The sequence below is a fragment of the Mustela lutreola genome, chromosome 11, assembly GCF_030435805.1.
Source record: "Mustela lutreola isolate mMusLut2 chromosome 11, mMusLut2.pri, whole genome shotgun sequence".
NCBI classification, from domain to species: domain Eukaryota; kingdom Metazoa; phylum Chordata; class Mammalia; order Carnivora; family Mustelidae; genus Mustela; species Mustela lutreola.
Genome location: NC_081300.1, coordinates 69384985 through 69445932, shown reverse-complemented (window position 1 = coordinate 69445932; position 60948 = coordinate 69384985). Strand labels below are relative to the sequence as shown.

General features: G+C 51.2%; 4 protein-coding genes across 8 annotated transcripts in view; 2 read left to right on the top strand and 2 right to left on the bottom strand.

The window, feature by feature from the left end:
- The first annotated feature begins 1635 nt into the window (after window positions 1-1635).
- SEC14L2 (SEC14 like lipid binding 2) lies at window positions 1636-21833 on the top strand. Its single transcript, XM_059140552.1, has 12 exons — window positions 1636-1805; window positions 3985-4060; window positions 8549-8592; window positions 8995-9054; window positions 9317-9505; window positions 10541-10636; window positions 10769-10829; window positions 11186-11269; window positions 14398-14504; window positions 14607-14746; window positions 14895-15064; window positions 20225-21833. Exons 1-12 carry the CDS (start codon window positions 1752-1754, stop codon window positions 20353-20355), a joined length of 1212 nt encoding a protein of 403 aa, XP_058996535.1. The 5' UTR covers window positions 1636-1751; the 3' UTR covers window positions 20356-21833.
- Window positions 21834-23383: 1550 nt separating this feature from the next.
- On the top strand, window positions 23384-26957 carry MTFP1 (mitochondrial fission process 1). Its single transcript, XM_059140559.1, has 4 exons — window positions 23384-23743; window positions 24646-24773; window positions 25153-25385; window positions 26349-26957. Exons 1-4 carry the CDS (start codon window positions 23677-23679, stop codon window positions 26419-26421), a joined length of 501 nt encoding a protein of 166 aa, XP_058996542.1. The 5' UTR covers window positions 23384-23676; the 3' UTR covers window positions 26422-26957.
- Window positions 26958-40192: 13235 nt separating this feature from the next.
- On the bottom strand, window positions 40193-50730 carry LOC131811763 (SEC14-like protein 3). Its single transcript, XM_059140553.1, has 12 exons — window positions 50571-50730; window positions 49507-49582; window positions 49187-49230; window positions 48967-49026; window positions 47733-47921; window positions 46272-46367; window positions 45566-45626; window positions 44432-44515; window positions 42606-42712; window positions 42035-42174; window positions 41771-41940; window positions 40193-40940 (listed from the first exon to the last, which is right to left on the bottom strand). The coding sequence occupies exons 1-12, from the start codon at window positions 50622-50624 to the stop codon at window positions 40819-40821; spliced, it is 1203 nt and encodes a 400-aa protein (XP_058996536.1). The 5' UTR covers window positions 50625-50730; the 3' UTR covers window positions 40193-40818.
- Window positions 50731-60070: 9340 nt separating this feature from the next.
- Window positions 60071-60948, bottom strand: part of LOC131811764 (SEC14-like protein 4) — a 14324-nt gene continuing 13446 nt past the window's right edge. For all 5 annotated transcript variants that reach the window (XM_059140554.1, XM_059140557.1, XM_059140555.1 and 2 more), the window contains one exon: window positions 60071-60897. In XM_059140554.1, coding sequence (XP_058996537.1) covers window positions 60785-60897 — 113 coding nt within the window. In that variant the 3' untranslated portion in view covers window positions 60071-60784. The remainder of the gene's footprint in view (window positions 60898-60948) is intronic.

Below are 60948 nucleotides of genomic sequence, written 5' to 3'. Positions count from 1 at the left end.
TGCCCAAGGACCTCACACTCTAGCAGGGATGATGCTGCTAAGCAGGGCCACACAGGGTCTCTCTGTGGGTCCTCCCTGCCTATTCTTCCTCTGCTTCCCGTCAACCATCCACACTTGGCTTATGCCATTGTGCCAGCAGGGAATGAGTGGATTTCCTTTCCCTTTCCTTCCTACCCCATATTTTAGGGCCCAGCTCCAATGCCACTCACTCCACATAGCCTTCTAGGGTTCTTAGAACACAAAGCAAATTCACCTCTTTTAACCTCCCAAGTACTTACTCTCTTTGACACATTTATCTCTCTTATATTCTGGATGATGGTGCCATATTTTACCTCTGGGAGGTAGTGTCTGATTCATTTCAGGGTTCCCAGAACAGTGCCTAGGGCCTGGCACACAATAAGAGGAAAGAATGGCCCAGGGCATGTGAACAGCTACTATCATGGAGGTAACAATAGAGTATGTGGTTGAACTCAGAAAGGAGGAAATGGCTTCACTGGATAAGGAAGGGGCTGTGAGGCATGGCAGGACAGTCAGAGGGCATGGAGGCATCCATCACACAAGTCAGACTTGCAGTTACAGGAACCCACAGCTCTAGCCTCCGGGCAGGAGCAGGGGAAGCAGGTAAGCGGACCGCAGGGTGGCTTTCACTGAGTTTTCCTGCGACTTCCTGCATGTTCACCCTACCCAGAGGCCAAAGCCTGGCCAGGCAGGGGGCAAAGGGAGGCTGTGCAGGGCGGAGTAGGGCGGGATCACAGACCTGAACCCTTGGCTAGGCACCACCTGTGCTGACCGACTTAGGTACAGTAGCTCACTTGATCCTCTCAAGCTGACTTGAAATCAAATCACCTCCTGTGGAGTGATCGAAGAAGCTCAGGTTCACAGGAGTGAAGCCGCTTGCTGGAGTCTGACAGACGGAAGTGGAAGATGTAGGGTTCAGACTCAGGCCTTCTGACTCCAAGAGAGAAAGCCCTCCTACCTGCGAGGAGGGGTGGGTGTGAGCATCTCAGGAGCAGCTCTTCGAGAGCTGGGAAGGTTGGAAGCAGAGGTCAGGGCCCTGGGTGGGGAGAGGGGGTCTGTGCTTGCTTGTCCCTTAGGCCTGACTGCCTCACAGGTGGAGGGGAATGCCTGTCAACACGGAGAGGCTCCAAAGCTGGGTTGGCAGCAGTGGACCAAAACTTGAGGCAAACAGGAAAAGAGCAAGGATCCCGGGGAGAAATGGCCAATACCACAGTCCATCACAGGGCGCAGATCGATGCTAGGCTTCAGGACTTGTGTCCCCCCCCCCCCCCCCCACCCAGTGGCACAGGGCAAGCTCCCTCCCATCTGGGAGAGTGAGGTTCTGGACTATGGGACCCCAACTCGGGAGAGCTCATTAGATAGCATCTCAACGGGGAAACTGAGGCCCAGGGAGCACAGGTGTCTCGTCCAAGGTCAGAAAGCGAGCTAAAGAGAGATTTGAGACTAGAACCCAGATTTCCTGACTTTCTAATGTCCACTGGCCTCAGCCCGGGTGGGCACTCCTGCTCGCCTTCTGCCAGGGTCTCCGCCTTCAGGAGGACAGAGACGGACGCGCCAGAGGCTTCCGCGCGCGGCGCATCCCTCCCCACTCCACCCCTCGGGATCCTTTAAGAGGCGGGGCTTGGCCGCCCGCCCCGCGGCCCCGGCAAAAGGCTGGGACTTTACTCCGGCGGCGGAGAACGAGCCCGTGCTCCATCAGCTGCCGCAACCGCCGCGCCCGAGCCCGAGCCACGATGAGCGGCAGAGTCGGCGATCTGAGTCCCAAGCAGAAGGAGGCACTGGCCAAGGTGAGACGTCCCCCGCCCACCCCACCCCCCGGGCCCCCCTTCGGGCCAGGGCCTCGCCCTCCGGCTGCAACGAGCCGGGAAGGGGCCGGGGCGGGGGGCGGGCGACCGTGCGGGACAGGCGGACGGAGGAGGGAGCTGCGGCCCGCGGCACCTGACGCCTCGCATCCCTCGTCCCAGCGGCCCGCCGCAACCCCCTGCGGGGGCGGGGGGAAGTTTGGCTACCCCAGCCTCATCCCCGAGCGAGCCCTTGGTGCCACCTGGGAAGAAGCGGTTGCTTGGAAGCCCTCGGAGGCAGCCGAGGGCACAAAGGCAATATTCATTCTGGAAACTGGCAGCCGGGCCCTGGGGGCCGGGGCAGGGGTAGGGCTTCGGGTTTCCTCCCATTTCCGGGAGGTTTTCCTCTTGTAGGGGCACTAGGCACCACAAACAGGCCCCTGACAGCTCCTTAGGACACTTGGAGAGCCCCTGCTGGGGCACCAGGTCTCTCTGCGACCTTGGGAAAAGCCGTCCTCCTCTGTGTGCTGCTCGGTAAAAGGAAATGAGAGGTTGGACCCCACGATGTCGAAGGGAGCACCCTCATGTGTGAAGCCTGGGATCCTATGGGTGACTCATTGGGTTGAGGTTAGTTTGAGTTCAGACCAGGCCTCCCTGACCAACAATTCAGGCCCCTCCCTGGCTGGCAACTTGGGCAGAGGCTCTTCAGAAGGCTGGGAGGTAAGCCTGGCTTTGCCTGGGCACTTGGGCAGAGGAGGGGGCAAGAGTTTGAAGGCTGGAGCCTCTGTCCACCAACTGCATCTACTCTTTGTTGCCCTGTAGGAGAGGGGAGGTTGGCTGTACTGGGACCCAGAATTGATGGGGTCTGGTCTCCAGGTTAGGGGGCTCCACAGCCAAGGAGTTCTCCATTTCTGGGGGGACAGATGTCTCTCTTGCCACACAGTGGGGCTGAGGCACCAACCCCACGAAGGCTTTGCCCCAGGCTGGGCCTTCCCCCATCCTGGTGAGGCTGGATAGGGAGGCTTCAGATTTTACTGCTGACCTGCAGGGGACGTCAGGCAGAGGAGGGGATTAGGTGGTGATTAAACTGGAAACCAGGGGCTGGGTTAGGGTCCTTGGTGAGGGGCTGCTTCAGGCCTGGGCCCTGGAGGAGCAGTTTCCCTGGGAGTCCAGGAGCTGTTAGGGGATGGGGTGGGAAGATCTGTGTCCCTGGCTGACCTCAGCAAGGGACAGAGGTGGCAGGTCCTCATTGGTCCCCTCCTGGGCTGCCCTGTAGGTCGGTGACTACAAAAAGGTGAGGGGTGGGGAGCAGGAGGCATGGGGAGAGCATGGGGTGTGTGTGTGTGCTCACCTACAGGGCAGTGAGCAGTCGGAGGTGGATATAGTCATCCGTTGGGGTCACTGTCCGTTTCTCTTGTTTGGTACTCCCTGCCCTTTCCCCCTTCGTGGCTTCCTGTTGAAACTGTTCCCTCCCACCTGGTTTGTCCTCCTCCCTCCTTCTGCTACCTTTGAAGTCCTTCAGGCACAACACAAACTTTTTTCGAATAGGATGAGACCACCGTCTTCCTGGGCCCGGCACCATCAGACTCTTCCTTCCCTCGCTTCCCCAGCCCATTGCTCACCAGTCCATGACCATGGGGCAGAAGACTACAGTGGAAAGCATGCACCCTCTTGCCTTGGACAGACGTGGGGCAGGGGGCAGGGTGGCATCCCAGCCCTGCTGATCACTAGCTGTTCAACCTTGGGCATGTTACTTAGCCTCTCTGAGCTCTAATTTCTTCATCTGTAAAATGGGGACAGTAGTACCTCTAGGGACTCTGAGTGAGGCATGAATAAGATAAGTGCCAAGTTCAGTGCTGGGTACACAAGGAATGCTTGGTGAACAGACATCTTTGATTGTGGCACATCCCCAAGTGTCTACTATCACAGTTAGCAGGGATAGCCTATGGCTGCCTGCCACACCGGAGTGTGGAAGGGCGTACAGACAGGCAGGGGTAATGTGTTACTCCCTTCCCGCCACCTCCTTGCTATCCACCAGGGCAACTGAGTACACCCATGTGCTCAGCCAGTGTCTGCAGAGTTGACCCGTGTTGAGGCGGGGTCCAGCTGAGTCCCTATAGAGAACCCTGGGCAGGGGGTGGTCAGGGAGGGGACCTGCCACTCACCCTCCTACCTCTCCCTACAGTTTCGGGAGAATGTCCAGGATGTGCTGCCCACCCTGCCGAATCCAGATGACTATTTTCTCCTGCGCTGGCTCCGAGGTGAGGGAAGAGGGGCTGTGGGAGGCTGGGGCAGGGTCTCATTCTGGGCAGCAGAATGGTACCCCCGGAAACCCTGCCCCTCGCAATCTGAGAATCTGGAGAATTCAACCATTAGAACCAAGAGAGCCTCGTGTAGTTATATAACCTTGACCCTCCTATTGGGTGGAATAACAACAGTGGGACTCAGAGAGCTGAAGTAACTTGCTCCAGGTCACACAGCACCTGAGCCACAGGCAGAGAGAAGGTGGTACGTGGTGGGCTGACTCCCAGCCCAATGCACTTTCCTTTCCTTCCATAAATCCTCTCTCCTGGTGGGCTTGGGGAAGTAGGTTGAGGAAAAGCCTAGGAAGACCCAGGTGTGTGGGAAGTCAAAGGGAGAACCAAGTTTTGAACCAGAGTGCAGATCCATAGGAGAGGCTGGCCTCCTCTGGGGCCTTTTGGGGATGGCAGGCCAGCTGTTTTAGCAGCTTGCTGGAGGAGCAGAGTGCATTGGGTGGGGATTGTGGGGGGCACTCAGCCTGACCTCTGTTGACAAGATTCTGCTCGAGCCACCACCCAGCTCCAGAGCCCCACGTTCAAGTTCCAGCTCTGTCCTGGCCTGGCTGTGGCAGGTGGGCCAGGAGTGCACATCTAATTTAGGAACTACATCTAGTTCCAGTAGAACAAGACCAGATGGGGTGCCCTGCCTATCGCAAGATGTAACATGACAGAACCCTGCCTGTGCTAATGAAGGGTACAGCTTTCTCCTCACATCAGAGTCCAACTTAAACCCCTGTCCCGACTCCTGAAATTTCCCCTTTCTTTTTTTTCTTCTCCTCTCCTGTGGTTCGAGTCATGCACCACCCTCTCCAGTTCCTGTGACACAGTTTTTTTTCTTTATAGAAACTTTAATACCAGACATTGAAATAATAGAGAAAATTCTACCGCGTAAGGTTGGTAGAGAGTCGGTTGTGTTGTAGGACGATAGCCCCAAATATTAAAGTACACATCATGCCTGAGTATGTATAGACACAGGCACACATATGCATCCCCTAGGGGTCCTGGGACAGGTGAAGGGATGTATTTTTCTTTTCTGCCCAGAAATGGAGCTGGTACACTCTGGGGAACTGCTAGTAGGCACCCCAGGGCAGGAAAGCCAGGAAAGCCATGGGGGGTTCCGTGTGCCTCTGGAAGTGCCACTTGCCCGATCCCCCCACAAATGTTGTGAGACGCCTCCCCCCCCTCCCCCCAACCCCCTCCCCCACTCCAGCCCACTCAGATTGGGTTGGAGGGGCAGTAGGGGGGCGCAGTGGAGCCAGTCGAGGGCTGGAGGATATTTTGGTCCAGCATTTGCTGAAGGACTGTAGCTAGAAGCGGGTGGGTAGGCAGCGTGGGAAGGTTGTGCTGCCTTAAAGGGCCAGCTGCAAGATGATCAAAGACACCACCGGGCTGCTGGTAGGTAGAGACGTGTGGTTTCAGAGAGCTGAACAATAACACAGCCCTTTTATCTTGGGGAGGCTGCCTGGGCTCCTGGCAGTTGGTTTCCCTGACATTCCCAACTCTGCAGTCCTGGGATAACCCCTCTCTTTGCAAGAATATCAAAGAGTATTGTCATCCTCTTTTTGCCAGTTGAAGCATTGGAGGCTCAGAGAGGGGAAGGCACATCCTGGAAGGCACACATCTAATGAGGAGCAGAATCTGGGTGGAAACCTAGGGCCTCAGAGTCCCGGGCCAGCACTCTCTCCTTTAAGCCATGGCTGCCCCCTGCCCCGCCGCCCCGCCCAAAGCCAAGTTTGGCCTCTTCAGACAGAGGAAGTGTCTCTTCACTACTTTACTTGCGCCTCACATTTCCTGGGCAGGAGCTCGGGCCTTGTCAGACTCTACTGTGAATTTCAATTAGGGCTTTTGTTGCCCTTTTTTTAATGGAAACCTTTTCCCTCTCTACCTTTGCTTCTAAAGGAAACATTTTCAAAGTGCATGCCAACAGAATGCCTTTCTCTAACCTAGGTGTGAGCTCAGGCTTTCACTCTTGGCCCCTTTCCCCTCACATGGGTTCCATTTTCTGCTCCCCGCATCCACCCCCTGGCCCCCGCCCTGAGAGCAGGCACAGAAGTCTTTACTGCTTTCCCCTGACTGGGGCTGAGCTCTGGGCTTCCCAGCAAGGTCCGAAGGCCAGATGAAAACCCACAGGCAATAGCAACTGTGTGCATATTGGGGAGATAGGGCGTTGTCAGGGAGGTAGGGGGCAAAGCAGGTTGGAGTCTCCTTCACCAGGACTCAGAAGTTATCAAATCAGGACCCAGGACAGCTGCTCCTAGGTCATCTCTGACATTGACCTAAGCCCCCAACCAGGGCACAGGAGCCCTGGAGAGGCCTGACTCAGCAGGCATAGGGAGGCATTGGGCCAGATACTGCCACGGCCAAGTGGCAACTCGGGGAGGGTTTTCAAAGAAGACCCTGGGGGCACCTGGGTGGCTCAGTGGGTTAGGCCGCTGCCTTCGGCTCAGGTCATGATCTCAGGGTCCTGGGATCGAGTCCCGCATCGGGCTCTCTGCTCAGCAGGGAGCCTGCTTCCCTTCCTCTCTCTCTGCCTGCCTCTCTGCCTACTTGTGATCTCTCTCTGTCAAATAAATAAAATCTTAAAAAAAAAAAAAAAAAAAAAAAAGAGAGAAGACCCTGGCTGTTGGAGCTTGGCAGATACGGGTGAACTGGAGAGCTGTCTGGAGAGAGGGGGGCTCACGCTTTACTGCCACTCCTGTTCCTATGGACCTCGCCCACTTTCACAGACCAACTGGGCTCCCCCATCATGACAGTAGGTTACTTTTTTTTCCATGTGTTTCTAGATCATATAGATGATTCAGTTGGTGATGTGGAGTATCTTGTCCAAGGTCAGACTGGGAGAATGGGGACGGGCTGAGAGTCAAACCCAGATTATATGCCTCTACAAGGTGCCCCTCGCTGCCACAACAGTGCGTGCAAGATTGCCAACAAAAGAAACTTCCTAGGAGTAAAGGCCGTTCAGTTCTATAAATGGGTGTCCAGCAGTGATGATGATGGGCATGGCATTGGTCAATCCACAGATGCACCCTTTGGGTGCAGGACAGTGGAGTTGATTTCATGATAGCAGAGTCAGGGAATATGCTTGGCCACTCCCAGAGATCAGTGATTAAGGGACCAGTGATAGTCCAGAGGGCAGCCTATCTGGCCCAGGTCCCAGGGCTGTCAGCAGATCTCGATGGCAGTCTGATCCACAGAGGACATAGGGATGGGAGGGACAGTTCATAGGGCAGTTGGCAAAACTGGTCAGAGTCTGGATCTCAGAAACTCTTTAAAGGATGAACTGGAGTGAGCTGTCACAAGATGAGATCTGATAGGGATGGATCCAGAAAACCACCTCACAACATATGGGTTGGAGGCTTAGCAACAGCACAGCTGAAAAGGATTTGGGAGTTTCAGTTGACTGTAAGCTCCATCTGAGTTAAGAGTGTGACTGTTGCCAAGAAAGTTCTCAGGCTTTCTTGGAGAAGGGTAGGCAACACCTCGCGCCGCACACACAGTTCCATGGAGCGCGCTTTTGAAGTAGGGCGCTCGCAGACTGGGAAACATCCAAAGGGAAGTCCTGTGAATGGACTTGAAACCAGGCTGCGAGGAACAGTCAGAGGAAGGATCCATGGAGGGGCAACATGACAGCCAAGGGCATGCAGGGAGCAGCACAAAATTCACCCATATTGGAAAACTTGTCACATGGCTGAGGAAGGGACCCTACTCTCAGAGCGTTTCAGCTGTGGGTCTCTGCTCAGTGTAACAAGGAGTGCGAGTGCAAGTGGCCACTCAGATTATCTGAAAGCAGTTGGCTTTCGGGGGGCAGTGAGTTCTTCGTGTTCAAGCTTGAGCAGGATGACTTGGGGTGAGAGCATGAAATGAAGAGTTGGCCCAGGTGAATTCTTTAATTTTGAAGTTTTCCAGGAGCCCTGAGAGGAGGGCCCTCTGTGTCCCATTAGGGTATATGTGGATCCTTTGAAAATATGGCAAGGTTGACCAGAGGCTCATCAACCATTCTATCATCCTGGGATGTTCTGCCAGGTCCACCCCAGATGACAGGGCAGCTATGTTCATCTTTGAACTAGGGGTCAAGTTCTCAGAAAACGAAGGAGATTAACTTTGTATAAAGGGAGAAAGCTGAATGATAACGGTATCCAGGGTTCACTTTCCCTGATAGGAGATAAGATCTTTCACCTCTTGTATCCACGAGGGTAAAATTCATTGGACCCCAGTATTACAAGGCTGCACCCACCTGCCCTGATCCTTGACCTGCTCTTTGGGGGCTGTGGTATTGTAGAAACCCCTTAGTGGAGTTCCTCCTCTTAAGCTTCTACATGTGGGGTCATCTGGATGTCAGCTGGGATGAAGTTGGAGAGGAGCCAGCCCAGGAATAGGGAATAGGGAAATCTCCCTGTCCTTGGATGCCCAGCCCCCTGGTCTAACCCTGACCACATTTCCCTGTTACAGCAAGAAACTTCGACCTGCAGAAGTCTGAGGCCATGCTCCGGAAGGTGAGCTCCATTTAGATATAGCCCACTGTTGTCTCGGTTCCCACCCATCAGAATCACACTGGGGTTGGACTATCTTTGCCCACCCTGCCCACCTGATCACAGCTTCTGGCTCATGTGGCCAATCTGAATATTAGCTGGCCACTGTTACAGCCTTATCCCTTTGGGACAAAGTGCATTCCCTTCCCTGAAACAGAGCTTGCATACTTCTGGTCCAGCTAAGAATTACAATCTGTTCTGCCTGGATCTCCGAAACAGGCAGTGCCTTCTTTTCCAGTCCCACCACTTGCCTTCTCACGATGTACCTGGGACACAGTGTCACCTATTGCTAGATGCCTATAAGGGGTTCTACTACCCCTGCCTTTTTTTTTTTTTTTTTTTAAAGCCCTATCTCTATGTTTGCAGCACGTGGAGTTCCGAAAGCAAAAGGACATTGACAACATCACGAGCTGGCAGCCTCCCGAGGTGAGGATGAATGATCTTGCCCCAAACCTGTGTTAGTTAGGTCTGTTGCACCCACAGTCTGTATCCCAAGGCCGTCGGATTGAGGCCCTCAAGAGGAAAGGTTTGACAATGCCCAGTGAGCCCAAATGGTTCTCAGAGTGGGTATCCATTGGCACCCAGGGGGAAAGGCTGTGGAGGGAGAGCCTGATGAACCTATGGGAAGGCCCCAGGATGCAGGCCCATGGGCCTGCTGAGTGGGGGCCTGGTCTGTGTCTTTGCCCAGGTGGTCCAGCAGTATCTGTCAGGGGGCATGTGTGGCTATGACCTGGATGGCTGTCCCATCTGGTATGATATCATTGGACCTCTGGATGCCAAGGGGCTGCTCCTCTCAGCCACCAAACAGGACTTGCTCAAGACCAAGATGAGGGACTGCGAGCGGCTCCTGCAGGAGTGTGCATGCCAGACCAAAAAGGTGAGTGGTCTTAGCATGGTGAAGAGTGAGTTCACCACCGTGGAGTTGATCCAACAGAAGCAGGCGTGTCACATGGGGATTTAAGCACAGGTTCTGGGCTGAGACATGGACGTTTGGATTTCACGGACGAGTGAAATCTCCAAGTTTTAGGGATGGACCCACGTTGCCAGATTTGTACTTTTTTTTTTTTTTTCCAAGTAAGGACTTAAAAAGAAAATGTACTGGCTGCTACTGTCCTGGTTAACCCCCAAATCATAGGAATCATAGTCTCAGAATGAAGGGCTGTCCTTTAAATCAGAGAAATGTAGTTTCCTAAATAACATACTATACTGTCATCGCATTTCTCATTCATCCAGGCACTGGTAAGATCTCTGTCATGGCCCAGCCTCTCCTCGGATAAGTATCTGGGCACCTCTGGTGCAGATGAGCTGAGAGTCTGTGCTTCTCTAATTCTGTATTCGAAAAAGAGAGGACAGGTGACTCCCTCTCCAAGAAAAAGGCTAAAGAGAGAGCTGGATCTTCTCTCCTGCCTTTCTCTTGAGCCTGCGTAAGGATCCAGCGAAATGATGTCATAGGTTTGGGAACATTTCAACACTGTTGTTCACGAACATGCACTGAGAGCCTAGCGTGTCCAGAGACCCTATAGGCTGCGGATGCGGAGAAGTGTTTGATGGACACCCTTCAGGGCTTAGGTTGGACGAGGTCCCATGGACTGAGCCCTACCAGGTGCTATGCACAGAGGAAGAGGGAGGCCATCAGGTCAAACTGCAGAACAGAAGAGACCTCAAATATAACCTAGATCCACCCAGTTGTTTACTGGATGAGAATAGGACAGCTAGGCAGGAAGAGTGACTAACCTTGGCCATAATTCTGGCCTTGGGGCTGCTTATCTCAATTTGGAAAACCCTAGATATGGCCCTGCCCAGATCTGGTCGCCCTACGGGCACATCAGCAAATCAGCTTCCTGCCCTGAACTGGGGTAGGCTTCTGCAGGGTAGCAACCTGCTGTGACTTTCTCCTCTCTATCCCCTGCAGATGGGGAAGAAGGTGGAGACCATCACCCTGATTTATGACTGCGAGGGGCTTGGCCTCAAGCATCTCTGGAAGCCTGCAGTAGAGGCCTATGGGGAGGTGAGGGGCAGAGCTGGGGGTTGTGGTTGGGAGGAGGAGAGAAAGCAGAGGGGAGTAGGCCCCTCTGCTAGGAGGTCCCGTCTGGCCTGGGAGAGGCAGGGTGTGCTGGACTCAGTGATTTTGTTTCCTCAGTTTCTCTGCATGTTTGAGGAAAATTACCCTGAAACACTGAAGCGCCTTTTCGTTGTTAAAGGTAAGTTGGGAACTACCTGTGATGAAGTCAAATGGGAAAGGAGGGCCCCAAATGTTCCTGAGACAGATTCGGGAGAGTGGAATGGGGTGAGCCAGAGGAGGAGATCTGAGGGCCCCTGACATAGGCAGATGGATTTATGATTCACAAAGCTTTTTGGATTTATTGCCTCCTTGGAACCACTCAGAGTGGTGACACAGGAAGACTAGACCTGCTGTCCAGACAGGGAAGCCAGAAGTCAAAGAGGTGCCCGTGCCAAACCTCCCACCCTGGGCTGACCGACACAGGGCTGTGGAGGACACTGTCAGGGACAGAGTGGGCTTTGCTCTGGGTCTCACAACACCTGCTCTCTCGTCCAGCCCCCAAGCTGTTTCCTGTGGCCTACAACCTCATCAAACCCTTCCTGAGTGAGGACACCCGCAAGAAGATCATGGTCCTGGGGGGTGAGTAGCTCAGACTCTTCCAGTGCCACCAGTTGGCCCGTGACCCAAACTGGGGATAGCTTTAGAGGTGGCTAGGGTGAAGGCTTCCTCTGCTGATGGTAGCAGTAGGATCCAAGAGCAAGTGGGGGCCACGGAGGTCATAGGAGCAGAGAGGTTGCTTCCAATTAGGGGCTTCCTTTGATGCACGCTTACCCTGGGTCAGACCTGGACTAGGTGACAAAGGGGTATCAGAGTCCCCTGAGGAGCTCCTGGCCCTCTTGGGGAAGGGGAGTTGCACCCTGGGTGCGTGGGTGGGAACAAGGACTAGGGGCACTCAGCCCTCCCAACCAGACACCCAGGTGGGACCAGATGCTGACCTCAGCTGAGTGTTGTGGCATGAGTAAGAGGCAGTCCCATGAAGCCAGGCAGGAAGCCACCAGGCAGAAAGAATAGCACTGAGTGAAGGCCTTGCGCACCACGGCTCAGGCAGTCTTGGAGAGCACGTGGCAAGAGGGGAGGTGCAGTTGGATAGGCTGCCTGGAGCCAGGCACAGAGAATCCAGGGCACTGTGCTGAGAAGCTGGGACACAGCTCCACAGGCTGTTGGGAACCAGAGAAGAGTTCTGAAATGGGGACATTGTGGGGAAGGACCAGGATCGGACTCTTTTTTTTTTTTTTTTAAGACTTTATTTATTTGCCAGAGAGAGGGAGAGAAAGAGAGCGAGCACAAGCAGGCAGAGTGGCAGGCAGAGGCAGAGAGAGAGAGAAGCAGGCACCCCGCTGAGCAAGAAGCCCGATGCTGGACTCGATCCCAGCACCCTGGGATCATGACCTGGGCCGAAGGCAGCAGCTTAACCAACTGAGCCACCCAGGGGTCCCTAGGATCAGACTTTAAATGGAGACCTATATGACTGGCATGCCTGTGAAGGACAGGTACTAGGTTTGTACGCTGTTGCAAACCCAAGCTGGGCGGTGGCGGTAGGGCTAGAGAGGAAAGGAGGGATTTGGGACTCACTTAGGAAGTAAAACAACAGAACCACAAGATCGACTGGGCATAGGGAGGGAGGAAGAGGAATCCAGAATGACTTTCTGGTGGCTGGTGTGAGTGACTTGAGTGTTGCAATGACTCTGGTGTGTTTAGTTCAGCCGGCGGACATAACCTTGATGTTGAGTCTGGGGAGTCTGTGAGATGCACAGAGACTGGGGATACATGAGTCTGAAGCTGAGGTGAGGACTCTGGTTTGAAAATTTGGGAGTTAGCAGTTATAGGCAGCAGCTAAGAACTTGAGAGTAAAGACTGCCCACGGAAGAGTGAACCCTGGGGACTGAATTCAAGGGCAGGCACGGCAAGAGGAGCCCACCAGGGAGAAGGAGTGATTGACGAGCTTGGCAGTGTCACACTCGACACAGGTTGGATATGCAGGGGAGCTGAGAGGACATCAAGGCACAAGGAGAAGCCAGCAAGGAAGATGCACAGGAATCAAGCCAGCCAGGAACAGAGAGGAGCTGAGTTTTGCCAGAGCATTAGGAGGAATTGGTAGGAAGGAAAGGCCAGAGAGGTAGACTGGCATTGGCTTGTGTCAGGCCAGGTGCTGCCTATGGAATTGACCTTGGGGGTAGGTAATAGGGATTCTAAAGGTTTCTGGATGTTCACCGCTAGGTGACAAATGGAAAGTGGAGATCTTTCCGATGCAAATTAGGCGTGAAGCATTCTGGAAAGTTCAGAACTTCTGGGTTCTGGTCCTGACTCTGGCAGCAACAAGTTCTGCTTCCTGTTGCCTCAGTTACTCTCTCTGTAATATGGGAAGGGCCCCTCCTCTGGCCTTATTCCAACTCTCCAGCTGAGCTGGGGGAAGACATACAAAATCTGAGCAAAAGGCTCCAATGATTTTTGGCTTTGCTGCCGCTACCGCCCACCATGAGCAGGAGATGGCTAGGTTTCCTGGCAGCAGACTGTTCTCCCGCCCACACCTAAAACCCTTTCAACCAAGCCTGCCTCAGGCTCAGAAGATACCAGTTCTTCAAGAGAAGATGGAAAACATTCACGCTGGGCTGGTCAGGGTTGCTTAGGAAGCACAGATTACATGTCCCACCAAGACCACAGAAGCTGTTTTCCAACAGTTTCCAACAGTTCTAACAGTGTGGTCTCAGGACCCTAGAAATCAAAGGGCTGGGTGACCCTGGGCAGCCTCTATGAGGCTTTTAGCCAGTCCCCACAGCCGAGGACCCTGGGTCTGTACCCCATGACTGCCTATTTATGGTCTATAGAGTTGGCACAGAAAGGTTTCCAGTATCAAAATATTGTGCTTAGCTGATACTGGTTTAGGAATTTGGAGTGGTGAAATGGTTCTCAGCATTGGTGGCACTAGAGTCAAACTCTCCTAGTCAGGAAAGGGCTTGGTTATTTAAAAAAAAAAAAAAAAAAAAAAAGGAAAGAAAAAAAGAGCCGAGTCACTGGCAGCTAGACAGCCTGAAAAACAGCAGAAGTAAGTAAAGTCGTGGCTGGGGTAAAGCCAAGGGAGCCCCATTTAAGGGGCCACTCGACAGTGGTATAGTCGGTAAGTCACGACTGAGCACGATTACGTGTAGGTGAAAGCAGGGGATGAGACATGTGGTTAGACCCCTCAGTCTAAGCAGGAAAAATCAGATTGATTCAGGCCTTCCTGCTGTTCCCTCTTGGTGGGATGCCCTTCCCTCTATTCTGTTACTTCTGATTGCACACCAGATATTTGTACCCCGTGCCTGCGAGTGAGCGTACACTCTCATACAGGTAGGGAGTTAATAGTTTACGACATCCTCTCAAGTAGTTAGTTCCCTTCACTCCCCCCACCCCCGCAGCCTCGTGGGGCAGGTAGAATCAGGCTCAGCACAGAGTGACGTTACTTAAGGTTGCTCAATGGGTCAGAGGCAATGGAGACGGACTCCAGGGGTTCTGATTCTTAGTCCAGGGAAAGGGCAGTCCTCTGGGTGATGCTGCCTCCTGAACCCCCCAGCAAAGCTGTGGGCACATCGCCGGCTCCTAATGTTAGTGTTTTCTGTGCTGGGGAAGACAGGTTTTTCCTGCCCATTTTGTGTTGACCGCTAGGGCTGTGAAGCAATCCTGCCTAGTGGTGATCCTTTTTTCCCCTCCTTCCTTCCCCCTGCTGCCAGCAAACTGGAAGGAGGTTTTACTGAAATATATCAGCCCTGACCAGCTGCCTGTGGAGTATGGGGGCACCATGACTGATCCTGATGGAAACCCCAAGTGCAAGTCCAAGGTATGGGCTGTGTAGTCCCCTGAAGAACCCAGAAGGACTAGGGATCACCAGGGAAGCCTGGCTCAAATGCACATTCCAGTTCACTCTGTGCCCTGCTTCTAGATCAACTATGGGGGCGACATCCCTAAGAAGTACTATGTGCGAGATCAGGTGAAACAGCAGTATGAACACAGTGTGCAGATTTCTCGTGGCTCCTCCCACCAAGTGGAGTATGAGATCCTCTTCCCTGGCTGTGTCCTCAGGTAGTGCTCTGGACCCCGACAGGCAACCTGTGCCTTTCAGCCCTAGGGTGCTAGTGGTTGGGCTGGAGTGGGAGAAGCCTTGGGGGCAGGACCCACAGAGTGCACACAGAGACAAAATCAGGTCTGAATGGGTGGATGTCCCCGGCAGGTGGCAGTTCACATCGGAAGGTTCGGACATCGGTTTTGGGATTTTCCTGAAGACCAAGATGGGGGAGCGGCAGCGGGCAGGTGAAATGACAGAGGTGCTTTCCAATCAGAGGTACAATGCCCATCTGGTGCCTGAGGATGGGACCCTCACCTGCAGCGATCCTGGCATCTGTAAGTCTCCCTCCCTTGGCTTAAAGCCCCTTCCCTAGCTGTCTGCCTCTGGGGTCCCTCTCGCTCCATGGATTTAGGCTGTCAGACTCTGAGAACTAGATGTGGGGCTCCATGAGCTCAACACTCTCCTTACACAGATGAGGGAGTGAACCTAGGGCAGATCTCTGACCTAATACTTCCAGGTCGAGGTGAGTCATGGTCCTAGGTGATCACGAGGGTCCAGAATACTTGCTCTCTGTTCCAAGTTTAACTGGATCTGTGACCGTGACCAAACGTTTCTGGAGAATGCTCCTTCCAAAGATGTCAGAGAGGCAGAACTGCCTGGGTGGGGGGCAGGGATCCGAGGTGAGCAGAATGCTGAAAAGCCCAGTCCCGACCCCTCTGAGCTTATCTCCAACTTGATCAAAAACTGGGTACAGGACACAAACAGAAGTTTAGCCAGGAGGAATAAGAAGAATGGCAAATGGCCCCCCCCCTTTATTTTGCAAACAGGCATTTGGAAGTGTTTTACATCCCTCCACTTTGTAGTATCAATTAAAATTCCTTTTCAGCAATTCTACTTCCAGAAATGGATCCTACAGAAATGTTTACACAAAGGCACAAAAATAGAGGTAAAAGGATGCTCTTAGCAGCCTTGGGCAACTGGCAATAAACCAAATGACCTTAAAAAGGTCTTGTTAAATGAATTATGGTACATGGGTACATGAAATACATTATACCCATTCAGGAGAATAAATTGAAATGTAAAGGGTCTAATACATGTCAAAAAAAAAAAGAATGAAACATAGCATATGGTATACACTCACTTTGGTTTTTTTTTCTTCTTAAGTATATACATTGAAAAGAATTCTGAGGAATGTATGCTAACTGTAATGGTGATTATCTCTGGGATGGTAGGATGCTTCTAGAGGGCTTTATTTTTTCACTAGTTCTGCAACTAGCTTATTTTACAATGACCATGTACTACATTTGTAAGCAGAAAAAGCACATACATGCACACAAAAAGCCCTTCAAATCTCCGTTTCCTTTCTATCAGAGCCAATGTGCTGGGCGTGGAAAATCAGTGAGAGCAAGGGCTTCATCATCGAGCTGACTTGGATTTGCCTACTGATTAGTTCTTAGGCAGGTGACTTAGTCTCCCCGTGCTTCAGTTTCCTGATTGCTACAATGGGAATCAAATTCTCCACCTCATGGGGATACATGATGATTAAATGGGCAGCACTTATGCCTGGTGTGCAGCAAGCACTCAACACACTGTAGACATCATTATCCTTAGGGCAAGACCTGTGCGGGGATAAGGGCCATCCTGGAGATGGTCCTGGAGATGGGAGAGAAGTCCTGTGCCCTGTTCCTAGGGGCACAGATATCTCTCATACCATCATCCCAACCTCCGATGCTGTGTACTTCCCCACCTGCCAGGCAACCTTCCGTCTCAACCACCCCTTCCTCACAGATGCTCTGTGGTATGGCTCCCTGGGGAGGAATATTCTTGTTAGTGAGCCTGCAGCCAGGTCCTTGGAGGAGAAGGCGTATTATTGTATGCTTCAACAAGAACAAGGCCTGGCACACTAGCCCAGCTACTATTATCCACGGCACATATTTTATAAAGAAGTTTGAATTTTTTAGAGGATTCGCCCATTTTTTCTAAAGAAAAAATGTATTTCTATGTATTTGACAGAGCATGCACAAGCAGGGGGAGCAGCAGGGAGAGGGAGGAGCAGTCTACCCAAGGAGCAAGGAGCCCAATGCTTGATTCCAGGACACTGGGATCATGACCCAAGCCAAAGGCAGATGCCCAACCAAAACATCCAGGTGCCCCAAAGCTTGATTTTTTTTTTTTTTAATTTTACTTATTTGAGAGAAAGAGGGAGTAAGAACATGAGTTGGGGTTGGTGTGGGGGAGAGGCAGAGGGAGAAGGGACAAGAAGACTCCCTGCCAAGTATAGGGAGCCTGATGTGGGACTCAATCCCAGAACTCCAGGATCATGACCTGAGCTGAAGGCAGATGCTTAATTGACTGAGCCACCCAGGTCCCCCTAAGCTTGATTTTTTTTTTTTCCCCTTAATGGACAGGGAAGCTGAGGTATAGAGAAGGGATGTTATCTCTCCCACAAAGCAGTTAATGTACACACCAGAAGACGGAAGACATGAGGGAATCCTAAAGTCCTGGTCCAGATCTCTAGGCAATAGTCTACCCTAGAGATGATCAGGTCTGTCCCTGATGTGACAGACGAGAGAGTAGTCCTGGACCAGGAAAGTAATTTACCTGAGATCGTGCAGCCAGGATTTTCCAGCATTGCCCATGACTGTCTGTAGTATCTGAAGGAGGCAGCCTGAGAAAGGACCAGGATACCTTACACCATAATCAGGCTTAGGTTTGCAAACCCCAAATTTATTTCAGCTCTTCTTGGTTACATTCCCAGCTGGAACATTTATCTGCATGCAGGGCCTTGACTGGGTGCTGCTTCTTGCCCATTCCAAGGAGGATTAAAGGCAGGTCGCAGCACCCACGTCCCTTTCCCAGGTGGAAAGACAATGAGGTGGGATCAGCTGTTGCCTGGAGCCACGGCTCAGGTTAGACCTGAGCCCAGAGAGAACCCAGTGTTAGGTTACAAGCTCACCTGTGGGAGGGCAGTGCCCTTGAAGAACCAGGCGACTCCCTGCAAAGTAGAACATAATCACCCAGTGGAGAAATTAAAACTCTGAGCCAGCCTCCAATGGCAAGAGCACATTAATCCTCCCCAGGCTGGTCTGGTCCTTGCCCAAGTGTGCTTAAAGTAGGGAGAAGGAGAAACAAAGTCTGAATTGATTTCACTTATTTTCTCTAGAGTAATGTTTCCTGGGGGCCGGAGTGTAGAATACTCTATTAGGAAAGAAGATTCAGCAGAAAAGATCTGGACTTTGTCCATCAGGAGTGCATGAGGTGGAACAGGCAGCCTCAAACACGGGGTGAAGGCTCCATCGTACTTCCAGGCAGTGCTGGGGGCAAGAGAGCCCAGCTAGGCTCCAGGAGGCCTGGTTTCTGAGCCGGGCTGTGCCACCAACTCTCCAAATAATTAGTTTTTGCTTTCTTTCTCCTTAAAATGAGAAGAGTGGGCTACAGAAGGAGGTCTTCTTTATCTATGTACTTATTTAAGTAGGTTCCGTGCCCAGTGTGGAGCTTGAACTCACAACCCTGAGATTAAGAGTCAAAATCTCCAGGCGCCTGGGTGGCTCAGTTGTTAGGTGTCTGCCTTCGGCTCAGGTCATGATCCCAGGGTCCTGGGATTGAGCCCTGCGTCAGGCTCCTTGCTTGTCGGGGAGGCTGCTTCTCCCTCTCCCATTCCCCCTACTTCTGTCCCCTTTCTCACTGTCTCTCACTCTGTCAAATAAATGGAATCTTAAAAATAAAAAAAGAAGAAAGAGTCGTACATTCTAGCAACTGAGCCAGCCAGGCACTTCTAGAGCGAGGGAGGTCTTAATCTGGGGTTTATAGACTCCCTTAAAGATCAAACACCTGTTTTTTATAACATACAGCATTTAATATCCCTCTTACTATTCTGAAATGAAATTCATGGATAACATAACCCACCTAAACACATAATTTAAAAAGCATTATCATCTTCCATCAGGAGAAATAAAAGGAAGCTGCTTTAGAATATGTATTTGTTTCCATATATAATGAGAGTGGATGATCACAGCTATTTGCCGCCATTCTTCAGAATGGTGCCTTTCCCATTGGGAAACCCTGCCCCCAAGAGTCCATGGTGGGCTCCAGGGGATCTACAGTTGGGTGCGTTCATCAGATTCTCAAGGGGGTCAGTTCCCCAACAAAAGTTGAGGAGCCCTAGCCTAGAGGATCTCTGTGGGGGGGGGGGGCTCTATAGGTCTGTCAGCATATGATTAGTGTCAAAATGAACCACGCAATTCATGAACTCTACTTTCCCTTAGGCCTCGACCTCTGAACAGCCCCTTCCTTGTTTCTGAGAGCAGAATATGCAAAGCAGAGCCATCTCGACCCTGGTGCTTGATCCAAGGAGCTCAGACCTCTCCTCCAGCATGACCGATTCTGGTCGCTGGGACTCTGTCATCCAGGGCACTGAGGAAGTGTCCCTCTTTTCAGAGGGACTACTGGCTCTGAAAGACCTCTGGTACAGAGAAAATTGATGAGTAATACTTTACACCATGAAGAAAGTGTGGGTGTTATGTCTACCCAATGTCTAAACTATGCATTTAACTAGGGTAAGAAAGGAGTGAGGTTAAATCTCAGGATTAAATACACTTTTGGAAAAAAAATAAATAAATAAAAATAAATACACTTTTGGGAGGCGGGGGGGGGGGGGCTTGCTTTAATTTTTTTTCCTCCCCTGGGAAAAGTAAGAGAAGACCAGGATAGGGAAAGGGCAGAGCCAGTGTTTCTGTTCTCACACTCTGTTCTCTTGAAGGGCTGTTTGACTGAAAGGGAACAACTCAAAAAGGGCTAGATTAAAAGCAGTCTGTTTCTTGGCCAAGGCTTCAAAGCCTTCTCTGCCAACTCCATACCCGTTTTGAGGTTTCCAAATCTTTTAGGATTATAAACAGGGGTGCAGGGCACATCTTGGTCCGTTTATCTTTCTGTGGGATCAATTCCTGGCTCAAAAACTCCGGGTATTTTACCTTCACCAGAACCTGAACGGGGCTCACCTTTCCGGGGCCCAAGACAGGCAGTGATGCCGGTCAGAAGGAAATTCCAGCTCCATCACTTCCTCACCGTGTGACACAGTGCCTTCCTTTTTATACGCTATAAAACAGGACTAATGCTGAGTTATTTGGAGCAATAACATAATAGTATATATAGATTACCAACCCAGGGCTGAGACACCTCCATAGCCATTGTTGCCATTATTACTATGACAATTGATGCTGTTCAAGTTCTAACTCTTCCGAAAAGCCTTTAACAAGGCCCTCTCCTTCCAAGCTGTGACAGACGTGGCTCTCTCACTCATCTGGCACTCAGCATGTTCTGTTTTTTATTTTTCTTTCTGTGAATATCTTGTCCACCCAGCTTAAATTTCAGAAGGTGAGGGACCACTGCTTATGTCACCTTTTATCCTCATTACGTACCACACTGCCTTGTTCAGTCAACAAAATCGCTGTCCTTTGTAGAACTGCCTGAATGTCTGGTTTTCTGCCTCCCCTCAGATGTCCTGCGGTTTGACAACACCTACAGCTTCATTCATGCCAAGAAGGTCAGCTTCACTGTGGAGGTCCTGCTTCCGGACAAGGCCTCAGAAGAGAAGATGAAACAGTTGGGGGCAGTCACCCCGAAGTAATGCTTCTTCCCACAGCAGGCGTGGCTCCCTCTGTGTCTCCGTCAGTTTCTGTCCCTTGTAGCAGTCATTTTCCCAGTACCCAGATGCCCAAAAAAGCTGGGCTACAAGAAAGATCTTGGGCTGGATTTGGGGAACTTTCATTTCAGAATTAGGAAGAGGGGGAGCAGCAGGACAGGGTCTCCTTCCTCTCAAATTACTCAGGGGTCCCCAGGGGCTGGGCACCATGATAGGATCTACCATCCTATAAGCTGTGCCAACATCACCTGTCCAGTGACAGTTGAGACAGGAAGGGGTGGGGGGCAGGGGGAGATGTGGGTGGCAGCAGGGCAGAAATTAGAAAACGGGGGGAAGGTTCTGTTAACACTTCAGGGAAGCCAGCTGTAGGGGAGGAACTTGCTCCCAAATTGAAAATGTTAAGTCTAGATCATTATGAGGAGTAGCAAGGTAGCAGTTTGCTAGAATTATGGTGGGGGTTCAAAGGCTCTTCTAAACTTTCTATCTCCAAGGCTGGGACCTTTTGGCTTTTCCCACAAGTTTTCAGGGATGGCCTGAGTCAGTATAGATCTTCCCACTCAGGGGCAGACAGAGAGGCCACCTTGAGACTTGGGACCCACCGGCAGTCTCTTTAATTACTGATTGTCAGTGACTCAGAGCTTCTCAGGACAGCAATTTTGTACCCAGCCACTGTCCTGCAATGCAAACAAAGCACAGGAAAATTACTTCCAGAAATCCCAGTTCCAGGATGGGGCCAGGAGGCTAAGGGTGGGAGTGAATCCTGAGGCTTCTAACCCCCCCTCCCCTTCTCAGTGCTGTCAGCCTTTCATCAACTCTCCATTTGAGCACCCCACACAAAAATGACAAGTGGGATTAAGACAGTAGATCTCAGTGAAAGCCATTCTAGTCTGAGTCTCCCACGGTGCCTGCCGGTCAGCCGGCTTCCTGAGTGACCTCAGCAAGGCTCTGGCAGTCCCGTCTCTGTTGGAGGCATATGGCGGGAGCATTGGGTTCCTGGTGTCTGGCGGGGAGGCTGCCCGGGCAGTGGGCCAAAGGCTGGCCCGGCATCTGGGGGCAGGCACGAATAGCCTCGCAGGCCCCCAGCCCCGCCGTCCACACTGACAAGCAGGGATGGCCAAGGAGGCCCTCAGCGACCACGGATTGGAGGGCACGGACCCTGCGGGCAACCACAGCACATAACCCAACGCTCCACACCGCAAACGAACAATGGAGAGCGCCCCCCCCCCCATCCCCAGGCCCTCGCAGGAACTCCTTTCCCTCCCAAAGCCAGCCACCCCCGCCCCGGCCCAGCGTGGGGAGATGGTCTGGGGAAGCCGAGGGAAAAGGGAGCAGGGCTGGAGCTGACCGGAGCGGCCTGAGGCTGCGCCGGCCTCAGCTACTCCGCTTAGGAGGCATCATCCTGACCTTGGTTTACAGCGCTCTCTTAGGAAAATTAACCAATGAATAAAGCAACATTCAGTACACAGGGAGTAAAAGTCAATGCCCACCGCCTCCCTCCTCGAAGCCCCTCACTCAGTCAAGATTCATGCCTCAATAGCGGACCACATAGTCGCCAACAGCTGGGGCGCACGCGCAGAAGCCCCTCACTGTTCCCCTCTAGCGCGCTTTCCCATGAGGCCCAATGACCAGATTGCTTCCCGATTGGTCCACGTGATGGAATATCTTCCGCCATCTTTGTTAAGGGCACCAGGGGGCCTCCTGGCCGCCTTCAAGGTCTGGGCGGATGCCCCGCCCCGCCCGGTTTCTGGATACATGCCCGAAGGTTCTAGCGCGCGGATTTGTGCGGGTCTGGGGAGAACGTGCAGCGCCTGCGGTGGGCACAGAGTGGGAGGGAAGCGGACGAAAGACGCTCACGTGGTGCTAGGGACCGTCTCCTAATTCCGCGCCAGCACTACCGGTGTTTCCGGGGCTGGAGAGCGCTTTTGGTCTCGAATCGCCGCTGACCCGGCTGTTGGCTGCCGTATACGACCATACGATGACAGAGACGCCCAGGGCTGCAAATGGAGTCGTTAATATTGAACTAATGGTCTTATTTCCCTCATCTTTATTTGATAATAAAAAGCCAATTCTTTAATAAAATAAGTGCCTACTGGGTACCACACTTCAACCCTGTGCTTATGGCCCTGAGTTGTTGCAGAGGTTCAAGGAAATAATATGTGCAAAGCGCTTAGAAGAGAACCTTAACAAGTGAGCACTCAGTAAATATGGGCTACTAGTAGATTTTACAGACGTAGATAAATAGGTGGCACAACTGGGATTTGAACCCAGGACGCCCTCTCTACTTCTTCGCTGCCTGATACCTCCAAAATCCAAAGGATTCACGGTTTTAGTGAAGGGCACTCATTGCTCACGTGAGAATACTGAGGTCCAGCTGGGGAAGAGTTTCTTAGTAATCATGACAACCCAAGACCACTCTTTCTGTTTTGCTCACTTCCATGATATCTTGCTTCCCCTGTCTCATCGTTCGTTCATTCGTTCATTCATTCATTTAACCACTCGAGGTCCTGCCCCAGAGAATCTTGGTCTGGGGGTTATGCTGATCCAGTTAGACCTCAGAGCTTGGTATATGAACATAGCACCTGGCAGCGAGAGTCCAAATATCCACCTCACCAGGGTGCTGCTCACTGTTCACTTCCCCAGCCTCATTCACTCAGCTCAACTTGAGAGCGCGGCACCTGGAGCCACGAGCTGGATTCAAATGCCAGCTTCACCACTTAGTTGTATGACCTGGAAAAGTGACCCTTTGCGTGTGTGTGTGCCTTTATTTCCTCGTCTGTAAAATAGGGGTCCTGGGTTGGTGGGAGGCTTTTAGGAGGCAATCTGTCTAGAGTCTTTAGCCAATGGTCTGGCCAGTAGTAAACTTAATAAATGATTTCTTATCATTAATCTTTGCAACTGTCCCAGGACTAAACACGGCGTTCCCCATTTAATAAATTAATAAAACGAAGCTCAGAGTACAGTGTGTTGCCTGAGGTTATAAAGTGCAACTAGGAAGTGTAGCATGTCGCATTTGAACCCCAGTCTCTTAGGCTCCAAGACTACAGTCAGTCGTGGGAAAGGATTGCGCCAACCACTCAACCCCAGAGAAAACCTGAAGCGTGTTAATCTGCAAAACCCAAGCCTGGGAGAGGGGCTTCAGTGCGCGGGGTAATTTGCAGACGCTCCCTGCTGGCGGGGACCGCACGACCTGTCCTTCAGCCCGGGACCTTCAGCCCGTCCCGCCGCGGCGGACTGGAGCGGTAGTGGAAGCTGAGGTGGTAACGGCAGCAGGACCGGCTGCAGTGGCTCCTGCGGAGGCGGAAAGCCATGTCCGAACCGCTCCCGCGGGCCGCCGAGCGCGACCTTTTCCGGGACACGTGGGTGCGGTATCTAGGTGAGTGCGGTGGCGAGGGGCACGGCGACTCCCCTACCATGTGCCTGGAGAGACAGGGGTCGCCAGGCGCCGGTCAGTGCCCTGGAGAAGGTGGGAGGATCGTAGTTCTCATTCTGCATGGGCAAGAGAGGCCTGGGGACTTGCCCAAGGTCACACAGCTCAGGTCGGCCCAGCTCTGCGCTCAGGGTCTCTGCTGGCCAGTCTCCCAGGTGAACGTTCCAGCCCGGCTGGGAGGAACGGGGTGAGTGGGCTGCCCTCTCTGGTATGTCTGGGCCTTGACTATGGAGTCAGTATCTGGACTCTCATACTGGCTCTATTTGATGCTTGGTTTTTTTGGGGGGCATACGGAGATAAACGGCGCCTCTCTCGTGGGCTGGTAGTTGGAAGGGTAGAATAAGGCACAGGAAAGACTGGTGCAGGGTGAGTGCCTCATCAGCGGACCTGCTGTTAGTCTCTGCATTAGTGCACATGATCCTAGAACCCAGACTGGGAAGGCAAGGGAATGATGATTGTGACTGTACTCAGCTCTCCCACAGTGGCCCTAGACTGGAGGTGGACTTCATGGTTGACTTTTTAAAGACTGGGAAACAGAAGCTCAGAGAAATAAAATCACTTATCTAAGGTCACTCAGCTACCATTTAGCAAGCTGGGATTAGAATTAGTGCCCCCTTGTGGAGCAGCCCGTGCCCCCTCTCCACCACCGGAATTATTCTTATTTTTGGTTTTTTAGAGAGAGAGGGAAGGGGCTGAAGGAGAGGGTGAGGGAGAATCGCGGGGCTCGATCTCATAACCCTGGGATGTGACCTAAGCCAAAAATCAAGAGTCAGAAGCTTAATGGACTGAGCCAGCCAGCCGCCCCCCCCCACCACCACCATCGGAGTGAAATGTCTTCTCCCCAACAGGCTATGCCAATGAGGTGGGAGAGGCATTCCGCTCCCTGGTGCCCACAGCTGTGGTGTGGCTGAGTTATGGTGTGTCCAGCTCCTATGTGCTGGCGGATGCCATTGACAAGGGCAAGAAGGCGGGAGCCGTGAGTGTTGGCTTGCCCCTCCACCCCCCACCCTAGTCCACTCCCTTTGTGCTTCTGTCCACAGCCAGTGTTTGCTACAATGCCTGGTGGGACAGTCCAATTCTTACTACCTTGCCTGTTGCAATCCATACCTCAGTCCTGTTTGTAGGATAGTGTCCCCTGCCCCCAGCCATGCATGTGCCCTAGCCTGTACCCCAATTCTGGTTGTGGATGAGTTCACGCTCAGCTCTGAATTGGTACAGTCCAGAACCTGACACCAGTGTGGTTCTGTCCCCACCCCCACTGGCCACCTACCTACCCTGGTCCAGTCTTATGCCCCTTGTCCACAGGGTTTCCCACCTTTGCTCCTGTTGGATTAATTCTCTCTTCTCCCTACCAGGTACCGTGCCCTGAAGCAGGCCGCAGCACCAGGGTGACCATGGCTGTGGTGGACACTTTCGTGTGGCAGGCTCTGGCCTCTGTGGCTATCCCAGGCTTCACTATCAACCGTGTGTGTGCTGCCTCTCTCTACATCCTAGGCACCGCCACCCGCTGGCCTCTGTCTGTCCGCAAGTGGACCACCACTGCACTGGGGCTTCTGGTCATCCCTGTCATCATCCACCCCATTGACAGGTGGGTGCCTCTTCCAGCCTCAGGGGTCCTCTGAGAGACGTGGGGTGTCCCCACTTTGCACAGGACAAGAGCAGCACAGGCAGGGCTGGTAGAACAGGCTTCTGAGGCAGAAAGGACGGTCTGTGCTTGTGTTCTGGCAGGCACTTAAGCAGTAAAGGTATGGGCAGAGCCTTGAGGGTATAGGACACAGGACCACTAAATTCTAGAAAGAAACCCTAGTGTTATAGAACAATCAGAGGCAGACAGGATCAGGTGCACATTGGAGGGGATGGGTTTAGGGAGATTTTGGTGACAGAAGCCCGACAGAAGCTAGGTGAAGGAAAATAAGAATGATTTGTTTCATGAAACTGAGAAGTCCAGAGTTAATGCTGCTTTCAGGCATGGCTGGATTGAGGCACCCAAATAGGGTCATTGGGGTCTTGGTCTCCCCATCCTACTGTGCCCTTCTTCCCATACCATCCCATGTTGGTATGTTGGCTTCACTCGCTTTCCCCACGTGGGAGCAGAGATGGCCTCCAGCAGCTCCTAGCCTCCTCCCCACCAGCTTAGCAAGCCCCATAGGAAGCTTCTTGTAGTTGACCAAAAAAGTCCCAAGGAAGGCTCTCATTGGTCTGTTCTGGACTGAGTGCCCACCTCTGAGCCAATTTCTCTTTTCTGATTGGCCACCCTTGGGTCACATGCCTGCTCTTAGAACCAGAGAACAAGGCCAACTCAATCAGACCAATGTAGAGTGGGAGGAACAGGCCTTTCCCAAGGGAACACAGCTTACCCAAGGGCCCTAAGTGAGCCTTTTACCCTCTCTGTGCCTCAGTTTCCCCAACTGAATAAAGAAAAGGGTGATGTCTGCCACCTGGATGGCACTCATGCCCTGCATCTAGGAGTCCCTTTCCTAGCCCTGACCTCCTACCTCCTATTCCCTGCTCTAGCTCCCAGGGCTCATTTGCTCATTCCTGTCCACCACAGGTCAGTGGACTTCCTCCTGGACTCCAGCCTGCGCAAACTCTACCCCTCAGTGGAGAAGCCCAGCTCCTCCTGACCCCACCTGGGTCCCTGGCCTGTGGGTTGGCCCACTCCCTGCTCTGGTCCAGCTTCTTCCTCCTGCCAGGGGATATGGATGCCTGGCTCCCTGGGGCCTGAGGCCCTGGCATCTGGGCATGTTTGAGCCAGATGGAGACTGAGAGATAAAGACCTCAAGGAGCAGCAGCTGCGGTGACTCACAGAAAGGGAGACCTGACCCCCATCTGCTTCCATGGAATCTGTGATACTGACGGCGAGCAGACCTGTCTTTTGATAGGAAGGTAACCTCCCATGGAGGATAAGTAGACAGAAGCCCAGACATGGCAAGGAATATAGATAGCCAAGATCGCTTAGCAAGCTGGGGACCCAGGAGTCCCGGTGGCTCGGCAATGTGGCTGGACTGAAGAGCAGCAGACATGCGGAGAAATGCAGGGGGTGCCGTCGTGGGCACCCTGAGGACTGATTCTCTAGCTGGCCCACCCCTAGTGCAGGACCTGCTCGGGCCTAGCTGGAAGGCAGGACAGCCCCTGGCCCAATAAATCCTCAAGAAATTGAGTTCTCTTATCCTTTTCTCCTGTGGATGAGCAGGGGTGTGGTGATCGGGAGCAGGCCCAGGGGCCCTCAGAGGTAGAGGCTGACTTCTCCAGTCACACGTGGCTCACAGTATGTCAGGTACTCCTCACCCACTGATGCTCCCCTGCAGATTCGGGGATCCCTCCCTTGGTGCTGCCATTCTCCCTCGGCTATTGACCTCTTTGCAAGCCTGCTAAAGCACTGATACCTTTGAAAGGGTTACCACCTGAGCCTGAAGGTGCCCGAGGTGAAAATAGCCCCCTTATGAGTATCACATGAGATTCCCAGGAGGAGATTCAGGAGCCTTGGAGAAAAGGGAGTGACCCGGGAGGCTGTCCCTGAGAGCACTGAAGGGGGCATTCCTCCTTGATGCTGGGCCAGGCCCATTTTTGGCTGCTAACAACTCGGAGGGGTAGAGAGATGGGCAGCCTGGGTGCACACTTGGGGGCTGACCCATCCCCATAGTGACCCCCTGCACCTGGCTAGGGGCTTACAGGGGCCAAGGGACCGGGCAGGATTGCTGGTGCGACAGGATAAGGGCTCAGGTGGTGGCTCGTGCTCTGGGGATGTCTGTAGCTATAGGGTGCATCTGATGGCTGGGGTCTCTGACGGTGGGCCTTTCTCTGCTGCTCTTCTCATCCCACAGCCACTGGATTCCTTTCCCTGGCCCCCCTTGACCTCTGCCCCGTCTCCCACGGCTACCTTAAATGCTCTGAGTCCCCTTGGCGCCTCTCCAGTCCTGCACCTCCCCATCTCCCCACTGGGGTCAACCCACACCTGCATCCCTGTGACATGTGGGCTCTGCCACCGGTTCCCTGCTTACTTAGTCTCTACCTTGGTCACTGAGGTCATGGTGTAAACATGTTCTTTTCTTGCCTCAGGACAAGTACCTTCATTTTCTCTCAACTTTCAGTATCAGTGAGCAGAAACTGGGTCAGAAGGTTAGAGGTGTGTAGAGGTTGGCTGGGTGGCTGCCTTCAAGCTTTCTGGTGGGGTATCTTTGTCTTCCCTTTGTCTCTGGGAAGTCCGCTGAGAAGGTTTCCCACCAGATGATCTGGTCCTCTGAACTGAGTCAGGCTTCTGACTCCAGGGGGTACAGAAATGAGGAAGGGAGTCCTTTTCCAAAACCTGGGCCCTTTTTGAGGTCCCCTTCATCGTGGGAGACACGGGGTCAGGGGTCCCTTGGCAAATCCCAGCAGAACCTGGTTCTGCCTTCTTCCTTCCCCCCTTCTTCCACTTGGCCCCCATTCATGGCCTGCCAGGGCGAAGCCCGAAACCTCAGGGAAGTTAGCTGTGAGCTCTATGACCCCATCACTGGAAGCCACTCACCGCCCTGAGCCTCCTCATCCCAAAGAAGGGTAACTGCTGTCCACTGTATATGGACAATCAGTGCTACCCCCTTCGTTATCTGGCAGTTTTTCTTTTTCTGCAGTGACCACATGTGATTCTCCCAAGAACTGTATGTAGTACCCCGATATTTATAGCATTGTCCCCAGTGGCCAAACTGGAAAAAGCGCAGATGTCCATTGACAGATGACTGGTTAAAGAAGATGTGGTATATACACATGGAATGTTACTCAGCCATCAAAAAAATGGAAATCTTACCATCATTGGCAACAGTGTAGATGGAACTAGAGGGTATTATTATGCTAAGCGAAATAAGTCAATCAGAGAAAGACAATGATAGGATTTCACTCATGTGGAATTTGAGAAAGGAAACAGGATCACAGGGGAAGGGAGGGAAAAATAATACCAAATCAGAGAGGGAGACAAACCGTAAGACACTCTTAATGTAGGAAGCAGACAGGGTTGCTGGAGGGGAGAGGGGTGACTGGGCGGGGTAAGTGGGTGATGGGCATTAAGGAGGGCATTTGATGGAATGAACACTGGGTGTTATATATGACTGATTAATCACTAAATTCTACCTCTGAAACTAATATTACATGAATATACTGTATGTTAATTTAAATTGTAAAAAAGAACCCCATGCAGTAGATAAGATCAGCCCCATTTTAGAGATGGGAAAACTCATCTCTACAGGCTTGAGGTCACATAGGTACAAGTGTGCCCCATGCTCCCACACTCTCCATGTTAACAACACGGTCTGGCTGGTGGAAGCGGTCACCCAGCCCCCTCACACCAATGACAGGGACTGTGCTCATGGTGATGTTGATGTCCATCCTAAGCACGCATTTTCACCCACGGCCACTGGCTCAGGACACCGAGTCTTGCAGGCAGGTGTTAGCTCCAGACCTAGGCAGTGGGGTCAAAGGAGTGCTCAGTGCCTACTGGAGTTTCCCAAGAAAGAGATGCTCACCAATGACTCTACCACTCGTGGTTTTTCTGAGGTGGGGCTGGGGAAATTAGTTCTCCAAGAGTAGGAGCTGGTGTTGGGTCTCTTGTGAGGTGAAGACCCAGGGAGTGAGCAGGCCCCATGCCTGCCATCTGAGAACATGGGCAGGAGCAGTGGGGTGGTGGGCAAACCCGTGGCTTGCCTGGGGGCACTGGAATCAGGGTGCTTCTCCCTTTGCTCCTTTAATGCTTGCTCAGGGGCCCAGCAGTCCCCTAGCCAGAAGTGGGGCCTCTTCTGGATGCCTGAGACCTGACCCATCTGGAGGCTTACTTTGTAAAACCTCTTACTGTGGGCCAATGAGTGGTGTGTAAGAGGGGTTCACAGGGGCCAGAACCAAGATCCTTACCTTATTCCGAATCCTTTTATTTATTTTTTATTTTTATTTTTTTAATATTTTATTTATTTATCAGAGAGAGAGGGGGAGAGAGCGAGCACAGGCAGACAGAATGGCAGGCAGAGGCAGAGGGAGAAGCAGGCTCCCTGCCGAGCAAGGAGCCCGATGTGGGACTCAATCCCAGGACTCTGGGATCATGACCTGAGCCGAAGGCAGCTGCTTAACCAACTGAGCCACCCAGGTGTCCCTTCCGAATCCTTTTAAACACAGCCATTATTTAAATTAAATAATGGCGGGGCGGGGTGGGGGGGGGAGGTTGTGGCCCCTGGGTGGCTCTATCGGTTGTCGGTTAAGTGTCTGCCTTTGGCTGAGGTCATGATTCCTGGGTCTGAGATGGAGCCCCACAGGGGGCTCCCCTCTCAGCGGGGAACCTGCTTTCCCTCTGCCCCTCCCCCTGCTTATCTGTGCGCTCTCTCCCTCTCTCAAATAAATTTTTAAAAGAAACACAAATACACACTAAATTCACAAATAGCAAATCATGTTGTACACTGAAACTAATGTCATGTCAATTACTATCTCAAAAAGACAAGCCAACAAAACAAAACCCAAGCAAGCAAAAAAGAACAGGTGGTAACACTGAAAGCTTCTTGATGATTTTAGCAGGCTTTGCTATGATCTGCACTCCCGAGGTTACTTGCATTTCTTGCATCTGTTTGGTGGCTATACTTTGTTAGAGTTATTGCACATTGCTTCCCAACCCCCATTTAGTGATCTCTGGGTAGCCTGCAATAGTTCATGAGGGGACTATCTATCTGATGGAGATCAACAGATCAGCGTCCCCCTGCCTGAGGAGTGAGAGGTTAAATGTTTACCAGCCCACCATTGCTCTGGCCCTCCTGCCAACCTGCGGGCAGGGGAAAAGGGGGGAGGATCACAGCACCCTCCCTACCGTGTAGAGCCACATCTAGGATCAGAGAGGGCAAGTGACTTGGCAGAAGCCTCACAGACTGCAGGGTCACAGATTAAGACAGCCCTGCTCTGCTCTTCTCCCAAACAGGCAGGGAGAAGGGAAGGTGGTCTCAGCTGCAGCTCCTGCTTGTCTAGAACCTTCACTCCAGCTTTCCACCTTCAGCTGCTACCCCAGCACCTGATCCTCGGGCTCAGACCCTTCTCGCTCTTTCCTGGGTGTTCCCTTTCACTCATGTAGCTTCTGGCCCCAGTCCTCCGCCACCACATGTCCTATCTGTCCCCTCCAGGCTTGGATGAGGGCAGCAGCCTCTGGCTTGTCTTCCCCGGACCCTGCCCCCAGCTTTTCTATCTAGCCAACCACTTAAAATGTTCAGAACAGAGCCCAGACTCCTTGAGGTGGTTCTTAGACCCATAGACCCAACCCTTTCCCCCTACCCTATATCTTCATTTCAGGTTTCTTGGATCTGGCATTTGTCATGACTGGGGCTTTCTCATACGCTGTTCCCTCCAACTGGGAACCCCCTTCCAACCTTTCCCCACCGCTTCCTGCTGGCCTACCCACCCTCACCTGACTATAGCCCACTCAATTCCATCCCCCTCAAGGTACCCTCTGATCCTCTAGGGCTGGCTTGGGAGCCTCCTCTGTGCTTCCTCCAGCCCAGTATTTCCTCCCCTGCCCAAGAGGGGGCCCAGACCCCTACTGGGAGTGGGGGCAGGAGGCCTGTCTTTCTCCACTTCCTCAGGGCTTTGTCCAAGAACATTCTGGGACTTGGGAACCCAGAGGCCACCTTCATGCAATGCTCAGCATCACCACAAGGAGGCAGCAGCACCCAACATGCCCTTGCTGGCTGTTTCAAACTGCCTCCAGGGTTACGGAGAACAATGTGTTAGTGAACTGCTTCTAGTGTGGGTCAAGTCCAACGCTAAGCACTTCCTGTGGTGTTGCTCATTTACTCTTTACAATCACAGCATGGCTAGGTCCCTGTTTTCTGGAGTTGGAGTCACTGGCCCAAGCTCACAGTCTGGCCCCCATCCCTCCCCGCAACCCACATAACTCAACATTCCTCCTACCTTCTCCACCTACCCTCTCTCCTCTAGCCCCCCCTTTCCCAGCCCAGTTCTGATTCTGTATCTCCTGTCTTCCAGCCTGTGGTTCTCTACACAGTTGGTGTGCAGCTGACTCACAGGCTGTGTGACCATGGGCAAGTTGCCTAACCTCTCTGAGCCTTGGTTTCCTCATCATAGAATTCTCTGTAATGACCTGCTGAAGTTGCTGCCAGGATTACAAGATAAACGGCTCACAAAGCATTCAAGACAGGCTCACAGGGCTCCGCAGACATTGGCTATTATTAATGTATCAAGAGACCTCTCTTTCAAGGATAAATGATTGAATCGCCACCTGATAGCCAACCCAGATATCAATTATGCCAATTAGATACTTCAAGAATTCCACTCCTAAGAATTTATTCAGAGGAAATAACGGGTGACCATCCCAAGGAGTGCAGCTGAGGGTCTTATTTGTATGAAAATCTTGGGACCTCCTTAAATGCCCAGTGCATAAAGAAACAGTCTTCTAATCATGCTGATGGCTGAAATCTCCCCAGGGGCCTTCTGTTCTGATACCTTCTGTGACTCCTGACAGCCTGTAGAATCCCATCTGAACACCTCGGCCTGGCAGTCAGAGCCTCCAGGCCTTGACAGGCTTATCTCTCACCAGGGCACATTGGCGCACCAGCATTCCTGCCTCCGTGGACACCTCACCTTTCCCTAGATGTACCCTGCGCGCTAGCCATGCCACCGGCCAGGAGTGCCCTCAATGTCCAGCTCTGATCGCATCTGCCCCATGCATGCTTCTCGACTTTTCCTCCCAGACAGGATCATGTTGCCGTACAGCATCCTCCATCATCACGCACTCCCCAGCCCTTGGACAAGAGTTATGAAAGACACCCACGGAAAACCTGGAGGGAGGGTTTGCTGTATGCCAGGCCCTGCACTAAGCCTTGTGTTACATAACGTCTGTAAGAGCCAAAGCAATAGGCACCATCACCATCCTACAGCTGAGAAAATGAAGCCCCCTGTGCGGTAAGCCTTCTGTCAGCATTAACTCTTCACTAGCCTTATTAAATCCTCATGAGTCAGGAGGACTTTGGTGTCCTTTCTAAAATCAGGAGGCACAGCAGGTGGATGGGGGAGTATGGACATATTTGGCCGGTGCCCCACTAGCCATATGGGCTCCAGGTGAAGGCGTTCCTTCTCCAGTCCCACCTTGGCCAACTTAAGGAAGCTTGTGGCGGGGGGCGGTAGGGACAGGTCATGTTTCTTTTTATTATGGCCATCCCAGGGGGTCTTCTGTGTGTTGCTGTGTCTTGCTGTAGCTTGGTGAGGTCTAGGCATTGAGCCTCCCTTAGGAGCTGGGGTTCTTCCCCCTGCCCTCCCTGAACTGAGCCTCCCCACTGCCAGCAGAGTACCTGCTGAGTCTCCTTGAGGATACCTTGTCCCACACTGTCCTGCTGAGCAGCAGCAGGAGCCAGACATCCTGGGCATACCTGGAGGAGGGAACTTCTTTCCTAATGGCCTGTGTGTGAGTTGCTGTGCTGGTTGCCTTTCAACCCTTGGCCTCACTTCCCAATGCCTCCAGCCCTGGAGTCTCTCGTCCCGCCCCCCCCCCCTACTCCCACTCCAGCCCCCGCTGAGAGCTGAGGACAGCTTCTCTTTTGTGACCTTCACCCTGCTTCTTGGAAGCCTTTCAGCCTTGTCCCAGGCTGAACAGGACCCTCCTGGACTTGAGGGCAGTCCTACTTCTTGCTGCTTGGGCTCCCCAGCCAGGCCCAACTTGGGGGGCAGAGGCCCACCCCAACTCTGCACCCTGGGCATTTAAGGCAGAGCCTGTCATTCAGTAAAAACCTCGGAAATACTAAACAAATACCTTAAATTCTTTTTTTTTAAAGATTTTATTTATTTGTTGGACAAAGAGAGAGATCACAAGTAGGCAGAGAGGCAGGCAGAGAGAGAGGAGGGAGCAGGCTCCCCGCTGAGCAGAGAGCCTGATGTGGGACTCAATCCCAGCACCCTGGGATCATGACCTGAGCCGAAGGCAGAGGCTTAACCCACTGAGCCACCTTAAATTCTTAAACACACACACACATAAATCCCTAAAACTCCTTTCTGGTCTTTGGTCTTCCCAAGGCCCCTTGGGTCGAGATGATCACTCCTGAGAGTGTGGCAATGTGGTCAGCCCAAATGGTAAAAAAAATTCACTTGGGCCTATGCAGGGACGAGTGGGCTTTTAAGCAGTTGCTCACACAGATGAAAAGATGTTTCTGGTAGAGAGAGGGTAAGGGTAAATTCAGCTTTCATTTTAATGTCATTTGATATCTTCTGAGTCTTGCCATATAAAAATTTCAACCATTAAATATTTCCAGAAGAGCCCTGGCTTGGGATTTTGAATCTGAGTTCTGCAGCTGATAGCTGCATGTAAGCACCTTGGACAGATGATAACATGACTTCCTGCCTCAGTTTCCACATCTGTAAAACAGAAGTGGTTGTGCAGTTCACATAGCATGTATGAATTTGCCCCTAATAGCAGCTATGGTGATACTCAGTGCTGATCAAGCTTATTTATTTAGCAGCTTCTCCTTGGCCTTCCCACTGCCTTTGTCTCCCCCAGGGGATCTTGCCCAGAGCTTGCCCTTCAGTCTGGCTGGGGGAACCCACCATTCTGCCTTGACCTATAAGCCCCTTCCTGGGCAGTCATCCAGCCAAGGCTGCTCCTTGGGGAGGAGGCGAACACTTCTGCTGCAGCCATCATGGACCCCACAGAGCTCTCCAAATGACACCATCCTCTGGGACCCCCACCCCATGTAGGTGACCCTCCAGGTACTGGAGGTGAGTCTCAGCCTGGTGTGTGTAGCCGTGGTGGGAGTGGACTGTGGACCCCTGAGGATTGCCTAAGGAGGGCAGAGTGTGAGCCCTTTGTTCCATTGTGTTGGGCCTCAGTCTTCAGCCCTTGGTAGGACAGGGGTGCACCCATTTGGGAGGTGAGACCAGGGTAGGAGAACTGAAGTTCAACCACCTCTCTGAACCTCCATCATCTCACCTATAAAATGGGTTAGAGCAAACACTTCTCAGACCATTCAGGAATAAATGGAACTATGATTGCCACCTACAAGGCATGTGGTAGATGCTTGTTAGGAGGTGACCATGACTACTTGCTGGGAATAATTCTCTTCCCTCTCTTCCCTCAGATGGCTTATCCCCTCCCTATGTAGAAGGCTCATGGCAGACTCTTGAAGCCCTCATCCAACCACTGTCAAACTGGGCCATGAAACTCTGTGGATGAGTGTATGGCTCTCAGAGACAGCACCTGAACTACTCCCAGAGGATATACACTTTTGTCTTCAACCAAGGGTCTGTGAGGCTGCAGGGGAGTGAGGGCAAGGGCAGGGGGCTTATCCCAACCCTGGAGTCTTGCTTCACTGGACCATTGGTGTAACCTGGTGTAGAGGTCTGTCTTGTTGGGCTTGATTGCCGATGACCAGCCTTTTTTTGTGCCTGTTTGGAACGTGTCTGGGTCTGAATGTGTCCGCCTGGGCTGTGAGTTTGGCAAAGGACGGGCTGTCCTTCCCAGTGAGGGTGCAAGCTTCGAGAGGCTGCCACAGCCTTAGAGTCTTGTCAGTTGGGGCTGATTTTCTAGCATTTGCTCTTTGCTCAGGCTAAGTGCAATGGTCCCTGAGCTCTAGGAATGGGGTGGACATTATTTAATGTGGGCTTTCAGGGGCAAGAAGTTCCTGGAGTAGAAGTCTCTCATGGCTTTCCAGGAAACTTGTTCTGGCCAGTTTCTGAGTTATTGGTCCCTCCAGATCCCGGCTGTCCTCCAGGTGCCTCTCAGGAAGCCCCAGGTCTGGCCCTTAGTCCCAGCAAGATGAGACACTGGAGTTCGGCCTGGAAGCTTTTGTGCTCAACAATGATGTGGAAGAGAGTGAGGTGAGGGCCTCGACTCAGGCCCAGCTGCGGGTCTGGGGACTCTCTTCCTGTTACTCCGCTCCCTCCCCAGGGCTATTCTGGGCAGAGCTTGGGGTGGGGAGTCAGCCCAGAGAGGGGTTCTAGATCCCCTGATCAGGTCTCCAGATTTAGCCGGATGAAACTACAGGATTTCCAGTGAAGCTTAGGAAGGCCCACTCACCCCAGAGAGAGCTTGATAGATATGATTATGGGGGAGGGAACCTGTGCACCATGGCTTCTGTCCCTCTGGTTGCAGAAAGCCTGGGTCTACTTAGAGATTCCTTCCTTCATAAGTATCTTCCTAAGACACGGTCACCACAGGACTTACCGGTGTATGATAGACAACTATTACTGCGTGTAGGTGTCCCAAGATGGCACTGGAATTTCCCAAGTGCATGTCTATAAAGAGCCACACTCTACATTTGACTCTTTGCTGTCTTCCTTTTAAGAGCTGTTCTCAGCATTACTTGTTTGTGTATAGAACAGAATCCCCGATCCTCGAGCATTTGCTAAGTTAGTGTTTTAGAAAATAGGATTGTGTGTGCCATTATAGAACTCATGTCTGTCCCTCATTCTTACTTTTTTTTTTTAAAGATTTTATTTATTTATTTTGACAGAGAGATAGTGAGAGCAGGAACACAAGCAGGGCAAGTGGGAGAGGGAGAAGCGGGCTTCCCGCGGAGCAGGGCCTCGCTCCCAGGATGCTGGCTGGCATCATGACCCGAGCTGAAGGCAGATGCTTAATGACTAAGCCACTCAGGCGCCCTGCCTCCCTCTTGATATTAGCACATTTCTCTACATAGGAGAACATGTTCTTGTGTTCTCCTATGAAAGTTAACAGCTACGGGATGCCTGGTGGCTCAGTCAGTTAAGCATCTGTCTTCTGCTCAGGTCATGATCCTGGGGTCCTGGGATCGAGCCCAGCATTGGACTCCCTGCTCAGCGGAGAGTCAGTCTGCTTCTCTCTTGTTCTCTCTCTCCTTTTCTCTTTCTCCCTTTCCCTCTTTCTGTCAGAAAGATTAAATCTTTAAAAAAAAAAAAAAAAGAAAGTTGGGGTGCCTGGTTAGCTCAGTCGTTAAGTGTCTGCCTTCAGCTCAGGTCATGATCCTGGGGTTCCAGGATCGAGCCCCACATCGGGCTCCTGCTCAGTAGGAAGCCTGATTCTCCCTCTCCCACTCCCTCTGCTCGTGTTCCGTCTTTCACTGTGTCTCTCTCAGTCAAATAAATAAAATCTTTAAAAAAAAAAAAAAAAGAAAGTTAACAGCTGGGACGCCTGGGTGGCTCAGTTGGTTAAGCCGCTGCCTTCGGCTCAGGTCATGATCCCAGCGTCCTGGGATCGAGTCCCATATCGGGCTCCCTGCTTGGCAGGGAGCCTGCTTCTCCCTCTGCCTCTGCCTGCCATTCTGTCTGCCTGTGCTTGTTCTTGCTTCTCTCTCTATGACAAATAAATAAAATAAAATCTTTATAAAAAAAAAAAAAAGAAAATAAAGTTAACAGCTACATAGAACCTACTGTCAGGCCAAGTTGTAACTTGGGAAACCAGGGAAACTTGGGAAACAAAGGAACCAGGGCTCTATTGTAGTACCTGAGGATTTCTGTCTGTTCTTGTTCCAAACCAGAGCTGCAGTGAGGAAATACTCATGGATAAGGGAGAATCAGGATTTTCTTTTGCTCTAAGGGCCTGCAATGGCCTAGGGCTCAAAGGCTGGCCCAGCTTCCCATGGAGCTGGTGGGGGATACATGAAGTATACTGTCATTCTATACCAGCAGGCTGTGTCACTGGCCATGGGAGCCCAGGAGGAACCTCTCAGTGGGTGTTGGTGTCCCAGATTCTTCCTTAGACCATGGTGTCCTTCCAAGATTATATATCCCTACTTGGTGAGTGTCTGGAGTTGGACAAGACCCTCTGAGCCTCGTTGGAAATCTGTATTTACAACATTTCCTCCTATAGGTGACTGTTCTTTGTTTCAAGCTGTGAGACACCAGGCAAAGCCCTCCCCCATTTTGGATCTTGGAGGTTGACGGGGCTGGGGGGCTGGGGGGCTGCATTTCCAAAGTGAAAGTGCTTGTTGCCATGATGTGCGGGCTCTGGGTCCTGAAAGCTGGGCAGTGGGAGAGGTAGAAGGCCCCACCTGGCCCTATAATGGGGTGCTTCATCTGTACCATAGGAAATCCTTACCCTGGAAATGTAGGTGGCCTCTCCCTGGTATAGCCAAACCAGGGAGAGGAGGACCCAGAGAGGTCAAGTGATGGCCTGCTGTCACCCAGCTAATAGGGCCATGCAGGAATTGGGATTTGGGACGGGCCTCTCCCCCAGGCAGACTGTCTTCCCCCTACCTCCCTGCCTGAGCACATCTTTCTGTCTGGACCATCGACAGCTGACAGCTGATTAAGTGGGAGAGCTCTGTGCATGACTGCTGTGATTTTGGCTCTTCCCATCCACAAAGGACCAGGTTAGAGGGATTACTGGGGAGCCCACAGCTTGTGTGGCCAATGGATGCCACTGCATCTGCCACAGGCACGGCCCCTGGGTTCAGAGGGTAGACAAAGTAGTGAGTCAGGGGCCAGGAAGAAACTGTGGCTGGGGCAGGGTAGGCTGTGGGCCATCCGGTCGCCCACAACTGCCTCTTCTGTCCCATGGTGGGTTTTCTGTTGTTGTTTGGTTTGGTTTTTAAAGTTTTTATTTATTTGACAGAGAGAGAGAGAGAGAAAGTGAGAGAGGGAGCACAAACAGGGGGAGTGGGAGAGGGAGAAGCAGTCTTCCTGCCGAGCAGGGAGCCTGGTGCGGGGCTCGATCCCAGGACCCTGGGATCATAACCTGAGCCAAAGTCCACCCAGGCACCCCTGTCCCATGGTGTTTTGAGGAGGCATCTTCCTCTGCTTGGGACAGGACCTATGACGGGTATACTAATAACTTCTTTCCTTGCCCACTGATGGTGGAAATAGAGTAGGAGCTGGTTTGCCATGGCTGGCCATCAGCAGATGGGGAGGGACACTCTTTGGTTCTTGGCTTCAGCCCTGGCCGAGGCTCCTGGTGCTGCCCCTGGTAGCAAGTATCCTTCTGCTCAGAGGGAGCTCTCTGAGTGGCAGTAGAGGAGGTCGAGCAAATGACGGCATCCTTTGCTGACAGCTGCCTCAGCTTCAAGGGTGTAAAGGGTCCACCCCTCATCCTCCTTCTGAGCCTGCTGCAGTGTAGGAGGCTTTCCCGCAGGGGACAAGGGTAGTGCTGCCTTCTGCCTCCATCCTGCACCAGAGATGCTGGGCCATCCACTCCCAGGGACCCCTGGACCCACATTGCTGATGCTACCACAGTCTTCCAAGAGAATGAGCCCATCCTCCTCTTCCCTTTCTTCCCTGCTTCTACCTCCTCTCTCCCTCATTTGTAGGGTAGACAGATAAAATACAGGATGCCCCATTAAGTATTATTTCAGAGAAACAATAAATTTTAAGTACATTCCACATATTGCCTCTTCCCCCCCATAAATCTGACAACCCTCTCCTCCCTACCTCACCTTCCCCACCTCTGAGAGCCTAATTCTGGCAAATTGTTACAGTAGTGTGAATCTGATGCGAGTGAGCAGGTGGGGGAGGGTGGCCTAACTTCAAAACTATTTCTCCCACCCATAGGCCAAAGGAAACCAGGCCAGTGCCTTCTGAGATCTCAGGTTCCCATCTATAAAATGGAGATAAAATCTTGTGCCCATAAGTGCAGATGGAAAGTGCTAGGCATTGCTGAACACTTGCTTGATTGGTTTTGGAGACAGGCCTTCCACTCTGGCTCACTTCAGCAGCCTTGGTCCTGGGCAGCTCATTCCCAAGGACCAGTCAGCCTTTGGTTTCCACCTACCCACCTTTTCTGTGTAATTCGGTACCTCCTGTCCAGAGGTCCTAGGGCTCAAGCCAGTGTCTCTGTGTTCCTGGCTTGGATGGAGCAGGAATGTCCTGGAGATGTGACTTCTCCCTCAGTCACCCAGGACCATGGAGGGTGTCAGGAGGTCATGCTTCTCAGAGGCCATGTGAACAGTGGACAGGGTGCACGGCTTCGAGGCAAAGGCCTAGTCCATTTTGCTGTGAATCTCCTTGGACTAACAACATACAATTGAGCATTGGGGGGCTCTATTACCCCAGCTGCCCAATGAACATAACACATACTTTGTCCATAAACTGGGATTGGAGAGGATGACACCCAGGACACTTCTACTGGAAGATCTAGGACAAATAAGTCATTCTTTGTTTCCTTTGTGAAAGTAGGGTCTGAGGAAGTGGAATTATAGACAGTTAAAAACAATGTCTTTGGAGTAAAGAAAAAACAAACCCTAGGGCTTGAATCTGCCACTTAAGAACTATATGTTGGAGGTGACCTTACCTCTCTGAGCCTTCCTTTTCTTATCCATAAGATGGCCATGAGAAGTGGCCCCCGGGGGAGGTTTGAGAGTGAAATGAGCAACACTCATAAAGCACTTGGCACCATGTGTGGTATGCAAGAAAGCACTCATCAGATGATAGCCTAGACTTTTAAATTGTTATCAACAGGCAGCAGCCAGAGCCAGATAGGACCTCTTTTGCTTTCAGTAAAGTTTCTTTAATTGCTTAGAATATAAGGTGTGAGTTCCAAGGGAAGTGGATACAGGTGGGAGTGATGGGTTGGGAAGTCTTATGGAGGCCTCTCCTACCTACCTGAGGGGGCAGTAACCAGGGTGGCTCTGGCCTCTGTCCTAGGTGCTGAAATGTACACCGGTGAATTACCCTGCTCACTACCTTCATTCAAGTTCACAAGTATATATTGAGCATCTACTGTATAAGGAGTAGAAGTAAAAAAGAATTTAGATGTATTTGTAACCCAAGTGGCTCATAGCTCATAGCGTAGAAATTTGAACACACACAAATGCCTTAGGAGAAGTGAGGACAAAAGGTAAGGATTCGTTTTGTGATTTCTTGGGTTTCAGTGATGTCACCTCTTGCTTTCACCTTTCTTCCTTCTCTTATGCAATCTTGGCATCCTTCAAAAACTGTGCCTTTCCTGATCTGACCACAGCACATAAGTCTTCCTCAAGGCAGCTCTTTCTTTACTGACTAATCTCACAGAGTCAAGAAGACTAGTGATCAGTTTCTGAGGGAAGGAAGGGTGATAGGATATATATAGAAAAAGGAGAGGGTCTGGGGTCTCAGAGAAGTGAGGAAGCTGCCTAGACAGGGGTGAGTTCTTTGTCATACTTCTGCATGCCTTCGTCTGGGAGCAGCACTTCCACTGTAAAGCTGACCTTCTTGGCATGGACAAAGCTATAGGTGTTGTCAAAGCGCAGGACATCTGGGGGGACAGATGGACAGATGGATAGTTAGGCCTGGCTTCACATTGCCCATGTCTCTACCCCAGCTACAGGAGGGAGGACAGGCTCTGTTTCTACCTGCTATGTTAACTAAGCTGGGCCAAGTTCCCACCACTCCTTTTCCCTTTCCCATGGGAACTGTCACTCTTAAGCCATGTCTGTAAACAGACACTGACCTCCTCCTGGCGCATGCCCAGCCTGACTTCAGTTGCACGAGTTGGCAATGAGGACAATGGCCACTGCGTCCCATTATCTCCACACCTGGACACTTGCATGATAGGGGTTGGTGGGGGTGGGAGGGAAGCTGGGAATGTCAAAGACCTCCCAGCCCACTTGGATAAAGTGTGACCAGTGTATACCTTCTACTTCCTCACAATCACCCAAGAGGCAGAGGTTGTAACCTCTGCTTCACAGAAGAGCAAACCAAGGGTCCAGATTGGTAAGCTTTGCCGGGGGTTATGCAGCTACCATGAGACTGAGGTGGGACCCTGACATCACACTCAACTGTGTGGCTCTGAATAAGTTGACTTACTTCTCAGAACCCCAGTTTCTGCCTGGGAAATGCCTTATTGTCCCTTGTCTGTGTCCTATGGGCCAAGTACTCTGAACTTTTCAAGGCATCAGTAGCTTTTGGTGTGTAGTAAATGCCTGAGAGTGTAGTCTGAATGATCAACTGTGTGGATGAATTACACTAACCTAGGCTGTATATTCCTGGGATGGGGGGGGTCATTGCCCCTCTGTTTCCTCCTCTAAACCATGGGACAGGTGGCTCCAGCCTTCCAGAGTTGAGTTCCAGCCAGGGTAGACTTACAGACACCGGCTTCTGAGCAGGTGAGGCTCCCATCCTCAGGCACCATGTGGGCATTGTAACGCTGGCTGGGGAGTACTTCTGTCATTTCCCCAGCTCGCTGCCGCTCCCCCATCTTGGTCTTCAGGAAGACCCCAAAACCAATGTCTGCACCATCAGAGGAGAACTGCCACCTGGGTGGGCGGGAGGGGGATAAGTCCTGCTCATTCTTGTGGGACCCTGAAGGTGTAAGATCAGCCAGAAATGGGTTGGTGTCCAGGCCCTTACCTGAGGACACAGCCTGGGAACAGAATTTCATATTCCACCTGGTGTGAAGAGCCACGATTGATTTGCACTGAGTGCTCATACTGAGTCTTCACTTGGTCCCGCACGTACATGGACTTGGGGATCTCCCCACCATAGTTGATCTGCAGACACAGGACAGAATGGGCTTGCTTCACTCTTTTGACCATGGCATTGCTTGTGCTGTTGAATTCATGCTGTTTCTCCTGCCTGAGATGCTTTCACCATCTTCTGGAAGTATGCTGCTCACCCTGTCCTCTCCCACTGCCACCTTCCCACCACCTGCCACCAGAAAGCCTTCCCTGACCCTCCAGGGTCAAAACCTCCTCTGGAAACCTCCCCTTCCAGTTCATCCCTCAGAGTCACATTTTCCTCCTTTCTTGTTTGCCTGCACAGCTGCTGAGAGCCCGGTGATAGGGAGGCTGGGACTGTCTTGCCCAGTACCTGTCTTACAGGGGTCTCTCCATGTCTGTGGAGAATTTGTGGAATGAATGAGTGGGTGAGAAAGGAACTCAACTCTACTCCTCTCCCCTCTCCTGTCTGGGGTTATTTGTACCTTAGTTAAACACTTGGGGTTCCCATCTGGGTCAGTCAGAGTCCCTCCAAACTGAGCAGGCAGTTCCTCGGGACTGATGAGTTTCAGCAAACCTTCCTTCCAGTTGCCTGTGGGCAGAGGGGTTAAAGTGTGGAGGGGACTTGTCAGCCCTCCACTCCCACTGGGGTGGGGCCCAAGCCCAAAACCCTACTAGGCTACAAAGACCAATTAACCAGTCTCTCAGGCCTTGGGCTGTAGGAAGTGTCATCCAGCATTGTATTGCTATGGAAAAATGTTTCCTGAGCTGACGGGTTTGCACATTTTTGAGGGTCTTCCAGTCCTGAGTAGTGAAGATAAGAATCATCTAATTGTCTCAAGGAGACTTTAAAGCCTTTGAAGTAAAAAACCTTGTTGGCAGCCATACAGCATATAGATGGCATACTCAAGACAGACCTCTTGGTGGGGAATGGATAGCCCTGGGCCTTTGAATAGACCTTCCCTTTCTGTGCTGCTTAATCACTAAAGCCATAATGCTCATTACTGTTCTTCATGCCCTGTGCAAAACTCTATGCATTCTGGGTCTTATGACAATCCAGGCTATCTCCCCTACCCACCCCCAACCCCACTGTGGCCATGGGATATTCCTTGCCTCCAGTGGGATAAAAGCAAAGACCATAATGCTTGGCACACGAGGGCCAAACACACAGGACCCTGTGTGCCACCAGTAGGACAGAGCCCCAGACTTGTACCTGGAGTGTGGCATTACCCACACTGCTACTGGATTTGGGGGGCTACCTTGTGATCCACTTAGCTCCCTATCCCTGTGGAACTGGGCAGAGGCAGAGACTCAAGTATCAAGGAAGAGAAAGAAAGCAAGGATTTGTAAGACTCTACCTTCCCACATTCTTAGATCTCCTGATTTGATGATCTGACCATTCTGCTTGCAAGAAGTTGCTCCAAGTTCAAGGTCATTGGCTTGAGTTTAAGAACGATTTCTCTTTTCTTATCATTTTAATTTTTTTAAAGATTTTATTTATTTATTTGACAGAGAGAGAGAGATCACAAGTAGGCAGAGCAGTAGGCAGAGATAGAGGGGGGAGCAGGCTCCCCACTGAGCAGAGAGCCCGATGTGGGGCTCGATCCCAGGACCCTGAGATCATAACCTGAGCTGAAGGCAGAGTCTTAACCCACTGAGCCACCAGGTGCCCCTCCTTATCATTTTTAAAAATAATGATTTTTTTCTACTTATACAAGTAATACATGTTATTATAAAACTTTAGAAAACAGAAAAAAATACAAAGTAAAAAAAAATGCTTGATTTCTTGCCATCCACAAATCAACATTTTGTTTCATTTTCTTCCAGTAATTTATTTTTGTTTTTACAAGGAAGATGATACTATCCACTCCACTTTATAATCTGCTTTTAAAAACTTAATAACATTTCCCTTGGTATCAAATCATCTTTTATGGTTTTCTAGTAATTCATCAAATAGATGCATTATTATTCACTTATCCAGTCCCTTCTTGTTGACACTCCTTTCCCTGAATCACATCTCCTCTTCCTCTTCCTGCCCTTCTTCCTTATCCTACTCAGCCCACATTGCCTTTAGAAGCACTGAGGTGATAAGCATTGAAAGGAAAATGAGGCCTATAGCCCAGAGGTTGCCTATCAACCACACTGAAACTAATAAGGAGAAGGTGTGAGGCCTCAGTCACCAAGGACATGGAATGTTCCAAAGATAACTGGGTATACTCTATAGAGTAAAATATATTTCACTTTACTTTTGAGAAGGAATGTCTGACTCCAGGTGGCACAGTGCTCAGGGAATAGAGCTAGAATTACTTACTTCCCAATACTATAATTTTTCTGCGTGTGTCTTCACTCAGGAAGGGCTTCATGAGGTTGTAGCCCACAGGGAACAGTTTGGTAGCTGGAGAGATACAAAGATAATGGAGAAAAAAATTATTCCATTGTGACACTCTCTCTGTAATAGTCATAGCCACTAATATGGAGGATTCATGAATTGGAAAATGTCCTGCACTTGCCAAACTGCCCCCACAATTGGTAGCCAGATAACAGGCAGCCAACTAACCAGCCACCCAGTCAATCATCCAATCAACCAAGCAAGAAAATGGCCCATCAATTTGCCTTCTAATCAGGCCACCAATTAGACTACCAACTAGTCAGCCAACTTACCAAATAGTCAAAACAACAAACTAACAAATCAGCCAACCAGAAAACCCATCAGCCTATTAAGCAACCAACTAACAACACAGCCACTTGCCTTCTGCAGCCAGCCAACCATCCAAGTTTCAGCTAAATGACAAATTGGCCAGTTGACTAACCAATCTGCCAACTTGCTAATCACCTACCCAACTAACCAAAATGCTAGCTGGTCCCTCAGTCAACCAAGCCAACAACTATCTAACAAACCAACCAATCAACCAATCAATTAACTGACCAACTAACTCTCCAACCACCCACCAGTCATTCATCTAGACAGCCAACCAACTGGCCAATAAACTAGACAACCAACGAAACAAATAATCAACCAACCAACCAATTAACCAGCCAACCATCAAATATTCATTTGGGCAGAACAACTGAGGGAAAAAACCAGGATGAACACATAAGACAACTAGAGACCTCCAGAAGGCAGCAGGCAGGAAAGGCCAGACTTGGCTGCTCCAGCTTTCAGTGTCACAGGCAGTTTGGCAATGGAGAGATCAACATGGGTGGGAGAAATGAGAGAGGATTCCTGGAAGAGCTAGTATTGGAACTGCCTCTTCTTGCAGTAAGGCCAACCGCAGAAATTACTATTTAAGGAACACTAACTTTATTCCAGGCGTTCTAAGTGACTTGCATGCAGCCAAGCAACCAACCTGCCTCATTACTACCCAGGGAAGAAGGCACTTTTATTGTTTCTAGGGTACAAATGAGGAAACTGAGGCACAAAAAAGTGAAGTCACTTGTCACACACCTTTCACAATGAGCATGAACTTCAGGGTCTCCGGGTAATTCTCTTCAAGGAGGCCAAAGAACTGTAGAACCAAGAAAGACCCCATCAGAGCCCACATCTCATCTTCTCCTACCCCCATTGCCTTTCAGTCTCCCTTCTGGAGTGTCCAAAGGACTAAGGAGGGTTTCCTTTATTTCCATCACCTCCACTGGCCTCCGGAGGAGAGTTTCTCTCTTCAGACTTTAACAACCACACTCTAATAATAATCATTTTCAGAGTAAATCTTATAGTAATAGTAGTATAGCAATAATAGTAACTATTGTTCATTAAATCTTCACAATTTTCCAAGCACTGTGTACACATTTTATATATCAACCCACCGGAATATCCCTACATCCCTTTGAAATGCAGAATACCGGTATTTGCATTTTGTAGGCAAGGAAACTGAAGCATGGAGGCATGAAGTGACTTGCTGGAGTCACAGAGCTTGGGATGACAGAACTGGGAAGATTTGGCAGAGGGTGGCCTCTAGGGTCTCAGTACAGTGTTGACTCTGAGGCCTGTCTTTTGGAAAACACATGAAGGCCCTTTAGGTCCTGCGTTGCAGTGCCAGAGCCCAGAAAGTCCACCACTTTTTACCAAATCCTGGCTTTGAGTGAACAAGGTCACAGCAGACCAAGCTCATCATTAAGGAAAGCAGAAGTCACCCATGGGGCCTTCTCCTCACCTCTTGGTACACTTCCACCAGAGGTTTCCAGAAGTGCTTCAGTCCCAGGCCCTCACAGTCAAATATCATCACAATGGTCTCAATCTTCTTTCCCAGCTGCAACAATAAAAGCGAAGACTACTTCCAAGGTTCAGGGTGCAGGCTCAGAACTTGGGACATGGTGACCCTAGCATTTGACCCCTTAGTGATTCTACCAGCCCCCTACTCTGTCCTCAAAGGAACAAATGGACAAAACTGAATGCATTTACCCACACATCCACCTACCCATCCATCCATCTATCTAACTGTCCATCCATCCATCATGCATTATCCATTTATCATCTGTCCATCCATCCGTTTGTCCATCCATCCATTAATTGACCCACCCATCCATCCATTCATACTACAATTCAATCATCCAATTATCCCTCAGTTGGTCCAATTGATAATTTTTTTTTAAGATTTTATTTATTTATTTGACAGAGAGAAATCACAAGTAGATGGAGAGGCAGGCAGAGAGAGAGAGAGAGAGAGAGGGAAGCAGGCTCCCTGCTGAGCAGAGAGCCCGATGCGGGACTTGATCCCAGGACCCTGAGATCATGACCTGAGCCGAAGGCAGCGGCCCAACCCACTGAGCCACCCAGGCGCCCTTGATAATTATTTTTTTAAAGATTTTATTTATTTGAAAGAGAGAGAGATCACAAGTAGGCAGAGAGGCAGGCAGAGAGAGAGGGGAAAGCAGGCTCTCCACTGAGCGGAGAGCCCAACACAGGGCTCAATCCCAGGATCCTGAGATCATGACCTGAGCCGAAGGCAGAGGCTCAACCCACTGAGCCACCCAGGCACCCTCCCAATTGATATTTATTAAACACCTGTTTTGTGTCAGACATGGAGAGTATAACCTATAATATTCTTGTGCTCAAAGGCTTCACATTCTGCTTGGAGAGACTGACAAGCAACTAGGTCGCTGTAAGTCTCGAGGTAAGTGCTGCAAGTAAGCAGCACAGGAGCTGCGGGGACACGTTAACCCAGATAGGGACCTCAGAGAAGGTGACATCTAAGTTTGGGACCTGAACAATAGAAGGGAGAGAGCCAAGGGAAGTGTGGGAGGTAGCCATGCACTGGGGGATAGAGTTATCTGAACAGAAGGAACAGCAGACTCAGAAGGAGTAAAAGTAACTAGCATTGTTGAGAAATATGCATGAGGCTCTGTGTGCTGGGCCATACATTTGCATTATCTCCTTTAATCTTTGCAACCATTATTTATTATTATTATTGTTTTGTAGGTGAGGAACAAGCTTAGAGCGGAGACATGACTCTCCAAGACCACACAGCTAGGAAGCAGCAGAGCTGCTGAGATGGTTTGACCCCAGAGTCCTCTGACTGTGACAGCAGAGAGCACAGTGTGTGTGATCTTGGGACTCTGTCCCCTGGCAGCCTCACTTGCACCCAGCTGCCCGCCTCACTCAGCTTGGGCCTTACCCGCTCTGTCTGCAGGTCACACTCATGCAGAATGCGCTCGCAGTCCCTCATCTTGGTCTTAAGCAGGTCTTGCTTGGTGACCGAGAAGAGGAGGCCCTTTGGGTCAAGCGGCCCAATGATGTCATACCACACCGGGCAGCCATCCCGGTCATAGCCACACAGGCCACCAGGCATGTACTTCTGGATCACCTGGGCATGGAAAGATACACAGAACTTGGCATTTTGCACTTCTCCAGAGACCCCCATACTTGGCTGGCCTGGATGACCCAAGCCTGCACACAGCATGCTATAAGCACTGCCCCTTCCCTGAAGGATGGCACTATTGTCCAGGTGAGGAAAACTAAGGGACCCTGGTGGGGAATACCTTGCTTGTAGAGAGTACATGGCAAAGCCAGGCATCAGCTGGGTCTGGCTGAAGGCCTCTTGGCTCCTTAATTCTGTCCCCCAACATCTCCCACATCCCTTTTCATTAACTTTTCTTAATGGAAAAGTTGAGCTTAGTGATGGAAAACATGGATTCTGAAGGTCAATATATTTGGTCCAAATAGAGACACCACTGCATCCTTGCTGTGCATCCTTGAAAAAGTGACAGTCCCTTCCCGAGTCCCATTCCACTTCTCTTCTGTAAAATGGTTTGGTTAATCCCTCCCTTAGGGAAAGTCCCCAAGATCATATTGGCAAAGCACAGTGCCTGGCCCAGAACTTACACTCTACAAATGAAACTATGGCCACTATGGCTTTACTAAGAGTGCCAGTGGTGGGACTGTTCTCTCCAGCAACTTGGTGGGCTAAATTTCTTTCCTGCACAGACAGAATGCTTTGATCAAGGCCCTAGGGGTGAGGGCTCAGAGGCACAAGCTATCTGTGGTGGTGAAGAGCCAGTTTCATGTGAATTCAAATCCCAGCTCGACGTTGAGGCTGTGGGACTTTGGGTAGCATGCTTAACCTTTGCTGGGCCTCAGTCTCCTCATCTGTAAAATAGGGACAGTTGTACCCACTTCTGAGTTGTGATGACTAAGTAAATTCATGCAGTTAAAGTTTTAACTCAGGCCAGGACCTCATAAGCAACCAGGAAATGTTCATCTTTATTAGAGGAGAGGTGCTTGGAGGCCTGCAGGCAGTTCCACGGGCCTCTCAGGCTTGTAGCCCTTCACTCGTGTTCTCCAGTGACCCAGAGGCTGCTAGAATGTTATGTCTATAAAAGACTGGGGTGTTGGGGGAGGGGTTGGCTCACCTCTGGGGGCTGCCAATCAAGGATGTGGTCAATGTCCATGGACTTCCGGAACTCCATATACTGAAAGGGAGAGGAGGAGAGGTAAGGCCCCGCTGGGCTCCCAGCACCTTCAGTGAGGGGGTGGAGATGGGAGCTGGAGGTGTGGATTGCGCCCCACAAAACACTTCCCAGATCTCCATCAACCCAGATCCCCTATCAAACATGGTTAGACAGGTCTCACCTTGCGGAGCATGGCCTCTGATTTCTGCAGGTCGAAATTCCGAGCTGTGTGAAGATGGAAGGAAGGTGTGAGGCAGGAGAGAGGCTGCCTTGTAGTCACATTGTCCTGGTCCTGGACTGTGAGGAGCTATGCATGGCACTAGGGGCCCGGGTAGGACCTTCCTTCCTTCCTCCCGGGTAGGGCCCTCCCCTCTCCTGGATCTGAGCATGTGAAGCAAGACAGTGTGATTGGATCCTGAGAGCCATGAGTTGTTCTGCAGCGGTTAGGACCAGGCCCCTTCCACTGCCCCTCACCCTGGTCTCCCCCACCTCTGCCCTCACCTCGGAGCCAGCGCAGAAGGAAATAGTCATCAGGATTGGGTAGGGCGGGCAACACGTCCTTCACGTTTTCTCGGAACTGGGAAGGGAGATGCTGGTTAAAGTGGCTTTTGCACTGAACCTTGGCCCTCAGACTCAATAATTGTTTTCATCATCCCTTCTCTTTCACACGCCCACGACGATGGAAGGATGGGTGGACAGATGGATAGGATGAGAGGCAGGTATATGGGGAGACGGGCAGATGAATGGACGGAAGGATAGATCCTGAGTAAATGGATAGAAAGAAGGATGGATGGATGAAGGCTTGGAAGGTTGAGTGGGTGGGTGGATGGAAAAAGAATGAAGGAGAAATCAGTGGACGGAAGGAGGGAGAGATGGGGGAATAGAGGAAAGAGAGATTGGTGGGTGAAGAGACAGGAGGAGGGATGGATGGATGGTTGGGGGGGGTGCGGTGGGAGGTGAGAAGAAAAAAGGATAAATGAGTGACTGTGTGGGTGGGTGGGTAAGGGGACTGGAGTATGAGTGCATTCATAGTTCTTTCCGTGTATTAGCCTGCCGAGGCTTCTGCCTTTTTTCACCCCATCTACAAAAGCGTGGTTAATGATTGCATGTTCTCCTCCCCATTGGCTGTGGGGCTGACCACTCACCCTGCTCTGTCCCGCTCACCCTTACAGACAGGTTATCTTTCAGGGTCCTCGGGAAGGAGGGGAAACAGAGTTAGAGGGCAAACCATTAGCATCCTCGGGTTCCATCGAAGGGGCCTGGGAGGAATGGCTGGGGTGGGGTCAGCTGTCGGTAAAGCTCTCTTATACTGTCTCCCACAAAAGAAGTCAAGTTTGATCTGGCACACACACTATTACTGCTTGGATGTGGTCCTTTTCCCTCAACCCCTGCCCTGGACAGAGCTGATATCACTGGCTGCTGTGGAACATGACCCTGGGTAAGGTGACGGTAAAGAGAAAATGTCAAAAACACACTAAGCCAACAGAGTGGGACAGGGTTCTGGCCACCCCCTCCCCCCTCTCCTCTGCCCTTTTCTTCTGGGGCTCAAGGAAAGGGGCTCTCACCTTGGCCAGGGTCTCTGCCTGCTTGGGGCTCAGGTCTCCGACTCGGCCACTCATGGTGTCTGGGTGAGGCTGGAGGAGTGGGGGCTACTCCAGGCAGAAACTGAGCCTCATCTGTGGCCCTACCCAGCTGGGGCCTTTTGCCCCCACTTCTGGGTGTGGCTCCAGGCACCTCCTCCTTGGCCAACTGTTGGATTGCATATTACATAACTGGGATTAAGTGAGGTCCCGTGCTTGGCTCTGGGACAGGTCTGGGGGGGCAGGTGGGCACAGGAGAGCATGCCAGAGGGTTTTGGAGCCCAGGCTGAGTGCCTTTCAAATCCCCACCCATGCTCCCAGGCCTCCAGAGAAAGGGGGGATTTCAGGAGGAGTGAAGACTGCCCCCAGCAGGCACCTTTTCTCTCTCATCATCAATCTCCCATCTGCTTAATGAAGAAACCCCATACCTAGCGTTCTGCAAAGGGCACCCCCTAAATCCAGCTCTGACTGGTAAGACTCGGGGACTTGTTTAAGCTAGCAGAGTTAGTTTAGTTTGTTGGGGTGGGAAACTCATAGCCTTTTGCACCAAGTGTCCATGTTCAAGAAGAGACAGGCTATGTCCTTGCTGAAGATCTGTTTTTTCTACTGGGCTGACACTGCTTTTCCTGGTGTCTTTCAAGTCCTATTATGTGATGCTGACCCTGCACCTTCAATACGGGGAAGGGCTGAGCACCCCACCTTTTTGCCTGCTTTCTCATCGCTGAGATCATGAGGACATGAGGGTCTTTGTTTGGGATCCCACATTCCCTGGGCCCTGAGGAAGAGGTGGGGCATAAGCACGGTCTTGGGGTAGTGAGGGTGTTTCTTGGTTTTTTGGATTTTTTTTTTTAATGTTTCCTTGGTTTTTAAACACCTGATCAGTGAGGTGTGTCCACCAAGCATGCAAGGTGATGAAGGAAGCCCAGAAGATTTCCCTGTCCTTTGATTTCTGTCATGCTGCCTGATATCCCACCATTAGACCTGCCTAAAAGGCCTGGCCTGGCTCCCCATTCCCCTATGAGAACACCCTTTCAAGAGGACATCTCTGAGAGTCACTTGCCTCATTTATGGAATGGGACTACCAGTGCTTGCCCTGTCCTTGTGCAGTTGAAGGGAAGATCTAAGGAGACATATGGACTGTCAAGGGTCGTCACAGCTAAGGGATTATTCTTGTCCAGCCTGTCAGAAACTCCAGTAGAGCAAAGGCCACGTTGTCAACGACTATCTAAGAGAAAGAACCAGGGCCACATCTGCTTGAGAGCACACCACGCCTGTGTGGCCATATCTTCACAACTTGATGGGGTCCATGGGGACTGAAACAACCCCTGGACTAGCTCAAGGCACTCTGCCCAGGGCTCTCCCAGGTTCCCTGTCTGTGGGCATCCTATGTCCCCATCCCTGGGCTATCTTGGGACTTCTTTTTAAAACAAAATTTTTTTAAAGATTTTATTTATTTATTTGAGAGAGAGAGAGAGAGAGAAGAGCATGGGAAGGGAGAAGGTCAGAGGGAGAAGCAGACTCCCCATGGAGCTTGGAGCCCGATGTGGGACTCGATCCTGAGACTTGCAGATCGTGCCTGAGCTGAAGGCAGTTGTTCAACCGACTGAGCCACCCAGGTGCCCTATCTTGGGACCTCTTTGGGCTAGCTGACTTTGGTTAGTGCTGGATATCTTCCTTGCTCTGGGCCCCTGATAGAATCTGGCCCACAAGGAGAAGGGGGGCATTGTTAGCCATCTCCCTCAATCTGAGGCACCTGCCAGACACTCAGAAGCAATTAGGTAACTCCACACCTCAACCCCACCCCACTTCACATTCCATCCCCTTTCTGCAAAGCCCCTAGCTGCTGTCCACACCTACTTCCAGCCAGGCTGGGAGCAGGTGGAGATTAGGTTCCTCCACTGCTTTCATTAGCCCCTAATCCTTCCTATTTCCCACCAGTCTCCTTTCTCTCCCTCATCCTTTTCATGTAAGGTGCCCCAGTTATTTCTAGGGACATCAGGGGCCGGGCAGGGAGAGCCAGAAGGGAACACCTATTGTGCACACAACATCATCATTCATAACACTGGCCAACAGAACTTTCTGCAAAGATGTCTTGTATTTAGGCTGTCCTAGTCAACATATTTGCTAGCCACTAGTCACATAGGAAAATGGTTAATGAGACTGAGGAATTCAAGTGTGAATTGAATTAAATTCAATTTTGATTAATTTTACTTTAAATCACCCCATGTGGGTTGCAACTACCATATTGGACAGTGTAGGCTTAGTATACTTATTGAAGGCTTATTCCACGCCAAGCCCCATCCTAAATACATTGCCTCATTTAAACCTCAGAACACCCGTAGGGGTAGGCACCATTGTTAAGCCCATTTTATAGATAAGCAAACTGAGGTATAGAGAAGTGAATTCAACTTAGCCAGAGTTGAGCCCAGGCAATTAAGCACTCTGCTGTTGCACTATTAGATGATCCCACAGTCTCAGCTCCAAGAGCTTCCATCCTTATCAGAGGGAGGACCCAGGCACAGAAGTCACCCCAATGGGATGGATGCAGGTAGCATTTGAGCCAGACTTTCAAGAGAAGAAGGATGGAGATTGGAGTAGAGGAGTGGGCATCCCAGGTGGAGGGAAAGTGCATGAGCAAAGGTGTGGAGGTGGGAAACTGAAGAGCATGTGGAGGGGAATGCTGGGGATATTGCAATAAACCAGATGGATTAGGTCTCTGTCTGCATGGAGCCCACAGTCTCCCATTGGTGGAGCATTTCCTCTCTGCTTAGAGCATATCATTATCGGACCATTTGGAAACAGGTAGGGTTATCCCCATTTTGCAAAGAAATGGAAGATCAGAGAGAGTAAGAAAATTTTCTGAGGTCACACAGCCGGGAAATGGGGAGCCAAGATTCGAACCCAAGCCTGTCTGATTCCGGAACCTGCACCAGAACCACTCCCCAGCCCTGCCTTCCCTCAGAAGGCTTAACGTTGTGCCCGGAACATACTGAGTACTCAATAAATGGTCTATATCATTGTGTGTTGGGAAGCCTGGATCCACACCTCTTGGGCTGTGGAGTGTCTTGAGGCCTCCTTTGAAACAAAGGCCCTGGCAAAGGAGAGCCCCCAACCCCCACCCACACTGCATGCATGTCTTATCCCAGTAAATCCCCAGATTGTGTTTAGCTCCTAGTTTGTCAGACTCTCAGTGGACCATGGTAACAACCACAGAAGCAAACAACGGCAGGGGGCAGATGGGGCCGCCCACGGCACAGCCTGGAGCCCTCCTTCTAGGTGGTTACTAGGAAATGTGAAAAGGCTGCTACTCAGGCCACTTGGGCCCCAGTGGGGTCACATTCCTGTCCACCCTCCCCTAGATGGATCATACCAGAACTAGTTGGGCCAGTACAAAGGGGGCCCAAGAGAAGCCTTACTACAGGGTGAGTGGGCTGAGCGTTGTTGGATAGAGGCAAGTGGGGAGGGTTCAGAGGGCTGTAAGGTGAGGTGGGAATGGCTTGAAAATAGGAGATGGAAGAGAATTTGGGGGTGCCCCACTAGAGTTGTGCTCTGGGTAGCACCCTGAGACAATTTACTTTTCATTTTTACTCTTGGGCAGTTTTGTCTTCTCCTTAAATTAAAAAAAAAATTAAGTGTTGTAATTCACGTGCCATAAATTCACCACTCTTAAAGTGTAAAATTCAATGATTTTTTTTTTAGTATATTCACAAAGTTGTGCAACTATCATCACTACCTAATTATAGAACATTTCATCACCCCCCCCCCAAATAACCAACCTCTGTATACCCATTAGCAGCCCTTTCCCATTTCCTGCTCCCCGACTCCAGCCTCTGGCAGTTGCAAATCTACTTTCTATCTCTATAGATTTCCCTGTTCTGGATATTTCATATGAAGAGAATCATCTTGTCTTTGCCGACTGGCTTCTTCCCATGTTGTAATGGAGTTGTCCCAGGAGTATTTGGTTCGTTTTTTTTTTTTTTTAAGATTTTGTTTATTTATTTATTTGACAGAGAGAGAGAGAGAGAGAGAGATCATAAGTAAGCAGAGAGGCAGGCAGAGGGGAAGGGGGAAGCAGGCTCCCTCCTGAGCAGAGTGTCCGGTGCCAGGCTCTATCCTAGGACCCAGAGATCATGACCCAAGCTGAAGGTAGAGGCTTATCCCACTGAGCCACCCAGGCAACCCCCAGCAGTACTTGTTGAAGAGATTATTCTTTTCTCATTGAACGGTCTTTGCATACATGTCGAAAGCCACTTGACTGCAGATGAGTGGATTTTTGGACTCTCCGCTCTTTGCCACTGATCTGTAAGTCTATCCTTATGCCTGTACCGCTTTGTTTTGATGACTGCGGCTTTATATTAAATTCTGAAATCAGGAAATGCAAGTCCTCCCTAACTTCATTCTACTTTTCCAAGATTGTTTGGGTTATTCTGAGTCCCTTGCATTTCCACAGGAACTTTGGGGTTGGCTTGTTCATTTTTGCAAAAGAGGCAGTTGGGATTTGGGTAGGGATTGCCCAGAATCGGTAGATCACTTTAGGGAGTGTTGCCATCTTAACAGCATTAAGTGTAGGTGTCTTTTTACCTACACTTAGTAGTCTCTAATTTTCTTCAACAATATTTTGTGGTTGTCAGCGTATCAGTCTTTCACTTCTTTAGTTAAGGGCATACGTAAGTGCTTTACTGTTGGATGCTGATGTAAATGAAATTATTTTCTTAATTTTGCTTTTTGAATGTTCCCGTTAATTGTATAGAAATGCGACTGATTTTTTTTTAAAGATTTTATTTATTTATTTGACAGAGAGAAATCACAAGTAGATGGAAAGGCAGGCAGAGAGAAAGAGAGGGAAGCAGGCTCCCTGCTGAGCAGAGAGCCCGATGCGGGACTCGATCCCAGGACCCTGAGATCATGACCTGAGCCGAAGGCAGCAGCTTAACCCACTGAGCCACCCAGGCGCCCAACGACTGATTTTTTAAAAAAGATTTTATTTATTTATTTGAGAGGGAGAGAGAGACAGAGAGGAAGTACAAGCAGTAGGGAGCAGCAGAAGGAGAGGGAGATGCAGACTCCCCACTGATCAGGGAGACTGACATGGCGCTCAATTCCAGGACCCCGAGATCATGACCTGAGCTGAAGGCAGGGGGGAGGCAAATGGGGCCACCCACACCACACCCCGGAACCCCTGGTTAGAAGCCAGTAACCAAAAAAAAGAAGAAGCCAGTAACCACTCACTGCCTGGCACATGGTAAATGATCAATAGTGTTGGCTTTTATTTTATTTTTTTTACACTTATTTACTCTACACCCAATGTGGGCCTCAAACTCATGACCCCGAGATCAAGAGTCACATGCCAATGAACTGAGCCAGCCAGTGTTGGCTTTTATTATTATTATTATTATTATTACTATTACTATTATTGTTATTTAGTGTCAGCTTTTATAATTATTGTGAGGTCCACCATCATCTCAGGACAGGGACACAGCTGGAAGTGCCCATCTTCTCTGGTTCCTTCTCCTCTGTTCTGTGGCTATCTGACCCTCTTCTTTGGTCTCTCCCTGCTGCTGAGTCATGCTGTTAGTCTTTGCTCTCTGGCAGTGCTCCTGGTATGACCCAATCTGGGGGGGGAGGATGGGTGAGGAAGACATGTCACTCAGGAGTCAGACATCCTGAATCCCAGTCTTGACGCTGTCACTGAGCAAACTACCATGTCTCTGAGCCTTTCTTTCCTCCCCTATATTACCAGAACGACTGTATTTATTTGACAAGCCTGCCATGAAAATCAGACAAGATAGCACAAGGGCAGCAGGCCTGCACAGACACTCAGTAAATGGTATCTTTTTTTTTTTTTTTCAAGGCTTTATTGAACATCTGGGGAGTGTAGCCTGGCCTGGTAGCCGGTGGGGAGTAAGAGACAGACACGAGACAGATGATGACTCCCATGATAAACACTGGGCCCCTTGCAACAAGAGCATGGAGACAAGACTCTTACTCTACTAGGGACTGGGGAGGGGGGCTTGGCTAGGGAAAGAGGTCTCTGGGAGCCTCGAGGGTGCACAGAGCAAGACTGGGAAGGGAGTCCCAGACTGAAGGTACAGCATGAATAAAAGCAGGGAGGTAGGAAGGAGTCTGATGAATTGGTGAGTTCAGGTCGTTGGGTGAAGCTGCAATGCGGGTGTCATAAGCAGGTCACAGAGGGCCTTATAAGCCACTAGTGAAAACTGAACTTTCCCGGGGAGGAAATGAGGAGCCAGGGAAGGGCTCCCACAGGAAGTGATGATCAGATTTTCATTTCAGAAAGGCTTTTTCTGGCTGCCCCGTGGAGCCTCCTGGGAGGCGGTAGGAACAGGCACAGGGAGACTGACTCATGGACACCTTTCTAATAACCCAAGCAAGAGATGACGGATTATGGCAGCCAAAGGATGGAGGATGGAGTCTACAGGGATCTAGAGAGAAAACCAGCAAGGGGCAGAACCAGGATCTGAACCCAGGTGGGACCACCTCTTTCGGCTGCTCCGCATGGGCCCACAGGGAGCCTGGGCCCAGTGAACTTCACCTCAAGCCACCTGTAAATCCACCCTTCACCAGCCAGATCTCAGAGGGGTCCTGTTCACATTTCTGCTGCGGGGAGAGAGACGTACTATCAACACCGCCCCCTGGTGGCTGAGAGCAGAGGTCGCAGACAGCGGAGCGCCACCCTGCCCAAGCCTATGGCTGCCCACTCCTCTCTAAAGTCACCAAGCCTGAAGCCTGCCCACCCAATGTGCTCATTTAGCACCTGGGCTGTCTGGATAGATGAACCCCTCTTCACATCCTACCTTCCCCCCTTTACGTTGGGTGTCCTAACAAGTCACTTCCTGCCCCAGGCCTCACCCTCCTTGGTAAAGAGGGTGTGATGCTTCCTGCATCAGCTTGTCCTGGCCCACGGAGAAGAGCCTGGCCCATCCCACAGAAAGGTGGCTTCCTCAGACCCAGGCCAGTGCCCCTCTCTGTCCCAGGCTTGCCCTCTCTGGCGGCGCCCACCTGCCCACACTGACCTTGTCGTCCTCTGAAAGGCAGGGCAGGGGTACTGCTGGCAGCTAACCTGGGTGCTGGCTCCACCCCTGCCATTAGACACTGAGCCTTTGGCCACAGCACTCCCTCTAACTGAGCCTTGGCATCCTCGCTAGTTTCTGGGGTTTCTGTCTGTTTCGGGGTTTCACGGAAGGAGTCCTACTGTGCCCTGCCAAGCCCTGGAGTGCCGAAGACTTGCTCTAGTGATTGTGAAGCTGTGATTGTCCCACACTGGGGTCCCTTTTGGCCTGGGCTCTTGGAAGGTGAGCTGAACTGACTTAGAGATTTGAGGGGCAGGAAAGCCTTCCCAACTGTCCTCAAAAAACCCTATACATAACACCTCCCCCCTCCCCAGCTTATTTCCCCGCTTCCCCTGGAATATTGTTAGGATTCCAGTTAGGAGATGGGCCCTGGGAAAGGAAGGCCCTGCCTCCACGCCTCTGGACAGGGAAGGCCTGGCTATTTCCAACCACCTCATTTTGAGCAAGAGCTTTGATCCATGGCTTCCTGCCAAGCTTTTGCCACTCTTTCTTGACAAACAACAAATCTCTGTTTTGTAACCTCCATTATGAAATAGTCTTATTAACTAATGTACCTAATGTGTACACAGTCATTCATAAAGAAACAGCAAACATCGGTGACCCATTTCCAGCGTCACCCAAGGGCCCTTCTGGCTTTCCTCTAGCTTCAAACACACTACAGCTGTTCTCACTTCATTCCTCTGTCTGGAAGGCTCGCCTACACCTTCAGCTCTCCCTTCAGGGGTCCCTGCCTTTGGCAAAGCACGTCTGATACCCCATCAGGGTTTTTTTTTGTTGTTTTTTTGCTGGATACTCCCCCAGAATTTGCCTCCTGCCCCACCGAGCTGCCCACTTGATAATGGCCATGAGAATCACTTCAGCCTCCCTTGGCGCAGGTAAGCTTTCTGCCAGCAGACAGGGGTAAGCCCAGCACCCTGTGTGCCCAGGGCCTGCAGGGCCTGGTGCTAGGCACTCAATAAACATTGATGAGTGACTAGAAGGAAGAAACAAACCTCAGGGGAGCCAGCCCCTCTCTGGGCTACTCCCCTCACCCCCCTTTTTTTTTGGTAAAGAGGTGATGGTGTCGAGTGAGGGATGGAGTTGCTGAGGACAAGCTCCCTGTCCACCTTGCTGGACAGGACATCCTGTCCTCATTTCCCAAGGTGACCACCGTATTCACAGGTTCACATGCAGTACACTCTACCAGCTCTGAGATTCAAGGTCACTGGTGTCCACACCCAACCCCTGAGCCCTCCATTCCTTGCCACTCCCCAGGCGGCCCATATTTGTGTAAATTAAACCCTTGTACAAGGACCAATCTGCTACTTGCAAGGAAACCAGAGAAGGCTGTGCAAACACATTGTGGGAAATTTGTTGTGGGTGGTTGGAAAAGCAAGGATCAGGTTCAAATCCATGAACCCCTTGTTTTTCAGCTGGGGATGTGAGGCTGAAATGAGACACTGTGAGCTCCCTCATCATGACATGGGGTGGGCCCAGGGAAACCTGACCTGGACCCTTACAACTGCAGCCAGCCACACCCTCTCTAGCTTGTGCTGCAGGAAGATGGCTCTGAAATGCCCAAGTGCCTCTGGGTCCGCGGAGGGGGGCCACAGCGTGCCGTAGGGTGGTGGTGGGAGACCCCGTTGCAGTGGGGAGGCAGGAGCACCCCTTGGACACAAGGATGTCATATGATTTTCACCCAGCAGCCCTGGCCCTCTCTCCTTAGCGCTGGCAGGACCAGATTTTTTCTCGTCAAACTCCTCCTACACTGTTGGATCAGCCATGCCTCCATGCATTGGCTTTAAATTGTGTTTCTGAGTTCATTGGCTTTCTATAGCAGCAGAGCCCCTGTTTCGGACTGTGTGCTGGACCATGGATGTGGAGGGTCTGGGGCCCCAAGGACATCACATAGCTCACCTGAAGACCCCCGCCTTCCCAAGCCTCATTCTTTTCTTGCCTGGGAAGAAGAGGCCCTGGGAAATCAGGAAAGCTATTAACTGGAAAAAAATGAAATCACAGAATCTGAGAGCAAGAAAGGGGCCCAAGCTGGCTTCTTGTTTGCAGAGCACCTGGATGTTGGTGTTAGCAGAGGCTTCCTGCCTCTGGTAAATATCTTGGCAGCCACGATGCTAATCCTTTGCACCAAGGACCCCTATAACAGGGACATCTGACCACTCAGCGACTGTGCTGGTTCATTCTGGGCGTTCATTCAAGCACACGATGATCCTGACTGTGGGATGTGGGAGGCATCACCAGCCATCACCAGCCAGCTACAGAGTCACATTTGGGGTGGGATAGTGGGCTGTTGACAGACAACCCTTAGCTGTCCCTCTAGTGAGACACAAAGATGGAAGAAAACTTGATGGTTCTCCAAGAAGCAAATGAGAGTCAAGGATAAGCACGTTGGGGACTGGCAGCTCTAACTCAGCACATTCTACTTTATTCCAGCATGTTCCATGGCCCTCCAGCTCTGCTATGGTCCTGGTCCTTCCTCAGAGCCAAAAAGAACCCAAGCTGAATATCAGCTGGATCATGGCAGGTGGTGAGAGGGAGGCCAGGGTCACTGAGAATTCTGATAGACTTAGTCTTCACCCATCTAGCTCTGGGTGACCGAGCATGGCTTGTCCTGGCCATGATTATCCCTGCTGGGCCTCATGCTCCATTCCTGATATTCCCTCCAAAGGCAGGAGGGCAAGTCTAAAGGGCCTTGGTGCCCTCCCACAACCAAGACCCTCCACTTCCACTTTATCACTTAGCTGGCTCCATCCTTTCACCAGGCCACCTCCAGCTGCCCCTATCCCCATCCACCGAGTCCCAGGTACAGAGACAGGGGCATCCTTGCTCTTTCAGACTTGATGCTTTGCTCTCCCTGTATGGCCCGGGGCACAGGCACATGCTCCCAGGCCAGATTGCTAGGTGTTGGTGAGTCCCGGGACAAGTGTCCTTGGTCTCCAAAAACAGGGGATCAGGAGCCTGTCTGAATCCTCAGTGTGGCCGACGGACTGGGTGTCCCCTTCCTGCTCTGCCTCTGTGCCTGGGAGGGCAGGGCACAGGGAGGGAGAGCTAAGGGGTTGAAAAGCACAGGCACAGAGGCAGCCAGGGTCTTCACTGCGCTGGGGATGGTCTCCTCGCCTAGAGACTCTGAAGCTTCTCCTCGGAGGCCTTGTCTGGGAGCAGCACCTCCACGGTGTAGCTGACCTTCTTGGCGTGCATCAGGCTATAGGTGTTGTCAAAGCGCAGGATATCTGCAAGAGTGGAGAAGTCATCCCGCAAAGCCAACCTGACATATTTGCATG

What these genes read in the sequence shown, in the direction of transcription:
- SEC14L2 (XM_059140552.1), top strand. Translation starts at nt 1,752, where the DNA reads ATGAGCGGCAGAGTCGGCGATCTGAGTCCCAAGCAGAAGGAGGCACTG. An exon ending in TCTCCTGCGCTGGCTCCGAG is followed by an intron (nt 4,061 to 8,548) that starts GTGAGGGAAGAG and finishes TCCCTGTTACAG; the next exon opens with CAAGAAACTTCGACCTGCAG. An exon ending in CAGTAGAGGCCTATGGGGAG is followed by an intron (nt 10,637 to 10,768) that starts GTGAGGGGCAGA and finishes TTGTTTCCTCAG; the next exon opens with TTTCTCTGCATGTTTGAGGA.
- MTFP1 (XM_059140559.1), top strand. Translation starts at nt 23,677, where the DNA reads ATGTCCGAACCGCTCCCGCGGGCCGCCGAGCGCGACCTTTTCCGGGAC. An exon ending in CACGTGGGTGCGGTATCTAG is followed by an intron (nt 23,744 to 24,645) that starts GTGAGTGCGGTG and finishes TCTCCCCAACAG; the next exon opens with GCTATGCCAATGAGGTGGGA. An exon ending in ATCATCCACCCCATTGACAG is followed by an intron (nt 25,386 to 26,348) that starts GTGGGTGCCTCT and finishes TGTCCACCACAG; the next exon opens with GTCAGTGGACTTCCTCCTGG.
- LOC131811763 (XM_059140553.1), bottom strand. Translation starts at nt 50,624, where the DNA reads ATGAGTGGCCGAGTCGGAGACCTGAGCCCCAAGCAGGCAGAGACCCTG. An exon ending in CAGAGGCCATGCTCCGCAAG is followed by an intron (nt 49,027 to 49,186) that starts GTGAGACCTGTC and finishes TCTCCCTTTCAG; the next exon opens with TATATGGAGTTCCGGAAGTC. An exon ending in GTTCATGCTCATTGTGAAAG is followed by an intron (nt 44,516 to 45,565) that starts GTGTGTGACAAG and finishes GTATCTCTCCAG; the next exon opens with CTACCAAACTGTTCCCTGTG.